This window comes from Neomonachus schauinslandi, chromosome 1 (assembly GCF_002201575.2).
Source record: "Neomonachus schauinslandi chromosome 1, ASM220157v2, whole genome shotgun sequence".
Taxonomy (NCBI): domain Eukaryota; kingdom Metazoa; phylum Chordata; class Mammalia; order Carnivora; family Phocidae; genus Neomonachus; species Neomonachus schauinslandi.
Window position 1 is genome coordinate 807,150 of NC_058403.1, and position 66,877 is coordinate 874,026.

The 66,877-nt window shown below is 52.6% G+C and overlaps 1 protein-coding gene across 8 annotated transcripts; it reads right to left on the bottom strand.

Moving 5' to 3' along the window:
• Positions 1–22,033: 22,033 nt before the first annotated feature.
• On the bottom strand, positions 22,034–52,580 carry PCBP3 (poly(rC) binding protein 3). Of its 8 annotated transcripts, none has more exons than XM_021679131.1 (13): positions 52,431–52,580; positions 50,398–50,421; positions 49,583–49,615; positions 49,129–49,245; positions 48,389–48,520; positions 47,374–47,502; positions 44,083–44,157; positions 40,780–40,821; positions 30,462–30,537; positions 29,674–29,733; positions 26,794–26,846; positions 23,000–23,169; positions 22,034–22,070 (listed from the first exon to the last, which is right to left on the bottom strand). In XM_021679131.1, exons 1-13 carry the CDS (start codon positions 52,497–52,499, stop codon positions 22,034–22,036), a joined length of 1,017 nt encoding a protein of 338 aa, XP_021534806.1. In that variant the 5' UTR covers positions 52,500–52,580. The 8 variants fall into 8 exon arrangements, with proteins under 8 accessions (XP_021534806.1, XP_021534805.1, XP_021534803.1 ...); XM_021679130.1 differs by having other exon boundaries at positions 30,462–30,540; XM_021679128.1 differs by having other exon boundaries at positions 44,014–44,157.
• Between the last annotated feature and the right edge of the window lie 14,297 nt (positions 52,581–66,877).

Here is a 66,877-nt window from a genome sequence, read left to right on the forward strand (position 1 = left end):
AAAGTGGGAAGAAAAGTGGCCACTCCATTGAGCATGGGGGGTTATCTGGGCAGGGTTGTTACTTATGATTCCTCAGAGAAGACGCACAGAATCCACTCAGGCCACCTGGACAGGCCCGAAGCTGGGGGTGGCAGGTGGGGACAGACGGGGCTGGGTTTGCCTGATGGGGCCAGGCAGGGGCCAGCTAGGGCCAGGGGAGACAGCTGGCCCAAGCTCAGACACTAAGGGGGCAGTCCGCTTTCCCAGGCAGGGAGCTAAGCCAGCGTCCTTCCTGTTTGCTTCTCCTCTCTCTTGTCACCCCCACCAGGCAGTGGACATACTTCTCGTGTGGGGCTGGGGGTCCCACAACTGAGAGGAGAAAGTGAAGAGGAGGAGTTAAGATGGTGGGGAGTAGGGGGACCCTAGGCTTTCCTGGTCCCTGGAACACAGCTAGATAAATATCAAATCATTCTAAACACCCAAGAAATTGATCTGAGGACTGAGAGAACAGACTGCACAACTAGAGGTAGAAAAATGGCCACCTTGTGGAGGGTAGGAACTGTGGAGAGTTGATTTTGGGGAGAGAAGAACTGTGGGTGCTGCAGAGGGGAGGGAGCCCTGATCACGGAGAGAGAGAGAGAGAGAGCAAGCGCGCGAGTCAGAGAGACAGAGCGAAGCAGTACACAGGGGACTGCACAAGAAAAACTCTTCCCCAAACCACTGACTGGGCAAGGGGGTGCTGACCACCACAAGTCTTTATACGCAGCGGACTGCGAAGTCTGAAGTTCTGGAGGTCCGTAGCATCACTGGGGTTGTGCCTGGCAGGCTTAGGGGTACTCCTGCGGGGAAGGCAGGTGGAGACCGGAAGTGGGCAGTGCGGTCTGAGGATCCCTGGGTCGCATGGTAGAGAAACAGCTCCCCTCCTTGGAGTGCATTTGGAAGAGGCAGCCCACCTCTCCGGAGACAAAGGAGGTGGTGGGCACCATCGTGCCACCCTGTTCATTAGCACAGGAACAGAAGCACCTGCTGAGGGCAGCAAACCTTGGTGCTGACTTTTGGCTGCGCTTTACCATGAGCCCCCGTGCAGTCACGTGACTGCTTTTCTAGGACAAAACGGCACTGGCCACAGCGCGGCAAGACCCTGCCCATAGGATTAGTGTGGGTCTGTGTCATGCCAGGTCCCTAAAATATGGGGTTTTGAAACCCAACTGTGTGCCTGAGATAAACCACAGGAATGCTGTGCCACATGGCAGGCAGACAGCTTGGATGCAGACAGGGTGAGGGCAGGGATCTGAAAGAAGCTGGGGACACAAGAGGGGGGATTGTTTGCTCTTCTGTGAGGGTTTCCTGAAGAGCAGCAGGTGCAAACTCCCCACTCTGGGGTCGTGACAGTGGGGCAACACCATTTCCCCCACCCTGCCCCGCCCCAATCAGCACTGGCTGACTTCAGTGAGCAACACAGTGTCCCCCAGGGGAGGCCAGAGCAGCTTACACTAAGCCCCACCTCCCTGCATCCTGCAGGTGCATCTCCACCAGGGCAAGTCCCCCTGAGAATCAGCACAGCAGGCCCCTTCCCCAGAAGACCAGCACAAACCCCTCACATGCATCACATCTACTGACCATAGAGCGCTGCAAAGCTTCAGCTCTAGGGGAAATAGGATCTAGCTTCTTCTAACAAGCAGACCAAAACACACTTGGTCAAAACTTGCCACACACTGGACAAGGTCCAAACGCTCCCCCCTGCAGGCAAGAAGAAACTCTGGAAAGGACTGACCTAAGGGAAGGAGCAGCCAAAACACAACATCAGAGCATACACTTTGAAACACCTCCTGAGGCACCAGGTCCAAGACAGTATAGGACCTCTTCTTGATATAAACGTTACTCTCAGGAGCCAGAATATAACAGCTTTCCTAACAATCACACAAAAAAACAGTGACCTAGACAAAATGACAAAATGGAGGAATTCACCCCAAAAGCAAGAACAGGAAGAAGTAACACCAGGGATTTAGTCAATACAGATATAAGTAAGATGCCTGAACTAGAATTTAAAACAATGATCATAAGGATACTAGCTGGGCCTGAGAAAAGCATAGAAGACATAGAGAATCCCTTACTGCAGAGACAAAAGAACTAAAAACTAGTCACACACACATACAAAATGCTATAACGGAGATGCAAAACTGACTGGATGCCATGACAATGAGGATAGACAAAGAGGAGGAATGAATTAGTGATATAAAAGATAAAATTATGGAAAATAATGAAGCTGAAAAGAAGAGGGAAAGATATTGGATCATGAACATAGACTTAGGGAACTCAGTGGCTCCAGAGATAAAGTATAATAACATTCATATCATAGGAGTCCTAGAAGAAGAAGAGAAGGAAAAAGGGACAGAAGGTTTATTTGAGCAAATTATAGCTGAAAACTTCCTTAATCTGGGGAAGGAAACAGACATCAAAATCCAAGAGGTGCAGAGAACTCCCATCAAAATCAACAAAAACTGGCCAACACCAAGACATATCATAGTCAAATTCACAAAATACACAGACAAGGAAAGAATCCTGAAAGTAGCAAGGGAAAAACAGGTCCTTAACCTACAAGGGAAGACAAATCAGGTTGACAGCAGATCTGCCCACAGAAACTTGACAAGCCAGAAACAAGTGGTAGGAAATATTCAACATGCTGAATGAAATATATGCAGCCAAGAATACTTTATCCAGCAAGGCTGTCATTCAGAATAGAGGAGAGATAAAGAGTTTCCCAGACAAACAAAAACTAAAGGAGTTCATGACAACTAAACCAGCCCTGCAAGAAATACTTTAAAGGGGATCCTTTAAATGGGAAAGATAGACCAAAAGCAAAAAAGACTAAAAAGGAACAGAGAGCATCACCAGAAGCATCAACTTTACAGGTAATACAGTGGCACTAAATTCATATCTATCAATGATCACTCTGAATGTAAATGGACTAAATGCTCCAATCAAAAGACACAGGGTGTCAGAATGGATTAAAAAAAAAAAAACCCAAGACCCATCTATATGCTGCCTACGAGAGACTCATTTTAGACCTAAAGACACCTGCAGATTGAAGTGAGGGGATGGAAAACCATCTATCATGCTAATGGACGCCAAAAGAAAGCTGGAGTAGCCATCCTTCTATTAGACAAACTAGATTTTAACCAAAGACTGTAACAAGAGATGAGGAGGACACTATATCATAATTAAGGGGCTTATCCATCAAGAAGATCTAACAATTGTAAATATTTATGCCCCCAACTTGGGAGCACCCAAATATATAAATCAATTAATAACAAAAATAAAGGAATTCATTGATAATACAATAATAGTAGGGGACTTTAACACCCAACTTAGAGCAATGGACAGATCATCTAAGCAGAAGATCAGCAAGGAAACAAGGGCTTTGAATGACACACTGGACCAGATGGACCTCACAGATATATTCAGAACATTCCATCCTAAAGCACCAGAATACACATTCTTCTCGAGTGCACATGGAACATTCTCCAGAACAGATCACATACTGGGTCACAAAAGAGCCCTCAACAAGTACAAAAAACCTGAGATCATACCATGCATATTTTCAGACCACAATGCTATGAAACTTGAAGTCAACCACAAGAAAAAACTTGAAAAGCCCACAAATACATGGAGGCTAAAGAACATCTTACTAAAGAATGAATGGGTTAACCAGGAAATTAAAGAAGAAATTAAAAAAATACATGGAAGCACATGAAATGAAAACACAATAGTCCAAAACCTTTAGGATGCAGCAAAGGCAGTCCTAAGAGTGAAGTACATTGTAATACAAGCCTACCTCAAGAAACAAGAAAAGTCTCATATACACAACCTAACCTTACACCTAAAGGACTGGAAAAGAAACAGCAAATAAAGCCTAAAGCCAGCAGAAGAAGGGAAATAATAAAGATTAGAGCAGAATAAATGATATAGAAACAACAGTAAGACAGATCAACAAAACTAAGAGCTGATTCTTTGAATTAATAAAATTGATAAACCCCTAGCCAGACTTATCAAAAAGTAAAGAGAAGGGGCTCAAATAAATAAAATCAAGAATAAAAGAGGAAAGATCACAACCAACACCACAGAAATACAATCATAAGAGAATATTATGAAAAATTATATGCCAAAAAACTGGACATTCTGGAAGAAATGGATAAATTCCTAGAAACCTACAAACTACTAAAACTGAAACAGGAAGAAATAGAAAATTTGAAAAGGCCCATAACCAGCAAAGAAATTGAATCAGTAATCAAAAATCTCCCAATAGACAAAAGTCCGGGACCAGATGGCTTCCCAAGGAAATTCTATCAGACGCTTAAAGAAGTGTTAATACTTATTCTTCTCAAACTGTTCCAAAAATTAGAAAAGGAAAGAAAACTTTCAAACTAATTCTACAAGGCCAGCATTACCTTGATTCCAAAACCAGACCAAGACTCCACTAAAAAGGAGAATTACAGGCCAAGATCCCTGATGAACATGGATACCAAAATTCTCAACAAGATACTAGCAAATTGAATCCAATAGTACATTAACAGAATTATTCACCACGATCAAGTGGGATTTATTCCTGGGCTGCAGGGGTGGTTCAATATTTGCAAATCAATCAATGTGATACATTAATAAAAGTAAGGATAAGAATCATATGATCCTTTCAGTAGATGCAGAAAACGCAACTGACAAAATACAGAATCCTTTCTTGATAAAAACCCTCAAAAAAGTAGGGATAGAAGAAACATACCTCAACATTATAAAGACCATATATGAAAGACCCACAGCTAACATCATCCTCAATAAGGAACAACTGAGAGCTTTTCCTCTATGGTCAGGAACAAAACAGGGATGTCCACTCTCACCATTACTATTTAACATAGTACTGGAAGGCTTAGCCTCAGTAATCAGACAACAAAAAGAAATAAGAGGCATTTAAATCTGCAAGGAAGAAGTCAAACTTTCACTATTTGCAGATGACATGATACTCCATGCAGAAAACCCAAAAAACTCCACCAAGAAATTGCTAGAACTAATACATGAATTCAGCAAAGTCACAGGATATAAAATCAACATACAGAAATTTGTTGCATTTCTACACACCAATAATGAAGCAGCAGAGAAAGAAATCAAGGAATCGACTCCATTTACAATTCCATCAAAACCAGTAAGATACCTAGGAATAAACCTAACCGAAGAGGTAAAAGATCTGTATTGTGCAAACTATAGAATACTTATGAAAGAAATTAAAGAGGACACAAAGAAATGGAAAAACATTCCATGCTCATGGACTGGAAGAACAAATATTGTTAAAATATCTATACTACCCAAAGCAATCTATACATTTAATTCAATCACTATCAAAATACCACCAGCATTTTTCACAGAGCTGGAACAAACAATCCTAAAATTTCTATGGAACCACAAAAGACCCCGAATAGCCAAAGCAATCCTGAAAAAGAAAAGCAAAGCTGCAGGCATGACGATTCCGGACTTCAAGCTGTATTACAAAGCTGTAGTCATCAAGACAGTATGGTACTGGCACAAAAACAGACACATAGATCAATAGAACAGAATAGAAAACACAGAAATGGACCCTCAACTCTATGGTCAACTAATCTTCGACAAAGCAGGAAAGAATATCCAATGGAAAAAAGTCTCTTCAACAAATGGTTTTGGGAAAACTGGACAGCCACATGCAGAAGAATGAAACTGGACCATTTTCTTACATCATACACAAAGATAAACTCAAAATGGATGAAAGACCTAAATGTGAGACAGGAAACCATCAAAATCCTAGAGGAGAAAACAGGGAGCAACCTCTGTGACCTCAGCCACAGCCAACTTCTTTTTTATTTTTTGCATTTTTAAAGATTTTATTTTATTATGTTATGTTAGTCACCATACATTGCATCATTAGTTTTTGATGTAGTGTTCCATGATTCCTTGTTTGAGTATAACACCCAGTGCCCCATTCAATACGTGCCCTCCTTAATACCCATCACCGGGCTAACTCATCCCCCCAACCCCTCTAAAACCCTCAGATTGTTTCTCAGAGTCCATAGTCTCCCCCTCCGATTTCTCTCCCTTCATTTTCCCCTTCCTACTATCTTTTTTTTTTTTTTTTAACATATAATGTATTATTTGTTTCAGAGGTACAGGTCTGTGATTTATCAGTCTTACACAATTCACAGCACTCACCATAGCACATACCCTCCCCAATGTCCATCACCCAGCCACCCCATCCCTCCCAACCCCCACCACTCCAGCAACCCACAGTTTGTTTCCTGAGATTAAGAATTCCTCATATTAATGAGATCATATGATACTTGTCTTTCTCTGATTGACTTATTTCGCTTAGCATAATACCCTCTAGTTCCATCCATGTCACTGCAAATGGCAAGATTTCGGTGTTTTGTTTTTTTTTTTTTTTGATGGCTGCATAATATTCTATATATATATATATATATATATATATATATGTACACACACACACACCATCTTCTTTATCCATTCATCTGTTGATGGACTTCTGGGCTCTTTCCACAGTTTGGTTATTGTGGACATTGCTGCTATAAACATTGGGGTGCAGGTGCCCCTTTGGATCACTACATTTGTATCTTTGGGGTAAATACCCAGTAGTACAATTGCTGGGTCGTAGGGTGGCTCTATTTTCAACTTTTGGGGAACTTCCATACTGTTTTCCAGAGTGGCTGCACCAGCTTGCATTCCCACCAACAGTGTAGGAGGGTTCCCCTTTCTCTGCATCCTCGCCAACATCTGTTGTTTCCTGACTTGTTAATTTTAGCCATTCTGATTGGTGTGAGGTGGTATCTTATTGAGGTTTAGATTTGGATTTCCCTGAGCTGCAGCAACTTCTTGCTAGACACGTCTCCAAAGGCAAGGGAAGCAAGGGAAAATATGAAATATTGGGATTTCATCAAGATAAACAGCTTCTGCACAATGACAGAAACAATCAACAAAACTAAAAGGCAGCCTGTGGATGGGTGAAGATATTTGCAAATGACATATCTGATAAAGGGTTAGTATCCAAAATATATAAACAACTTATCAAACTCAACACCCAAAAAACACATAATCCAGTTAAGAAATGGGCAGAAGACATGAACAGACATTTCTCCAAAGAAGACATACAAATGGCCAACAGACACATGAAAAAGGTGCTCAACATCACTGGGCATCAGGGAAATACAAATCAAAACCTCAATGAGATACCGCCTCACACCAGTCAGAATGGCTAAAATTAACAAGTCAGGAAATAACAGATGTTGGTGAGGATGTGGAGAAAGGGGAACCCTCCTACACTGTTGGTGGGAATGCAAGCTGGTGCAGCCACTCTGGAAAACAGTATGGAGGTTCCTCAAAAAGTTGAAAATAGAGCTACCCTATGACCCAGCAATTGTACTACTGGGTATTTACCCCAAAGATACAAATGTAGTGATCCAAAGGGGCACCTGCACCCCAATGTTTATAGCAGCAATGTCCACAATAGCCAAACTGTGGAAAGAGCCTAGATGTCCACTGACCAATGAATGGATAAAGAGGATGTGGTTCATATATACAATGGAATACTACTCAGCCGTCAAAAGAATGAAATCTTACCATTTGCAACAACATGGATGGAACTAGAGGGTATTATGCTAAGTGAAATAAGTCAGAGAAAGACCAATAGTATATGATTTCACTCCTATGTGGAATTTAAGGAACAAAACAGATGAACATATGGGAAGGGAGAAAAAGAGAGAGGGAAGATGGAGAACAATGATGGAGGGTAGGGAGAACAAACTGAGGGTAGGTGGAGGGAAGTGGGTGGGGGATGGGCTAGATGGGTGATATGCATTAAAGAGGGCACTTGTTGTGATGGGCACTGGGTGTTGTATGTAAGTGATGAATCACTGAATTCTACTCCTGAAACCAATTTTACCATATATGTTAACTAACTAGAATTTAAATAAAAATTTGAAAAAGAGAATGAAAGGAGAAAACCGACATCAGCCCCTGATGGGGTATCCTGGTGTGGACACTCTGGTGTGGCCCAGGTGGGTGGGGGTCCCAAGGTCTAGCAGTGAGGCCTGGGTTTTGAACACCCCCAGACGTCCCTGGGAGTCCGTCTCATGCTACCTGCCTGCCGTCCTTCCTCTTCCTGCTCTCTGCTTGTTAAAGAAAAGCACTTCTAGGGAGGCCAATCGTTCTGCAGGAAGCACATCTGAAAGTGGGTCCCTGGTGGGGGTGGTGAACACAGGCCGAGAGGAGGTCACGATAGCTGGGGTCCGGTCAAGCGAAACAGGGAGACACTTCAGATGGTGAAGGAACTGGCACAGCTAAGATTTAGCTCAGAACAGCAAAGCACCAGGTAATAGCATCAAAACTCACAGGACAGAGGCAGCAAGTAAGAAGGAGCACAGAAAGGTGAAGTAACAGACTCTGATTCCCTCTTAGTCCAAGACAGATGGACGCAGAAGCACAAATCCTAGCCAGCCCCAGTGGGCCACCTAGAGCAACAAAACCTTCGTGCACAAGGTAATGGATTCTTCAGATCTTTATTATAAACCGTTTCATCTGAGAATCCCTTACCCTGAGAAAAAGGATATAATTTTCTCTTCAAGCGTTTAAGGAGATAAGGAAACCATAGCAAATTTAGAGACCACATTCTCTACTTGAAGTGTAAAAATTTTTAAAAAGCACTAATAATGAAAATAGGAGCCCCCCGCCCCAAGAAAAAACCCTCTCCAATAGTTACTGGTTCTAAAAAGAAATAAAGCCCCCAAAAGTAGGCAATTTAGAAAATAATATATAAATAAAAACACTGCCCACTAGAACCTCTGGGATACAGTTAAAATATCAGAAAAAAAAGCATATTCTGAAATATCTACATTCCTGAAGGTGAAAACAGCCTGCAGCATTTGCCTGTTTCTATGATATAAATACCTCCACAGATGGCTGATTTCAAGTCAAGAACATGAGGTCGCTAGACCAGGAGTCTGGAGGGAAGGTGCACAGCTGGCCCTCCGGTGGAGTGGCACCTCGCGCACAGCATGACACACTCGTGGGTCACTGAACTGCCCATCAGCAGCCTGGCACTCATGCGCAGACCCAGTGACGTGGACCCACCAGTTTGTCCTTCATGCCTTAGTTTGTCAAACAGAGACTGAAGACCCTGGAGTGTGCACCAGAGACAGCTCTTGGCCATCACTGCTTGGGCTAAGCCACATGCCCCCTGCTTGAGGGGTAGGAAACAAGAATCACTAAATACACAAATACAAACGTTTTAGAAAATTAATTCCTTTATGATTTTTACTTCAGTATTTTCATTTTATCAGTATGGAATCAATCAGACAGATCTAGGATGTGGAGTATCCTACAAGACACGTGTCCTGGAGTCAGTGTTCCTTCAGGAACTGAATTACCACACAAACTGCCTACCACCTAAGTCCCGACCAAACCCCCAAGGTGCACATTTGCTGGGAAGACTCAAAACAGCAGAGCAGAGGCTTTGAAAACTGAACTGACGTTGGGACCCCACACACAGAACATGTGGTCACAATCTAAGCTGACTGAGTGCCTGCTAAAAACAGCAATAAGAGCAACATTCTCCAGAAGACTTTAACAGGACCCAAGATCTCAAAACACAATTCACAATGTCCAGCATGTAACCCAAAATTACTCAACAGTGAAAGCCCCAAATGTTAAAGAGAAAAGACAGTCAACAGATGATAACTCCAAGATCACCCAGATGTTGGAACTGTCAAAGAATTTAACACAGCAGTTACAATGATCTCCTATCACGTAAAAGCAAACACGAGAGATTAAGGGGAAGATAGATGTCCTCAGCAGAGGAAAATAAATGATCAAAAGAACCAAATGGAAATTTTAGCAACAATACAGTAGCTGGAAAAGATATGCAAATCGCATATCTGACAAAAGACTTGCATCCAGAATATATAATGAACTGTTAAAACTCATCAATATGAAAATAAGCCACCCAATAAAAAAGCAAAATATTCTAACCATCACTTTACCACGGAAGACATATGGATGGCAAAAAACATATGAAAAGACACCCCTCATAAAACTACAGTAAGACGCCACCACGTGTCTGTTGGAACGGCCAAGCACAAAACCAGCGCCTGGCCACAGCAGGTGCAGAAGAGGATGCGGGGAGCCGGGAACTCGCCTGCCCGCCAGTGGGAACGGGGGCTCGAACAGCCATTCTGAAAATCAGCCTGGCAAGTTTCTTCAGAAGCTACACATACGCACATCACACACCAAAACAAACCTGCTCCGGGGCATTTATCCCAAGAAGTGAAAACCCACGTCCACACAAACCTGCACAGAGCTAGAACAACCCAGGTGTCCTTCTGTGGGTAAACATTTGAACAAACGCGCCACGGAGTGTTGCCCAGAATAAGGACATACGACTGATAAATGGCAGACCTTGGCTGAATCTCACTGGGGTCATGCGAGTAAAAGCAACCAGTCTCAAAGACTGTGTGTTGTAGGGGCGCCTGGGTGGCTCAGTTGGTTAAGCGACTGCCTTCAGCTCAGGTCATGATCCTGGAGTCCCGGGATCGAGTCCCGCATCGGGCTCCCTGCTCGGCAGGGGGTCTGCTTCTCCCTCTGCCCTCTTCCCTCTCGTGCTCTCTGTCTCTCATTCTCTCTCTCTCAAATAAATAAATAAAATCTTTAAAAAAAAAAAAAAAGATTGTGTGTTGTAGGACTCCAATTGCATGGCTCTCTGGCCAACACCAGCCACGGAGAAGGACAGGCGACTTGTGGCTGCCGTGGCTGCATGGACTGGGAACAGAGAAGGGCTGGACTGGAAAGGGCAGCACCAGGGCATTTCGAGGGGTGATGGGGCTGGTTTGAATCTTGAGGTCTGGTGCATTTGTCAATACTCACAGAACTCAACATCACAAAGAGTGGATTTAGAGTAGATAAGCTAAAAATAAAAATTCTAAAAGTCAGTGTCCCGAGGCAGGTTAGGAGTCGCTAAAAGGCATGTGTAATAATGCCATGTATGAACCTAGATTGGCCCCCATTTCAGAGACATGCAGCCACACTCGACATGCTGGTGACAAGTGGGGACAGCTGAAGATAGATGAGCATTTACCTTAAAGATAAAACTGTCAGTCATTTTACCTGCAAAATGGGCATATTCAGGAATGGCTGAGAATTGCCGTTTGGGACATGCAAGCTCTGGCAAGTCCAACAAAGAAGAGGGACATATTTTATGGGGAAGAAGGAGGAAGTTGGGAGGGGTTGTTTTGGACGGAAGTCCACTGGTGAAAAGCAAGAGTTCAGGGTGATGATGGTTTCTTGGTTTCTCGGTTTCCCGATGGCCGAGTTTCAGGGGTGGCTGATTTCTTGTAGGGGATTCCGTGAACTTCTGCTGTTGGGGCCTGACGTGGGTGGTTCTCTCCTGCGGAGGGTTCTTCTGTGGGGTCTGTGATTCTTCCTGTGATTGGGGTTGAGTGGCAGGGCCCCCTCCCAGCCTCCAGACTCCGCTTAGCTGAGGTTTACCTTCATTAATTCTCACGCTAGAAACTATATGAGCTTATAAATTTCTGAGCTGTGATGACAAGTCTGTGTTTTTGTAAGAGAATGCCCTTGTTCTTAGGAGAAAAGGAGATTCACACTGACACATTCAGGGGAGCTGTGTCAAAGTATCTGCAAATTCCTTTCAAATAATGAGAGAGAGAGGGAGAGATTCACAGATAGATACAGAGGCAGAACTAAAGCAAACCTGGTATGGATGGTATATGGGTTTTCATTATATAATTTTTCAAATTTTCTGTATGTTTTAAAAATTTTAATACAAAGTATATTTTTTTAAATGCCATGGGAAAAATAATTTTAGATAGGTCTTAATATCTGGGACTGAAATTAATTCTAAATTCCTAAGCAAAAATAATTCCACAGCGTTTTCCAATTACTCCTTCCAAGCTGATGGATGTTCTCCCTGTTAATAGGCTCAGCATCTGGAAAGTTCTAAATACCAAAGCAAGAATGTGTTTTGCTCTCGGTCTTGCTTCTGTCCTTGGCGCTATACTGTGTGGGGCTGAGCAGGAAGCTTCTGCTGAGCTAGGGTCTTGGCAGCAGTGGGTCCTCAGCCTTCCCTGGGTGGAGTGCGATGGGGCAATCTGAGATGTAAGGCCCTTTAAGGCCACATTTAGAGGGCAGGGGAGGGCCCGTGCCCACCCTCCCCCCAGCCACGAGGCAAGGTATGACACCCCTTCCCACAAAGGGGGACCTGGGGGCTCACAGGGAATTGAGCAAGGAGGGAACTGTTGGTTTTGACCACTGAGTTGACCATTAAGTTGACATCGAGCTGCTCGAGTCTGAGAGCCAACAACCTTCCTGCTGGGCACTTTCCCCGGCTGGCACCAGCTTGCAGCTCGGCCCCCAGTCTGGTGGCAGAAAGGAGTGGGCAAGGGCATTAGGAAGAGGGGCCCAGGGAGCTGAGCAGCCCTTCAAGCATGCACACCTGGTGAGCACCACGTCTGGGTTGGGCACACAAGCTCGTGTACAACCCACCACCCCATGCCCGCCGGGTCCCCCACGTCTAACTCCCGCAGCCTCCCAAGAATCAAGAAGGGGGCACTGGTCCCACGGTGAGGAGCGCCAAGGTGAGCACTGCCCAGACAGGTTTGGGAGGCCTCCCGCCAAGACCCGCCACCTCAGCCAGGAACCCAGCAAGTTTCTGAAGGTCAGATCCCAAGTGTTGGGGAAGACAGCACGGCTAGCTGCCTTCCCACTACTGTGCAAGCCCTGGGCTGGAATCAGAAAGCTTCTCCGAATCCTTATGAAACATCGTCCATCTAGGCGAAGGGATCTGACCGGATGTAAGACCGAGGGCAGAGTGACTGCCGTCCTGCCGTCCCCCCGCTTCCTGTGTCCCAGGAAACCCTGGGTCTGGCCCCCCCAGCAACATGGCTCCTGAGGGTGGTAAAGGTCTCCCAGTGCCTCTCAGGTGGAGACTAGAAGTTAAACAATAATCCTAAACAGTTTCCAAGTCTTCAGGAGACACAGGACGGGCCTCGGCCCTTCACAGCGGGCCCCGTCCCCGTGCCCGGAGAGCCTCTCGGAGACCCGACCTGGACAGCAGCGAGGGGCCGCGGTCAGGCTCTGTCTCCATCTGTGGAGTGAAGAGAAGCAAAGCTGGGGACAGCCAAGAACGCTAGGAAATCTCGGGATGCCAAATACAGGGGCTCCTACTTTGCCTAATGGAGGCAAAGCTCTGCTCAGGCGAGGCTTGCTTTCATCTGTCGCCGTGGCAACACACCCTTTAGTCAACTGAACACAGCCGCCTCTCAGTCCTTTCAGCACAAGACTTCTTGTTCCTGCCAAAATTAGTTTTGCCCGACTTTATGCTGTACATTTGACCATGCTATGCATTCTCGGACCAAAGCCGCAAGCCGTCACCTCCTGGGGCACCGCACTCCACAGTGTGGCAAACAAGCATGGACCTGCGTCTCAGACAAGGCCGGGGTGCCTGGCGTAAGCTGTGGCGCTGGTCTGTGGCCCTGCCCCAACCCCAGCCCCACGGCGTGGCTCCTTCCACCATGGCTGTGCCTCTTCCCCTTGGAAGGGTGAGTCTCCCTGCCCCTCATTCTCGGGCAAGGGGAATTCACCCCAAGTTGGAGGGAATTAGGAATCGCCAGGGCACAGCGCTGTTTCTCAGCCTCCTGCCCAGGTTGACCCCCTCGGCCCGGCTCACACCGGAGCCACGTGCCCTCTGTGGACCGTCCACGTCTAGGGACACATCCCAGGGTTACATCGGGGGCCGGCGCACACAGCAAACACACGAGCCAGGAATGTGGGGTGCTGCCCCCCGTTGAGCTGCGGCGTGTGTCATGTGTTCCCCCAGCTTCTGTTGGTCCTGTCAGTGGAAACACCTAAACAAGTGAACTGACACTTGGCAGCAAACGTCCAGCCACCCCGTCACCTCTGGGTCTGCCAGGGGATCGGGGCTGGCCTGTGCCGGCCACCCCCCTCTCTCCACCGACCTTCTTGCCCTCCTTCCCACCGTGTCTACAGCTTACGAGACAGAGGCGCCGGCAGGGTCTGGTGAACCGCACGTTTGTCCCGAGGGAGGACCTCCTGCCTCCTGCACAGCCTCACATAAAGGGGGCGGGCGCTGACCCCAGACCTTGTCCGTCTGGGGTAAGAGGATGTTCTCAGGCTCCTAACAAGGTTTAATCCACTTAATACTAATATCTTCACTGCCTTAATTTTTTTTTTAATCTAAAAATCCTGCCTCCTGAGGTTTATACATCAACCATGAAGTTCCCGAGCTGGGACAGGGCAGCTCACGGGAGGCAGAACCCCACCAAGAGCAATGAGAAAAACTGGATTTAAAAACCACTACCAAAGGTACTAGATAGGTCCCGAAGTGGCCCAGAGTGGAGGCGCTGCGGTCCTGGGGAGACGGGAAGCCTGCGGAGGGGAGGCTGGTGTTCTATGGCAGCTTCCCCTCTGGAACCGGGGGCTCAGAGAACAGGCCTCACTTCATCACACTGGCTCTCCCTTCAGGACGTTTGCCAGCTCTTGACCCTCACACAGCAAAGGCCAGCCGGCCACCCAGAAAGCCGCTCAAACCTGGGTGGGGCCTTCCAGAGCCTGGTGGTGCTGGGGAGATAATTCAAGTTCAAAACCTCCCGGGGGGAAGGGCCTTGGTAAACAGCCGGGGCCGTCAGCGGGGCGTCTGAGGGCTGTGCCCACGTAGACAAGTCTCACAAAATCTGTAACCCGTCCTCGCCAGGCAGAGCCAACCCATCCCTTCTCTAGAGGAAAATTCAATCATCCAGCGCCGCCGGAGCCTGCCGCCCACCATGTTCACACGCGGCAGGTGTCTGACACTGTCAAAACCTATCAGGGACACCAAGAACTAGGAGAAAAGACAGACATGAGAAACAGACGCACTGGGGTTCCAGAGTCTATGGTTTCCGGACAAGAACTCTAAGTGCACTGTGGTTGAAATCCATAAAAATTATTGAATGGACATCTGAGAATTGAAAAACACAATGAATGAAGTTAAGGACTCAAAAGATCAGTCTGACAGCAGATTAGACCCAAAGAAATGAATGATTTCCAAACTGGAAGGAGAGACGGGCACTGTCGAACACGCTCATCAGCGTCGAGGCGAGGGCAGCTGCCCTGCATCAGGGAAACAGCCCTGGGAGCGAGGTGTGTGGCGTCAGGACAGGTGGGGAGTGCAGGAGAAACACATTTTGAATGGCGCAGCGTCAAAGCCAGTGGTGGAAAATCCTCCCAGGCCCAGAGGTGTAAACGTGTGAGCTGCTCCCTGTCCAAGGAGACGCCCTCCCCCGTCTGGAACATTCCAGCAGGGCAGCAGCGTGCAGGCGGCACGCGGGCGGCTCACACAGGTGAGGCGCTGGCTGACCTCAGCACGCCCGCGGTCCGTGGCGCAAGAGGACCTGATGAGCAAAGGACACCCCAAGAGATGGTGTGAAGAGGCAAACGTTTTGGGGATAAGACCTCCACACACGTCAGTTAGTGGCCGGATGCAGCCGTGCAGCCGCGATTTAAAAAGTGGTCAGCACTGCTCTTCATTAGGACTTCACACACGTACACGTCAGCACGTGTATTTCCAGAATGACTCCCTGGCTGCAATTCCAGCCGAGGCCGAACGTCACCCAGAGAAAAAGGCTGGCGCAGGCTGCAAAACATTAAAGCTTTTCCTGTAAGAACAGGAGCCAACAAGTGACGGTCAAAGACCACAGCGGTACAGACGAGAACCGTGCTGAGAAAATAGAGGACGTTCGAGTAACAAGAGAGAAGACAACGAGGGGCATTTTCGGGACGAGGACACAGGCACGACGACCAGAGGCGCAGCTGCGCAGGCTCCGCGGGGACGGGCTTCGTCTGACGGGGACGCACCAGCCCCACACTGGCTCAGCACGGGTCAGAGGGTTCACACGGCCTGCAGGCGCATCGAGTCACCATGTTTACACCTGAAACTAGTGTAATGTGTGTCCACCATACTTCAATAAAAAAAAAAACCATTAAAAACAAAAGAAGGCAGTTTCATTTTACAAAACCACGATCCCAGTAATATTTTTCAGAGATTTCAACAATGGACAAATGAGATGCTTCTCAAACAGATAATTGTAAAAAACTAAAAACGGTCAGACCATGTTGAGATCCCAACTGCCGTGCTAGGACTGATGGCTGCCAATCCTGTTTTCTGTGTGAACCGTGTCCGAGGCGGTGGGCTTGGTTGTGTCATGGCTGTCAGACTGAGAACCCTCACATGTCAGGTACGTCCACAAGCAAAAGTCTCCGCTCATCCGAATGACACAGACGTCCCAGAGGACGCACTGGACACAGAAGGAGCGTCGGGGTTGCTACAGTGACTACATTTTAAAGAGGTTTATCTTCCAGGGGCATGATAAAAAAATGACAGTTTTCAAGTAACAGAAATGAGTAAACTATCCCTGAATTTGATACAATTTGTCAGAGCCCTCAGAGAAATGTAAACATGAAATAAACACTATGATCAATTTATTCAAAACAGTTTATGAAGAATTAATCAAAAGAATGGGGAACGTCTATAACATGCAGTGGCAAATAAAACAAACCAGGGGACTTCCGCTTCTTACCGAAACAGAACAAGGAATGGATTCATCCTCCTGCCTCAAACAAAGAAAAAAACAAATACAGAAAACAGAGTACACGGAACAATGATTTTCAACACACTGGACATGGGCAGCAAAGGGGAGTGAGCCCCACAGCTGTCCCCGTTGGAGGCCTGGAGCGTCCCTGAGCGGTGGTGTGGACAGAGAGAACAAGACCTCGCCAGCCGCCCGACAGACCGGGGCAACTCAAGTCGGCAGGACAGACAGCAGGGAAGGACAGAGCTGAAGGGAGAGGCCTTGGGCCGCATTCACAGGTCCGTCAGTGCACGAGTGTAAGGAAGGTACTCAAGAGAAATGGAAGAACCATCTGGAAGGATTGGAGGGAAGGGCAACCTAGTCGCCCCTGCAGAAAAGATGATGAACTTGAAGGCATCTCTGTAAACTGTCAAAATGAAATACTCAGAGAAAAAAGGGTTAACAATAAAAAGAGCAGCAGGGAGCTGGGGACAACTCAAGGCATCTCATAGATGTGTGATTGGAGACCCTGAGAGAGAGAGGAGGGCATGGGGTGGGGGCAGAAAATTTAGCTGAAGAAATAATGGCTGAAAACACCCTCCAATTTGGTTTTCTTTGTTTTTTTTTTTTTTTTAAGATTTTATTTATTTGAGGGAGAGAGAAAGAGCATGTGCACACAAAAGCAGGGGGGAGGGGCAGAGGGAGAGGGAGAAGCAGACTCCCCACTGAGCAGGGAGCCTAATGTGGGGTTTGATCCCAGGACCCCGGGATCATGACCTGAGCCGAAGGCAGACGTGTAACCGACTGAGCCACCCAGGTGCCCTGAACATACCCCCAATTAGATGAAAACTGTGAACCCCTGCAGGACCCCGAGCACAAGCCACAGAAAACCACACCAGGGCACGGCGTACCGAGATGCTCAAACCCAGCAATACAGAAAATGCACCGATGCATCCCCCGTCTCACACACAGACCAAGACAAGGCCGGCTGCAGGTTTCCGGTGGGAAACAAGGCGAGTGACTGGGCAGTGGAGGGACATCTGTAAAGTGTCGAATAGACCAAACCCAAATGAACCTGTCAAACTACAACTGCGAACCCAGCAAGAGTTCTCTCAGAAACAAAGATTGAGGGCGCCTGGGTGGCTCAGTTGGTTAAGCGACTGCCTTCGGCTCAGGTCATGATCCCGGAGTCCCGGGATCGAGTCCCGCATCGGGCTCCCTGCTCAGCGAGGAGACTGCTTCTCCCTCTGACCCTCCCCCCTCTCATGTGCTCTCTCTCTGTCTCATTCTCGCTCTCTCAAATAAATAAATCTTAAAAAAGAAAAAAAAGAAAAAGAAACAAAGATTGAGTGCAGATCTGTTCAGACATCGGACGCCTGAAGGAGTTCATCGGGAGCGGGCCGTGCGACGAGCAGTGGTAAAGGACGTTCTGAGAGCAGGACAGTACACAGAAACGAAAAGCACCACAAATGGTAATTATGTGGGTGGGGAAATAAAAAAGATTTTTTCTTACATAATCTCTTTTAAAAATATAAGAATGAGTTTTCATACAAAAATAATGACACTGTACTGTGGAGTATATGACCCGTGTATACGTGAGATGTGTGACACAGTGTGAAGGCCAGGATGGGAGAGAAGACAGTACCCGCCCACGTCTCTAAATCCCTGTGGAGGGTCACTTGAAGGTGGCCTGCGGGAAGTTTATAAACCCAAGTTCAAAAATAACAAAATAAAGGGTTATGGCTAAGAAGCCAACATAGGAGATACAAGGGAATCACAGAAATGTTAAGTGAGTCCAGAAGAAGTCAGAAAATGAAGGAAGAAGGAACAAAGAATATGGGGACTGATAGAAAACAAACAGCTATGTGACAGACTTAAATCTAAATACATTAATAATCACGTATCCCAATGGAAAGATTATCCGGTTGTATTAAAAAATCCAGACCTACAAGAAATTAACCTTAAATACAAAACACAAATAGCTTAAGAGTAAAAGGATGAGAAGATACCCTTCAGATTAGCTAACAGGATGAGGAAGGTACCTTAAATCAGCTAACACTAATCTAATGAAAGCCAGAGTGGTTGTGTTAGCATCAGACAAAGTAGACTGTGGACAGAAGGACCCTGCGAGAGATAAAGAAGACCATTTTATAATAATAAAGCGGCCAACTGCTCTGGAGGACATGACAATACTCAACATTTATGCACCCAACAACAGAGTTTCAAAACAAACAAAGCTAAAATGGATAGAACTTCAAGGAGAGACAGACAAATCCACGCTACGCTGTCGCATCAGTTGTAAGATAGAAGATTAACACACACAAATCCATTTTTTTCTATAAACTAGCAATGAACAACTATGAACTAACGTTAAAACATTTAAAGCAGTATAGAAAACATGGCACACTTCAGGATAAGTCTGACAAAAGATCTGTAACCTGTACCTTGGGAACTTACAAGACCCTGTGAATGAGACACACCTAAGTGGAGAGAGGCACCTGGCTCACGGGTCCAACAGCTCCATTCTGTTAGGCCATCATCGACCTTCAAATTAATCAGCAAGTTCCACATCATCCTAATCAAAACCCCAGCAGACTTTTTGTGTGGAAAATAAGCAACTGATTCTAAAATTCATATGGAAATGCAAAAGGACCTAGAATAGTGACAACAACTTTGAAAAGAAGAACAAGGTTAGAGGAGTAACACTACCTGATTTCAAACTCATTACAGGGCTGAAGCGACCAGGACTGCGCGGTGCTGGCATAAAGATAAACACATGGATCAATGGAACAAAACAGCTCAGAAATAGACCTGCACATCCATGGAGACTGATTTTTGATAAAGGTGCAAAGGCAATTCAGTGGGGGAATAAAATTACAAAACTTCTAGATGAAAATATACAAGAAAATCGTTGTGATCTTGGGTTAGTCAAAGATTCCTTAGATACGACACAAAGAGCAGAACCCATAAGAGAACAAACTGATCACTGGGACTGCATCAAGACTAAACATTTGTGCTATTCAAAGGACGTCACTGGAAGAGCGAAAAGACAAGTCACAGGCTGGAAAGAGATACTTGCAGAGCACGCGTCTGATAAAGGACTCACACTTAGAATATGTAAAGACTCTCCAACCTCATACTTTAAAAAAACACATTAAAAGATTGGCAAAAACGTTGAACACATACTTCCGAAAGAAGGTGTAGATGTCCCATGAACACAAGGAAGGATGCACGGCGAGCGGCCGCCCCAGGCCCCCTTGGATGGCTGAAGTGACCAAGATTGAGCTGCACCCCACGCTGCTGAGGACGGGGCGTACCTGGCCCTCCCGCACACTGTGGAGAGAATGTAAAATGGTACAGCCACTTTGGGAAGCAGTGTAGACAGGTCTTAAAAGGTTAAACATATACCTATCACATGGTCCAGTCGCTCCACTCCCAGCTGTTTATTTACCCAAGAGAAACGAAAGTAGGCATCCACACGGAGACTCGTGCGGGAATGCTCACAGCACTTGTGTGTGAGTGTGTGTGTGTGCGTGTGTGTGTGTGTGAGTCTACCCCACTAACACCTCCTTGCTGTGGTTTGGATTCACTCCCTGGGGCCCAGCTCCTCACCGTACCAGGCAACCCCTGGGGTCGGTGACACGCTGGGCACCCAGGCACCCTCTTCTTGACTCCTGGTGGGGGTCCTGCACGGAGACCCCGCAGTGCTCCCCAAATCACTCCTGGGCCACTGCTTCCATGTCTCTCTGGCTCAGACTGTGCTCCCATCACAAACCTCAGAGCCCCTGTCTCATGTCACCCCCAGCAAGTTCCAGCTGAGTGTTTATTCTTGGCCACTGCTGCAGGCCTGCTGCTCATGGGTGGAGAGTCATCTTCCCAGAGCTCAGACCAAGAGCCTTCCTGCCTGCCTGCACCCCCTCTTTCACAGCCCACTTCTGATCTGTTAGCAAGCCTTAGTTCTTCTTCAAGATACTTCTGGAACCCAGCGCTCCCAGCCCAAGCCCCACCTTCCGTCAGTCCCTGCAGCCTCCCGTGCTCAGCCGGCCCCACGGGCTCCACTCCCGGGCCTCCTGCCCTCCTCTTCTTACCTGCACAAGCCCCAGCTGCCCCCTCCACCTGCTCTTCTCCTCCAGAATGCCCACCTCAGGGGCCACACCTTGCCTACCCACGTAGCACTGCACTTCTGACGCCCTCCCCACCACGGCTTTCTCCTACTTTGTGGCACCTTTTGTTTTCTAAGACACTTATTCAACCCATCCACTGGCCATCCACTGCCCCTGTGCCCGGAAGAAGGCCTGGGTTCACCACAGCCCCACCAGCTCCTGGGCCCTGAGCACCCACCCTCGGCCAGGTGGCCTGGGCACACAGGGCACACAGGAAGGGCCTCAGGCCTTTGTTGTTTGCCCTGGGCGAGTGTGGGGGCTATCCACGGTGGGCCTGTGTCCCACCCAGAGCTTCAGTGTCCAGAAGAGGCACAGAGGCTTTCAAGGTAAGCACAGGTGAGCAGACAGTTCTGCAGTTTGCAAAAGCAACACGAGAATGACCTTGCAAATCAGACATTTAAAAAGGGTCGGGGAAGAGACGAGATGCTGATCAGTGTGATCAGCCGGCAGGCCAGCCTAGGGTGTGTGTGCGTGCGCACACGAGCCAGTGCGGCTGGGGGGGCGCAGACAGGAGCCAGAGCCGGTGAGGGGCAGCGCACAGTATTTATTGAACTACAACGTGGTGCAGAGGCGCTTCCTGGCCAGCCCCCCGAAGACGCCTGGGGGCCCACGTGTGCGTCCCCAGCATGTGACCATTCAGTGAAGTCAGGACTCCAGCACCCCCCACCTCGCCTGCACTGTGACCCAGGACCTGGTCCTCCGTTCTCCCTCCCCTGCCCCCAGTGCAGACCTGTGTGGACATGTGGGCCGAGCAAGCACAAGCTCCGGGGGGGGTGGGGGGGGCGAATCAGCAGGGGGTGCTGGGTGGGAGCAAACCCGCTCAAAGCAACCACAGTTCTAGGCGTTCTAGGAGAGACGGCTTGTGGGAAGTGCTGTCAAAACGTCAAAACAATTCTTAAACAGGTACATGGACACTAACGGACAGTATTTCTAAAATGTCACAGATGGGAGTGCCCCCAAAGCATTTAAAATAATTAACACTGCATGCCAGTGCATGAACACGTGAGCATAAATTAATTCCGAGAGAAGTATCAGGGACAGAGCCTGGAGCTGACACACAGATATAATATAGATCTGCTTCGTTAGCGTGTGTATGTCTATGGCATAGATGACTTGTTAGTAAAGAAAACCTCTATTTATATTTGCGACGAATGGCGGGCGGGCGGTCTGTACAGAGTGTGCGAGCCGGGTGGAGGTCAGGGTTCATGGGTCGGAGGCCATCGGGCAGGATTAGAGCGCACCCATCCCAGTGACCTCAGATGTCAGCCTGGAAGACACAAAGGCACAGGGGGACAGGTCACAGCATCCTCATAAAACGGAACCAGAAGCGAACAGCTCGCTCTGTGTGTTCTCACAGCCTTCGAACCCACCTCCCTCTCGGTTGTTAGATGTGTGGCCATGAGCTGGAGATCAAAGTGGGGTGGAGGGAAGAGGACCCACCGGGGACCAGGTTGGTGGGGTCTGCCTTCCCTGTCACCACGTCAGGGGTGTGACACTAACCACCTGGACAAGCATCGGCCACCACGACCCTTTCTTCAGCAGCTGCTCTCGGAGGGGAGCCAGGATCGCACTGCCCAAGGCACGGAGGGGAGGCTGCCTCCCACGTCCACCTGGGCCTCCCCAGAGCCCAGCTGATCTTCTGAGTTAAAGAGCAGGGTCTGGCCCCGGGTGTGGTCACACTATGTTCTCTGACATGTCCCTGGGCAGGGAAGCTGAGGCGCATGCTCAGCCCCAGGAGCTCACCCGCCCCTGGTGTACCCTCTGACCCTCACAGTTTCCAGATTCGCTGCTCGGCAAGGGTCTGGGTGGCAGCAGCAGTGTCTTTACAACCACAAGGCGTGTGAGAGGAGAGTGGTCTAGTAATGCGCTCTCTGAAACTCCATAACCCAGTTAGCCCAAGTGTGTGACCTCGGCCGTGCAGCCATGGCCCCTCTGGAAACGCTCTAGGCTGTAACCACCTCACCCACCCCCAAGAATGTCCAGGGTGAACGGTCAGGTGTGAATGTGCGGAGTGGGTGTAGGGCCCCACGTCTATGTGGAGACTGTCTCCATCACATCCCACCCCCATGCCCAGCCAGGACAGCGAAGCCACCAGGGAGGACCGGGCACGGTCTGGGCTCTCGCCATGGCGAGCCAATCCCTCTGAGAGTCTTGTCCGGCCAGCGACACATCAGACAGGGCCTTGTGAACACTCACCTGGCATTGATGAGGTACTGGGCAAGGCTGATGTTGGCTGGGGTCCCTGTGATGGTGATCTGGCGCTCGGATGACCCTTCTGTGGCATTGGCAATTTTGATCTGAGCTCCAGACATCTGTCGAATTTCATTGATTTTGGTCCCTTGGCGTCCAATTATGCAGCCTATTAGCTAGAAAAAAGGACGGAGGACTTCCTTAGAGAAGAGCCCCCCCACCCTGAGCTGCGTGCGTGCAGAGCCCTAGGGAGGCCCCAGGGGGAGGACAGCCCAGCCTTGGTGTCCACCCCACTCCACAAACTCCGCCCTCCCAGAAGGACGAGGCACTGCCCACCCAGGAGGCAGGGTGCCAGGCAGCTTTCCTGCTGGGGGTGAGGCTGCGGATGCCCGGACTCTGCCTGCTGCAGCGAGTCCTGACAAGTCCCAGAGGGGAGGGGCACCCGCTGCGTCACCTCCCCTGGTGTCCTTCGGGGACCTGGGAGATGGGGAGCACGAAGGCGTCAGCACCAGGGCCCTCTTGGCCGTGTCCTCGAGGTGGAGAAATGTGTGTCTGAAGCCAGAGTTTAAAGCTCTCTGCTGTCTAAAACCCGTCTTCTGATGAACTTGGGTGAAGTTCTCAGGACATGTCAGATGCTCCCTATCCTTCCCACTGTGTGGCCTCTGGCCGCCCTGGGCCATCTGAAGGAAGAGGCGGTCATCAAGAATCAAGCAGCCAGAAGGACAGGAGCCAGGGCTGCTCAGGACACACAAGGAGCCACGCGCAGGGCTGGGCTGCAGCCTGAGCTCTAGACCAGCTCTCTGAGGCGGCCCACCCTGCTGGGGGGGCAACTCGGGCCCCAGAGAAGCCTCCACAGAGGAGGCAGCTGCAGCTCTCCATGTTCACTGTGGGCAGAACTGAGTCCCTCCCTGAGCCGGGGCCGCTGAGGTCAGCTCGGAGAGCATGCACCGAGCAGGGCAGGGCCGGTGCAGCGGCTTCTGAGTCGGCCTCCCCTGGCCCGGGGGGTAAGCAGCCTGGCCGAGAGTGTCAGCAGGGCTAGAAGCCCGTTTCTGTGGGATGGCAAGAGGAAGGAAGCCCATTTACAATCACACACACCTCTGGACCTATTTAATGACACCAGCTCTTGTCCCCGAGGTGACCTCCAGCTTCTCAGTCCTCTCCTTTCCTCGGTTAGGTCAGCTGCCTCACTAGAGTCTCTCCACATGTCCAGAAAAGCCTCCACCCCAGGGCTGCTCAGCTTCCTCCACCTCCTGCCCCCAGCTCCCAGGCCCCGCCCCCAGCTCCCGCCCCTGCCCCCTGTCCCCAGGCCCCGCCCCAGCTCCCAGGCCCCGCCCCCAGCCCCAGGCCCCGCCCCTAACCCGCCCGGCCCCGCCCCGCCCCGAGGTCGGTGCGGGAGCCGCTACTGTCCCTCCCTGGCCCGGAGTCCTTGTCCCGCAGCAGAGACACCTGGAGCGCTGCCCTCCGACCGCGCCGGGCAAGGCAGGGGCTGCTGGGCTCGTGGGCTGCATGGGGGCAGCAGCACTGGCCCCTGACGGAGGGGGACGTGGGGCCAGCCGAGTCCCCAGAAGATGCCCGCCCTCAGGAGGATCCTCACACTTCGTGGCCGCTAGCAGCCCAGTCTCCCTTCCAGAACCTTCCCCCTTCAGTGCAAGTGGCGTTTGTGAGGCTCCCGCAGAACGGCTTGTTTTCTCCGATAACCCTGGCACGCAGTCCCCACGCTCTCTCAAACTGCTTCCTGAAGACATCCTCGCGCCCAGCCCTCTCGTCTTCCCTGGGGCCTCACCCCTGCGCGGCCCTGCGCTGCCCCCCAGCCGGCCCGGGGCTCCTGAAGCCGCCCCTCACTCCCCACTCATGTGGAACATGTCCCTCCTCCAGAGAGAGCAGAGGGGTGCAGACGCCGGGCTGGCCCACGGCTCTCCTGCGGGCAGCAGTGTCCTGGGCAGCTGGAAAGGCCCTCGGACCCGGCGGGCGCGGGCCCTCCCAGCCCTGCTCTGCAGCTGTGGGCCACGCAGGCCCGTCCGGCTGGGCTGCCGGGGCCTCCTGACCCCAGGCGCACGCAGCCGTGCCCAGCTCTCTCCTCTCAGCCGGTGGGCTTCCACGGGAGCCTGAAGGGAAGTCACAGAGGCACTTTCAAGGACCGTGGCCCCTTCACTGCTTTGCCCCTGGAACCAGCCAGGCACGAAGTCCTAAGAGAAGCACAGAGTTGTGGCTTCTCCTAAGTGGGTTCAGGGCTGCACCCCAGGGCTCTGTGGGAACACACCTTTCTCTCATCCCGGTGCTGCCTGGGGGAGCCCTTAGATCTCTGGGTGATTCTGGGGCTGGGACCAGGGACAGGGCCCAAGTGTGGGGTGACCACAGGCACAGGGACAGGGAGGGCCCAACAGCGACATCGGCCACGGGACCCAGAACGCCACCAGAGGCAGCTCCACACACCGCTGCCGGCCCTGACCCGGCCTGGGTCCCCGTCACCATGCCAGCAGGTGGCTCTGCTGTGGAAGCTGCACGTGGTTTCGGTTACCACACGCTCCCGCCATCCGGAAAGTCCTGCTGTGGCGGCCTGTGGGTGTGGGCAAACTCCCCTCCGCACAACCTAGCTTTGACCAGGGACACGGATGGGCACCATGGGAGATGCGCATCTGAACACGGGCTGATGCACGCACGCCTCCCCTGGGGGGCCGGGGTGAGCATGAGAACGCCCCCTAGCAGTGCTGTCACCCAAATCCTCCTCCCAGGAAGGGCCCCCTCGGAGCCTCCTTCTGAGGGACTCCCCGGGAGGAGGCGGGCGCGGTGGCGCCCGTGTGCTCCAGGGGGCCCCACGAAGCAGGCACCCTGCTCGCTCTCTGAACGAGCCTCATCCTCTTCCTCTTGTTTTCTGGGCTCATCTCACTTTTGGAAGGAAGGCTTGGACAAGAAGACTCCTGTCATTAGTGAAGTGGTCTCGGTAAAAGCTCAGAGGAGAAGCCCCATGGGTGCAGCGTGGCCCCTGCATTTAGCATGTGGGTGAAGATTCGGGGGGCTGCCTGCAGCCAAGCTGCTCGAGGATCATCACGTGGGAAGACAGTGTCGGGAGCTCCCAAGAGCAGAAACACTCTCCCCTTGAGACGCAGGAGCGCATTCCCTGCAGCCGGCCACCAGGGCCCTGATAAAGGCGGTGTTTCCTTGCGGAGTGTGGGGGGGGGGGTCCCTTCCTCTGGTCCTGCGCCTCATCCCTGCCCATACTCGGGACAGGCCATCCCCCTGAAGCCACAACTCTGTGCTTCTCTTAGGACTTCGTGCCTGGCTGGTTCCAGGGGCAAAGCAGTGAAGGTCTGGAAGGCCTCAGTTCTAGGGCAGAAAAGGCCAGCTGACACGTGAGCTGGGAAGGCCATGTCCCCCAAGCGGCTGCCTTCCTGTGCGACTCTGAGCCGCTGCCCCTCAAGGACATGTGGCGCACACCCACCCTGGTGTCTCAGTTTCCGATCGGAGTCAGCGTCCTTAGGATAACCCAGGGGTTCGGAGGACAGGGCAGGTAGGGCTGAGCATGTGGAGGGTGGCTCATAAGGCCACTTTGTCAGCTGAGCCCTGGGCAGGGACGGGCTGTGGGCACCAGGTGTGGGCATTCTGCTACAGCAGACCCTCCGAGCGTTCCTGGCCCACCTGCTCTTCAAGGGTCAACCCCGAAGTCCCCTTAGCTCCTTTCCTGTCTAGTCTCTAGGGAGCGTGACATCACATGCCTTTTGTGGCCCCTATACCCAGCCGTGGGAAGGGCGGGGAGCGGTCCCAGGCAAGTCAGGGCTGGCTGAGGACTCAGGCATACTCACATCATTGGGAATGGTGAGCTCGTGAGTGCTGGCCGGGGGGCTGGCGTCCAGACCTGGGCACACCAAGGGGACAAGGTTAGGCTGGCAGCAGGCTGCTCACATCGCGCCCGGCACCCGCCCCCATGGAGCCCACGGGTGGGGCATGCACGCCCGGGGGCCCAGGCCCTGTGAGCTCTCAGTCCCAAACTGCAACCAATGTCTGGAGTCCCAGCTTCTCTCAAAACAAGGACAAAGAGCCTCCGCACAGTGACGTTCCACGTTTCCATTTTGGGCACATGGTGATTTCACTCCTGTGCCATGCCGTGCGATGTGGGGATGCCCTTCACAGACCTCTGGGGGACCCATGCTGAGCGGCCAAGTGTGTGTCCTGGGCCCCCTGTGCACCCCCAGGCTGGTTGCTCCTCCTCCCCCTCTGCCCCAGCAGAGCCACGGGCCCCGCACCGCCAGCCCCGCAGCCCAGCCCCGTGGCCCCACCACACAGGCAGCTCTCCGACCCCGACAGCCCCATGGATTCAATGGTCAACCAGTAAGCCGCGAGGCCCAGTGGAGACCGTGCGCTTCTGTGCTGAAAGTGCAGATACAGGCCTAACTGATCACCAGGCCCCCAGTTTTTATCTTTACAATCTCAGCTCGGGGCCTAGCAAATCAGAGACAACTTCTCGAACAGCTTCTCACAGGACGAGATCTACTCTTGCTCCCGAAACAGGGACAACAGAACATGCGGTGGGCTTCGATAGGACCAGCGGGCTCCCTGCCCTCAGCACTTCTGTCTCTGTCTCCGGAGGCATCTAGAGCACCAAGTCCATCCACAGCGGATGCCCCCAATCCTCCCGGCAGGCCCCACGCGTGCCTGGAGCCTCCACCTGCAGAACCGCCATCGCAGCCCGGCTCATACCATCAGAATATTCCGGAGCCTGAGCCCTCTCTTCTCCTCTCTCCTGGTTCCTGCCTCTGCCTTTGCCCCTCAGTCTACTCTCCACAGGCCCAGAGAGGCCTAAGGAAACACAAGTCAGACGCCTTCAAGACTGCGCCAAGCCCACCCTGCCTCCCCATGTTCCTGCCATCGGCCACCCCGCCCACCCCCACCCCTCCCCTCTTCCTGCTTCTTCCTCCACCGCACTTGTGTCCCCAACACTAGACACACTGTGGTCATCAGTCTCTGCCACGAGAGACCCCACCAGGGCCCGCGTGCTGGCGGGTCAGTTGGCAAGTGCTGAATGAACCAGTTCACCCCCAATTGTCATTTCCTTTTGCGCAGCTAAATCTAGAGTTTCTGTGCTTTATCTTCTTTTCAGAGAGGTATTTTCAATACAGTTATCTGGTTGTTCGACCGTCTACATACATTCCGTAAATAGTGACATGCAAAATGTCATCTACGAAATTTTCTCAGTCCTTTGTGAGCCCCGGACAGGAACTCCTGCACGGCCTGCTTTGGGATGGACATAAAGCCGAGAGTCATATCCGTTCACCTTGGTGGATTCTGATCCAGGGGAGGAAAGTATCAGACTTCTTTTCCAAGAGGGCACTGACATAAACTGCTGGTCCGGAGACACACCTGTTTACAACTGGCATTCCTGTATCTGAGGGCCACGCGCCCTGGTGGTGAGTCTCCCTCATGAGATGCTGATGCCGTGCACACCGGGACAGGAATCAAGCTTCACCACACTTTGTGAGCATCGGTGACATCGCCCCAGTCTCCATGCATGTGTGTGGGACACGCATGCGTGTGCATGCTCTCCCTCTGGGTCTCACGGGGCCTCGGGGTGGGAGGTCATCACAAGGACGCCTTAAAGAGGCCATGCGCACACATGTCCCACATCCTTGAGGCCCACAGGTGGTGCTGGGGGAGCCAGGGCAGGGTCTGTGGGCGGCTGGCCGGGTGGGCGCTGTGTGTCCCGGGCAAGCCAGGCCCTCGGGTCGCCAGCTGTCTCTGGGAGACCATTGCTGGGTAATTGTATGAAATCACGTATAAACTGCTGAGGACTTACAGGCACATGTGTGTTATCACCTAAGTAAATAATTTTATAAGGGTTGATATCCATTTCATAATCACATACGTCCTATACGTTTTTCTCTACCTATCATTCATTAAACTCTGCATTCACTGCATTAGGGGCTGCACTGTGACGGGACCGATCTGGGACGCACGGAACATCAGAGCCCGTGTCTCGGCCCAGGGTGCACAGCTAGGCTCTGGAGCCCAGAACCCACCGATGGGGTGACAGCCAGTGACCACTGGAAGCGCTGCCCTCCTGCATTCCCCTTCAGCTGGATGCCTGCTCTTCTGCTCTGACCCCAAGTGGGATGGGAGAGCAGGTGGTGCCCCCTCACGGGGAACCGGCTCTGCCCGGCCACCAGCTCTCAGGTGGCGTCACTCCCCAAACCTCTGGGGGAATGGCATCTGCAGACCCAAGCCTGCCCTGCGACAGCCTGGGGCATGTTAATGCAACCAGCTAGGTGCAGACAAATCTGGCCCAGGGCACTCTGCTCCTTGACCCTGTGCTCTATCTCCTATGAAATGCATTTCCACAAAGCACACGTCACGGTCAATTCTTCGCTGTAGGCCCCCCACACTGTGCTGTTATAATACAGGCGTTGGCCCGTCACCTCTGGGGCCTTCGATGACGGGCAGCTGCGCTCTGAGCACCTTCCGAGACTGTGAGCTGCCACGACCTCCCAGCAGCGCCCGGGGCTGACCCACGGGCCGGCCACACGGGCTCTGTCCCCTGACAGCACTGAGGCACTCGCAGTCCCCATGGCAGACGCGATCGGGCCTCCTTGCCCCTCCTCCCACCAGGTCGGTGACCCGGAGCCCAGGCAGGGGCGGATGCACGGCCTTCTGGGCCTGCCCTCTCTCCGTTTAGTGTGCTTCTGTTTTACCTGACGACTGGCCCATCAGATTTTGAGCTTCTTCGGAGGAGTGTAAAGGCAGCTTTTCTCCTGGAGAGCAAAGAAGAGACAGATTTAATGTTTTGCCCTCAAGGAGATAAGCAAGGTCACTTCAACTAGGGAAGCTCAAAATCTGACTGGCGCATGCACAGCAGACCAGCGTGTCCAGTGTGTGGTCACCTGCACGGCTGCCGAGGCAATGCCCTGCCCGTATCAGGGAGGAAGGAACGCCCGGCTGGCCAGACGCAGCGGAGCGAAGGCCCACCCCCACCCTCGTGCCAAGTGGGTGCCGATAGTGACCGTGCCCTGGGCTGGGGGTTGGCTCATCTCAGTTCTCCCTGGGGCGGGGCCGGGTGCCGTCCTGGGCAGGTGTCACTCCTGGGCTGTGCACGGGCCTCCTACAGGAGGGCATCCCGTCTGCTTGTCTGAGCTCTTGCTTCTGGAGAGAACAGGCTTCGGGGCTGGCCAGATGGATGTACTCAGCAGGAGGGGCCCTCCCAGGATGCCTGTGCGCAGCGGAGAGCAGGCGTGGACCCTCGAGGCGGCAGATGTCGCTTCGCAAGAAGGCCATCGTGAGATGACCAGCCTACTGCAATAGACACACAGACCTCCCCGCCCGGCCCTCTGCAATGTGCACACTGCTGCGTGTCTACACTGCGTCCTCGGCATCCTCAACTAGAACTGTACCTGTTTTGCTCGCCACCCTGAATAATGACAGTTCAGAAAGAGAGTCCCCAGGTGAGAAGAGAGGAGGTCAGAAAGGGCAGCTGGGTACGTACCGGGGAAAGCGGGGTTGGTCTGTCCGAGGGGAGGAAAGGGGGTTTGCTGCATGGCCAGCTGGTGGAGCTTGGTCAACTGCTGGGGTAGGAGGGACACGAGAGCTAAGAAGATTATTGTCATCGAGCACAAGTCACACCAAATTAAAAAGGCAGTAACAGAACGTTGTACAAATAGATATAGAGGGGGCCATGCGGACACATGGCAGACGCAGCAGAACGCAAGGACTTGGCCTGGGAAACCAATGGGCCACTGGGCGGGCGCACCCAGTTCCTTTCCTCTCCTGGGCTCCCTGGCAGCTCACACAGGCTTGGCGGGCAGCGACCCCCAGACCGCATGCAGGCGAGGGAGGCCAACTGCATGCAGGCGAGGGAGGCCAGCGGAGGCCACCAGGCCCCTCGGCTCGGTGGGGAGGGTCTGAGAGCCACAGAACAGGACCTGCTGGGCCCCTAGGGGCTTCAAGGTCAGGTCATGCTGTCCTCAAGGAATGCACGCACCTTGTGACCGATGCCCCCTTCTGCAAACCTGGCCCAGCCCCAGCCCCAGCTAGGCCTGAACCTCGTCCTGGGCCAGCCCTGCCTCTCCTGCAGGGCCTCCCCAAGCTGGTCTTCTGGGACTCCCAGGATCACAGAATGTAGTGCTGGAAGGTTCTGTAGGGGGCAGGTGAGCGCCTCCAAGAGGCTGTGAGGGCTGTTAGAGTCTCACGACTACGACCAGGCCGCTCTCTCTCCCCTTTTCCCCCACCTACTGGGCTTTCTTCAGTTGTTTTTACCTGGGCCTCATTTCTTTTTTCTTTCTTTATTTTTTTAACTAGGCTCCACGCCCAGCCCAAGCCTGATGCGGAGCTTGAACTCATGACGCTGACTGAGATCATGACCTGAGCTGAGATCAAGAGTCAGACACTCAACCGACTGAGCCACCCAGGGCATCCCATCTGGGCCTCATTTCTTAAGTAAAAACCCCAAATAGCAGAAGGTAAAGGTAAACGTGGTGAGTCCTGGCCATATTTTGGGAACTGAAGGCTAATTGCTGGACGCTCAGAGGGATGCCCTCAGCCTAGCTCACCTGCAGGGCCGACACCGCACACTCTGGGAAGTGCACTCAGCTCCTAACCTCCTCCTGACAGCAGGCCCATCCCGAGCGTGTCCCAGCTCTGCTCTGGGGCCGGCCCTGGACTCCTGTCTGGAGGCGAGGACGGGGCCTCCCCGGAGCCCCCGGGGTCAGCGGGTGGGGCACACTGGGAGAAGCTGGTGTCCCCACTGGACACAGGTGTGTCGGGGAGGCGGCGATTGTGTCCGAGACACAAACACCCGACACCCAGGAGCCTTCACAGATGCACCTCAAAGAGAGGAGCGGGTCGCTGTGGGCCTTCAGCAACTTAGCCCCACACAGAGACGAACAGCAAAGCCCCTTCCAGCTTGAGGAGGACCATGGCTGCCCCGTGTGCTGTGCCCGTGGGCGCAGCTGCGGGCGCAGGGGTGCGCGGTGCGTCGGCGCTCCGTCCAGCTCTTGGAGCTCCCACCGCGCGAGGTGTGTGGACCCCAGCTGCAGCTGGGAGCCAGGCCACGACCACCTGTGGCCTCCTGGTCATGCCTTCGAGGTGGAACCTCTGCCGTGTGAGCCCCGGGATGTGAGGCGGGCCACCGCTGCAGCAGAAGTGACCACGCCTGGTCTCTCCTGGCCGGCCCCCGTGACACAGCTATCAGAGGGCCTCCCTCTCCCCTTCTCTTCCTGGAGAGGGCAAGTGCCTCTAAATGCAGGCTTCTCCCTGTCTTCTGGGGTGCTCCCTGACCTGTGGCTCTCGGGGGGGGCCTGCCCAGGGAGCACCGGCCACATTGACTCGATGAGCCCATTCTGGGGGCATCTGTCATGCCCCGGGGTCCTGAGAAGCACAGGTTAGGGAGTGTGGTGACCTGGAGTCAGGTCCAGCAATGACAGTCCCTGATGAGGTGGTGCGGGTCAAGGGTGCACCTGGGGCTGAGGGCTGACCCTGCACCTGTCACGTCTGCCCCATGACCTAACACCACTGAGCTGTCTGACCTGAGCAGCCACTCATCGGAGGCCCCCGAGGAAGATGCCAGAAGAGCACACCCAGGAAACACCATCATGGGGACACCCGCTGAAGTGACAGGGACAAGAGGTGACACGTGGCCTGCACCCGCTGTGCCTCAGGCAAGATGACCCTGCAGGAAAGGGGCCTGGAGGTCAGAGAGCCTGCTGCGTGGCTTGGGCAGCCTAGCGAAGGCTCCTCTTTCAGGGACAAGTGGGAAAGATGGCAAGTACCCAATGGCTTCCTGGGGTATGAGGGATGAGGAGAGGGTGAGGCTGTCTGTGGCTGGGGAGCTGCCTGGGAGCCGGACCGCACAGACCTGGTCCTGGGAACCTGCGTCTGGCTTGACGGGACCAGGAGCCACAGGGGCCGCAGGCCCTGTGCATAGCAGGCCCAAGCCCCAGAGGTCACCTGGCAGGGGTGCGCCTGAACCCACCTTCAGGCGGAGCTGGAGCCTGGCTAAGGTTTCAAGGCGGTAACTACGAGTTCCTAGGTCGGAGGAGAAGACCCCACTTCTGGAGACAGCACATGGGAAGTTGAAGCACAGAGGCTGTGCGAGTCGGGCTCAGGGCTGCCGGGTGGTGGGGGGCTGGGCATGCAGTGTGCTCTGACCGCCACTCGGGTTTCCATGAGACGCAGAGCTCACACAGGGACAGAGGCCTGGTGCACGACCAGCCCCCTGAGGGCTCCAGCCCTCTGCCCAGAGGACGGGCCAGCAGGGAGCCTGGGGGTGACCCTGGGGCCACGAGGTCTGTTGGCCTGGCTGCTCAGGGCTCTTGTCCTGCCACCTCTCCCGTCAGGTGCTTGTACCCCTCCCATGGGCAGAGTCCCCTCCTGTCTGTCCCGAGGCCCCAAGAGCGCACAGCTGTGTGTTGGTCAGGACCGCAGGGGACAGCAGGGGAGAGCGTGGTTAACTAACCACGCTAACTAACCAGCTAACCCCTGGCCTGGGTTAGCTCCAGCACCTACCAGCTGGGTGGAGGAGGGCTCATCTGGTCTCCGCAGGCCTCCGTCCTGATCTGTAGGATGGGGGAATCAGGAGAGCAAGCGGCCGGCCACCAAGTGCTGTCCACCTCAGCTGGGGAGCATCACCATCGAGAACAACCTGGGGCTTCGCCACCCACCTGTCTGCAGCTCCGTTACCTCAATGCTCCCCTGGTGTCTCCATCACCTCCCTGGCAGGTAAGCAAGTGCGGTGCATCCGGCGGGTTGGCACAGAGCCCACGAGCACACGTGCTCCAGGCGCAGGCGGACGAATGCTCCCCGAGGCTGGAGCATCAGCAGTCCTGGCCCTGAGCTCTCCTACTGCCAGGCACTGGGTGCTTTTCATGAAGAAACGGCCACCCCAGCGGTGAGTCTCCCTCCACCCATGCACCAAGAATGTAAAGTGACGTCCGGCGGAGACTGGCTGGGCACACGGTGGTCCAGCAAGCAGACGGGCAGAGAGACGGATGGATGGTGTCAGCTGGCCTCCCTCTTGTCTTGGTTCTGTCCTTAATTAGTCCAGCACTTCATCTCCTTGGGATGTAATTTCTACATTTTTTAAGGAAGGAGCAGAAAAAGTGCTAAGGGGATTCCTACTTTTTGAGACATTTTTGCCATTAAAAAATCAGACTCCCAGTACTCACAAGTGCCTCCAAAACACTGGGAGGGAGGGAGGCAGGGTGGAAGGAAAGGGAGGGCGCAGGGGGAGGGAGGGGCAGGTGTCCTGAGATGGACGGCTCTCTGTCCCTTGCCTTTTCCACTGAAGGTTGGATTGGAATAGAAAAACAGACAAATCCTAAATGCCGACAAAGGCTAAAACTCAGAGTTATCACAAGACGGGCGCGCTCTGCACCTGCCACTCACTGTCAAGAACAGACCACCGTGTGGGCTCAGGCTGCGTTCATGTTTCCTCTCCTGTGAAATGCTTGTGTCTTTGCCCGTTTTTCTATTGGGTTGACTTTTGCTCACTCACAAAAACTCCTTTTATATTTCAGATATTAATCCTATTTCAGTTGTATGTGCTAAGAAGATCTTTTTCCCACTCTCCTTTGGTGTCTTTAGAGAAAGATAATTTTTAAATTTTAATGTAGTCAAATTCATTTATATTTTCTTCATGGTTTGTGCTATTTTGTTTACGAAACCTTTCCCTGACTTGAGAACAGAAGGATCTTCTCTATTTTCTTCTAAAAGTGCTGATTTCCTCTCTTGTGTTGACGTTCTTGACACATGAGAAGTGTTTGGGTCATTGTTCCCACACGGATGACCACGGCCCGTCCTCGCCCCTGCCATCTGCACCGGCAGCTCCCTGGCCGGCGTGGGCAGGCCCCGGCCCTCTGGGGGGCACACTGGCCCAGGGTTGCCCCCGGCGCCCAGACCCCGTCTCCAGCAGTACGGCTCCACGGCCAGTCCCCGCATCTGTCAGGACAGCTCTCCCAACCGTCTGTTCTTTTCATAGGTATCTTGGTGATTCTTGGCCTTTGCTCTTTCATATAAATTTTAAACAGCATGTTAAATCCCTGTCAGGATTTTGACTGGAATGGTACTGCATTTGTACCTCGATTTGGGGAGAATTGACGTATTAAAGATATTTCATGTTCCTATCCATGAAATTGGTATGCTCCCCCCCTCCTTTTTTTTTTTGTTTTTGGGCTTCTTTAACTTTCAATAAAGACAAGTTTTTTTTTTTTTAAGTCATCTTTTAATTATTGATTTCAACTTAATTGCTTGGTGGTGAGAGTATAGCCTCGATGATTCCAATTTTTGATAGATGGTGAGTTTTCTTTATAGCGTAATGTGTGATCCAGGAATGTAGATGTTTCTGGGACTTACTTCCCGTTGTGTAGAATTGGGTTCAAGCTGTATCAGTCACAGCAGAGTCATGGGCAGGCTCCCTACATGTCTGTCAAATTTTAACAAACCTTTATGATTTGTTAAGTTTTTCTTTACATGTATTTGAAGATATGTTTCAGGTGCATACAAGTTTTGAATTTATATCTTCTGGTGAACTGAGCCTTTATCAATACGTAAATGACTATAAATATAGAATTTGCCTTAAAGTTTTGTTTTCCCCCACTGATATTAATGTTGGTATGTAAGGTTTCTCGCAGTTAGTCTTTTCCCAGGATAGCTTTTCCTATCCTTTCAGTATTTCTGGGTCTTTATTCTTTAGGTGTGTCTCTTGGGAAAAAATGCTAGATTTTTTCCCCTGTTTTGTTTGCTATTTGTTTAGGGCTTTTTTTTTTTCTTTTTTAAAGTCTGACAGTCTTATTTTTTAACTGGAACATTACTTCTACTTTAATCATAATTACACATATAGGGACTAATTTCTGCCATTTTATTTTATTTTGCACCTGTAACTGTCCTGACTTTCTAAAGCTTCTTTCGTGTTTTCACTCTTTTTCTTCCTTTGTATGGATTAGTTTCCCCTACCCCTCTTCCCTCTGCATCTGGGGGGAAGTCACTTAAGTAAAGTCTTTTCTGTCAGCGGTCACTTTGACATTTTAACACACACGTTTAAAGTCTAAATTCCGTAGCTTTGCCTCTTCTGGGACAACACAGTGACCGACAGGAAGCTCGAATTCCCCTGGGTCCATCTGAAGCATACGTCTGCTATTTTTGTCCATTTGTTCTGTTCTGTCAATCCCACAAATTAGACAGCCTTGATGTTGACTTTACAACTGTTGCTTTCATTTACCTAAATGTTTACATTTTAATGGAGTCACAACCATCAATATTTCCTCGGCCTGTTCTTATGTGAATGAAACAGGCCCCTCTGTCTTGCATCTCTAGTCTTCCCTTCACAGTCACTGTGGTCACAGCTGTTTGTCTGAAAATGCTTGGATTTAGGTCCTTGGAAGATGCTCTTAAGACAGAAGCCTGGCTTGACAATTATTTCATCACGACATCACCTTCTGGCTTCCAGGGCGGCTGGTGAGACGTCCCTGCACCTTCTCTCATGCTCCTTTGTAACATTCCTTTTCTGACTACTTTGGAGATTTACTTTTGGCCTTGATGTTACGTGGTTTTACTTTGATATGTATAAAGTGGATTTCTTTTTATTTATCTTGTTTGGGATTTGTTGGGATTCCTGAATGTGAAGATTGGCTTCTTTTATTAATTCTGAGAAATTCTCAGTGCCTACCTCATAGAATCTTCCCTCACTCCGTGTGATGACCTCTTCTTGGGACTTCGATGGGATGAAAATGCAGATTCTGCCTCTAAGAGGGGCAGGCTGGGAGGAGGAAGCCAGGCACCCGATGGCTCAGCAGGAGAGTGACTGAGTTCACCTGGGGTGGGGGCAGGGAGACAGGGAAGATCTAAGGCAAGGTGGCCTCCTGCTTTTCCCACCCCGGGAGGTCGGGGTCCGGTGTGTGGGTACCTCCCCACCACTCCGAGCTGCAGGATCCTGAGGAAAGAGCAGGGCCAAGGTGAGGCCCAGCAGCCAGGTGGCCTGAGAGTGCTGGCTACTCTCTTCACCGTTTCCACTTCGAGGTGTCAGGAGCGGCCTCTGCACCATCCCCACGGGGATCTAGAGGAGGTGACTGGTGGTCATCAGGGGAATTCCTGCACTCACAGTGACACGTGAGTGGACAGCTGGGAAACATCTTCCACGCAGGACCTAATGTGCATCTTCCCTCTTTTACTTCTGTTCCGACTCCCGTGTTACCGTCTCCCGCTACTCACTCCGAAGGACACGCTTCCTGGAACTCCAGAACACGCTGGAAGCCAGTGGCTCTTTAGCTTGGGCAGTGAGCTTTTGCGGCGACCACTTCCTTGTGTAAAACCGGGTGGCCGTCCTGACTGCTAGCCCGCAGTCACTGCCAGGCGCAGGCGAAGGGGCGGAGGTGGCAAACCCTCTGTTGTCACCTCTAACGCACGGCTTAGTTTCTGCTTGCTTCCGGTGCCCCTTAAATGAGGGCGTGTTACGGAGGGAGTGATGGATGCTCTGAAGACCAGCAAAGAAGAATCACACGTGGGGGTCGGCTTGAAGCTGACTCATCCCTCCCGTGTGATCACATCGAGTAAGTGAAGAGACACAGGTACTGGGTGGGCAGGAGGACGGGGCGGCTCCCACGTTCGAGTCCCTGCTGCCTCCCCTGCCACGTCTGAAGCCACGCGGACCTGGGCAGGCTGCGTGGAGGTCAGGGGCAGCCGCCCAAGGGCTGCGACGGTCAGGGCATGGCTGGGGCCATCCTCCCCACACCCAGTGTCCTGGTGCCTCTCCTGGGCAAGTCCAGGAGGATTCGGGCAAGACAACTGAGTGGCAGCGCAACCCTGCAGGGAAACTGGTGAGTCTCCAGGGAGGGTGAACCAGAATGCTCATCAACACCGGGCACAGAAAAAACACGTACAGTTTAGTTCTAGATAAAGTAACACTCAGCTCTAAGGAACATGTTTTCTCAGTCTGTGATTCGGGTCACAGGCTGCTGGAAGATCCTGTGCTGTGTGTCAGCCACCGTGGCTCAAGTGTTTAAACCGCATTCAGTTATGTTACAAAATAAAGCAGTGTTTCCCACCATTATTACATCTGAGTTCTAAGACACAAAGCCCTTAAGGTCCCCATTGAATACTAAGCTCAGATAAAAGCTGCCTTCCTGGCCATAATCACCGATGTCACCACACAGTTGTTTCATTTTGTTCTGGATGGAGTATCGACATGATTGTCCCATCTTCAACATCACGAGCCTGCAAGCCGCGCACTTCTCAGACTGCCCACTACTGAGTCCCAGCAGCTGCCCGGCCCCTGGGGCCAGTCTACACAGCAGAGGGTCCCGCACAGACAGCCGTTTCCTGAGAAGAACCGAGTATCTCAGGTCTCTACCAAATGTAATGAGGCAATTATGCAATAGTTAGTTATAAGTCAGTTTAACCAATCTGAGAAAAAAACCTGCGAAACGACCCACTTTGAAGAGATTCTGAGAAAATCACTTGGAAAGACACAACAACCAATTAATAGAAAAACCAGTCAGCCAGACTGAAGTGTGCATGCCCACAACCCTGGGAACTTGGCCAGAAACACTTCTCTGTCAGCTCAGAGGTTGCAGGAAACCTCAGGCCTTTGTCGGTGGGTGTGTGGCTCCCGCCTCAAACCCAGAGCTGTTCTCTGGGGCCAACTGCCCTTTACTAGGGGCCAGGCCCCTGTGTTCCTGAGTTCCTGAGCTTTCAAAAAGCCAACGAGCCAGGTTTTCCAATCAGCCCTTGCACTTCTAGTGACACAAGACTGTCTGGCCCCACGTTAAATGAAGACTGTGCCGTCCCAGGAATTAGGCCTGTGACCCACTTGGCTTCCGTTCTGCTTGCCCATCACCCCCACTCAGGGCCGTCTGTCTGTGAGGGGCCGTAGAGCCTACCATCGCAGTGTGCGACCCACCCCTTGAGCGCTTACACTCTGCACGGCATTCCTGCGCTGGGGACAGGCCACCCCTTCTCCCAGGCTCTAACACCTGCATCCCCTCGGTCACAGCTGGCGGTTGCCCAGATGATGAGGGATGGGGCGTCACCCACCTGGAGCTACGGGGTCTGCCCCTGCCTGCTGTGGGGGGTCTTGCAGACCGACCTCCACTGCTCCCTCATCTTCTTGGGCAATGCTGTCAACCTCCTTATGGTGGAAGAATTTTAACAATTTTTTAAAGCTGCCGATGGTTCTTTTGAGAAGGCTGAGTGGGTTCACACCTTCGCCACCTTCCCCAGCAGAATGAAGAGCATCCCTGATAGCACGGAACGGTATGTGGGGGTCAGCAGCAGAGGCCAGGCTTCGACACGTGTCCTCAAGGGGGAGGTTGAGGTGGCTATGCGCTCGGGTGGGCAGGTGGGGGACAGGAGTGAGCAGGTGGACAGACTGGTGTCATCCCACCAACCAGCTAAATGCAGACAGCTGTGTCCCCGCCCGGCTTCTATCCAGCAAGGAGCCAGGGCCCTCGCAGCACGTCCTGGGCAGGAGGAGAAGGACAGCTTCATGAGTGGGGGTGGCCACAGGCAGGTAAGGGGACAGGTGACTTAGTGCTAAAGGCAGTCACCACCTAAACCCAGGAACCACGGAAAACGGCTTCGGGGCTGTGCCTGGGGCGGGGAGAGCCTCCTGCTCCACAGACTGCCCTTGGGAATTTTTTCAAGAAAAGGAAACCTTGCCAGTATCTCTTCTCTGCTCTGAGGAGAGTTCCCTGCCGTGGCAGTGAACTGAATCCCCACGCCCCCCACACTCTTATTTAGCCTCGCTTCATTTTAAAAAGCCCTTGCCTGCTCTGCCCGTACGTCTCACTGCCCACGTCCGCGCCCACCCAGTTCAAGCGAGCAGGGGTTTGCAGAAGAGGCGAGCCCTGTCAGCCTGGCGGCACCTCCCAGATACAAGTCTCAGATCACAGAGAACACAGGCCGGAAATGCTTTCTCGGGAGAGGCTGCGAAGCTCGGCGATCTTCACAACGATTTAGAGAAGAAAAAGGCTTCTCAAAATGAACTCTGGGTTTGCTGCAGCTGCTGATCCCCAGCTCGGCCTTCTTGCCCTGGCCCGGTCCCCCTTCCCTCCCTCTTCCCTCCCTTCGCGACCAGCTCCTGTAGGCCTCCTGGCCCCATGCCCGGCGCGCGTCTAGATCCCTGTGGAGGGATGACCTTGGATCACAGCTGCTGCCCCGTAGCTGCTGCACATTGTCCCCTTGGTCCCTGGGCCCCCGCACAGTGCATTTTCGGGCGTCCCCATCCTCAACTCTGATACCATCCTCAGACCGTGACGCACTCAGGGATGGCTGAGCAGGCCCCACGGTGGAGCACGGCTTCAAGGCTACAGTGAAAACCAAGGCCCCTTCTGCTGACTTTTGTTCTCGGGGTGGGGGGCGTGGGGGTGCTGAAGGTGTCGTGTGGCTCCGGAAAGTGTAGCTTTACCGGACGTCCAAACATCCTCTCCAGCATCTCTTAGAGCACCTGTCTGATAGCGCATCGCCTGACTCCTCAGGTGGGCGTAGGGCACCCCGCAGTCCCTGCCCGCTGGGGCGGGTGCCATGGGCAAAGCAGCCTTGTGGCCACCGCCGAAGGCCCTGTGTGCGGAGGAAAGCCCCAGAGTGCAGCAACAATGGAAGCAATTTGACATCAGGCCAAGTCCTCCACACGAGTAGAATTAGTGCTAAGAGGTTAAAGGTTATTCAAGGTCATATGGATACGACACAGGTCGGGAACATTGAGAGAACGGTATTAATATTATTGTGTAATATTAATATTAGTAGCAAGTAACAGAGGCATGCAGGGGGTAACGGTGATGAGAAGAGAAGGCCAGGGAGGCAGAGTGGAGACTCACATCTGGGTGGGGGATGGCGTACTGTCCCTGGATCGTGTAGGCCTAGAAAGAGAGAGACGCCGTCAGCTCGGGAAGTGGCCAGCCACACTTGTGCCCACCGGCAGCCCTCCCCCCGGGGACAAGGGCTTTCTCAGGGCTGGGACTTCTCATGAACAGGCTCAAGGCCCCGTGGTCAGAGCTTCCTCCCAGAGCGCGTCCCCACCTGCCCCCAGTAGCTTAGGGCACCGGGAGGTGCAGACTGGGGGCGTCCTGGCTCCAGGCCTCACCGGTGCCCACGGGTGTCTGGAGCTACAACCAGACGCATAAGTCAGGGGAGCTACAGCCCACTCACTGGACAGCTGCAGGCTCAGACACTGGCCGGTCAGCAGGGAGGGTGAGGAGGCTCCCCACTCCCCCGGGGCTCTTAAAAGAAAACCCCTGCAAAGGATCCCACCCTGTTATAGACTAATTGTTAACCTTTTGAAATTTCATCAGCTTTCAGAGTAAACACTTTTACAAAGTATTTATCCCAAAACCCAACAAAGGACCTTTAAAAGGTGACTCAAGACCAATTTTGTGAAAGCAGATGAAGAAATGCACCCAAATCAATCACAAGAGGGACCGACTTGTCTTGCAGCCTCAGAGGGCTGGGCAGCTATTCTCACGGTGGGCTGCACGTGCACGGCACTGCTCCCCGGGGGCCAGCGAGGGTCCCCGAGGCTTCACCTTCAAGACAGCGACTCAGAACCAGCCACAGCTCGAGAGTGGGGCCCGTGCCTCCTCCCCCCACCCGCCCCCTCCTGCCTCAACAGTCCACCGGCTCCGATGCTCCCAGAAACTCACGGCCAAAACCAAACGAACCACAAGGTGTCAAGGGAGAGTAAAGACCAAAGTCTTGCCATCAGGCCTCACATGCTGCGATGCGGAACGTGCCGCATCCAGCCCCGGAAAGCCACATTTGAGGCCCCAGCTTGGGGGCACAGGTGTGGAGGAACGTGGCTTCTGGCACCTGGCCATGTGGGTCCCCGTGCCACATCCTGAGTGGACACGTGATGCCCACCTGTGTCTGCACGTGTGCACCCAAGAGGGAAACCCCAGGTCAGTCTGAGCGTCACTTCGTGGACTCCACACTGAGGGGTGGTGTCCAAGGTTCTGCCAAACCGCATCTTTTGAATCTGCTGAGAGTTGTTGTCATAAACAACCCAACCTGGGAGTTAAAGGTCAGCCAGGCACTGGACAGGGACCCCAGGAGGCGAGGGCCCCAGTCTGGGTCAGGGTCCGCCGATGGCGTTCCGTGGAGAAGTAAAGGGATCTTATCAGATGCAGCAAGTGTCCGAGTGGGCGCCCCCCACCCCGTACTTCTGTACACAGAGCTGTGAGGCCTCGTCTTTAGGTTTTGTGGAGATGCCACCAGGCAGGTCTGTGAAGGTCGGGGCCTGTTGCCCTCACGGCCCCGCACGTCCGAGTGAATTGCGCACACTTCCTGACAGTGCAGTTCTTCACCCCAGACGTTTCTGACTTATCTTTTACTCACGTAGGTAATTCTTAATCCTACTTGAAGTGTGTGGGCAGTTTACCAGGCTCTCTGGATGGCGGTAATAGCTAGACAGACAAAGGTTCCGTCTGGATGAAACCCTCACCCTCTGTGAGCTGCCTGAAAGGCAGGGCTGGTGCTCCCGGGCAGGCCCCCACGGCGAGGGATGCCTCCGGAGGTCAGCCAGGGAGAGGGGCGCAGGTCTCTCAGGTCTAGGTTCTGTGGCAGTGGGGTCGGGTTCTGAGGGGCCGCCTTCTGCACTAAATCCCACTCACACCCCACTGCTCAGCGTGTGCTGTGGTTCTTCTGTCCCCACACAACCAGGGAGAGCCACTGGCGAGACCTCGCTGTCCCCGGCACACAGGTGCAGATGACGGCCCTGATGGCCGGGGCCGTGCTGGGCGGGGCCCGTGGGGCCTCCCTTTTCAATAAAGACCTGCGCTGTCCCACATGGTGCCACTGCGGGTTTGTCCACGTGTCAGGGGAAAGGACACAGTGCTCTGCACGGGGCCCCACTGTGTCTGCTCCCCTGCCTCCTCTGGCCTTGCCTTCTGACCTGTAAAATGGGGGTGTGCCCACATCTTGGGGCTGCAACAGGAGGGAGCAGGGACATGAAGGGTCCAGACAGCGGGCAGGGCTGCTGGGAGACTGGGAGGGAGGCCCACAGCGGATGCCTGAGGAAGCCGGGCACCGTGGACAGTGGCCTGCCCTGAACCACGCAGGCCCCATGGGGGTCCCTCCCTGTGGGAAGAGGCCCACAAGCTGCTCTTGGAAATGCAGGCCCCAGCCTCTCACCTAACGTGTGAAGTCAACCTGCAGGATCTGATAAGATTCCTTTAACGTGTGGATAAATCTTTATTTGCTGCTTTGTTAATGATAAAATCATGATCACTCTCGCCTGACCTGGGTCACCTCTGGGAACTGCCCGTCTTCACTCTCCCTCGAACAAGGACACACGTCACCGCCAACTGGACGCAGAGCTCCTCCAGGCACCACTGGCCGGGCATCTTCCAGGGCCCTCTACCCACGCCGTGGTGCCCCTGAGGGGTGTGGCCCAGGTGCCCGATGGCGGCAGGTGGGCCCTTGTGGGGCAGTGGCGACACCCCCTCTCCTGGGCTCTCTCTAGGCCCTGCTAATGAACTGCCGGCCTCAGACACAGATTTCTCTGCAACCCCTGGCCTCCAGGCTCCTCGCCGGCAGGGGAGAAAGGAGGTCGGTGGCTCTGGGCCATAGTCACAGGTGTGCAGAGCAGGTGTTCCTGACCTGGCTGATGCGGGGCCCGGTGGAGCGCGAGGGCCACTGCTGTGACCGGCAAGGCTCTTGCCTGGCTGGGCACCTTTCCCTTCCCTTGCTCCCAGAAACTCCTCTGTGGAAAGTCAGGATCGTGCATTTCAGGGGAAGCGGGACCCTGTTCCTGCAGCTCCAGCTGCTTCAACTTGGAGCCACAGGGTCACCGGTAACGCTCCTGGCCCTTCTGCTAAGGCTTCTTAAGGACACTCAGGAGCTAGATTGGGTTGAACGTTGCACAGGCAGAACCAGGGTCCTTCTGTGCCAGGTCAGGGAGAAGACGCTTCCAGGGCCCAGTGTCTACGGGACGTCTGCCGTGGCCCTTTCTGTGTGCCCGACCCTGTGCCCGGCAGCGGGCTGGGAGAGCTTTGCGTCCAGCGTGGGTGGGGTGGGAGACGTGCACGTGACAGGGGAGAAAACCTGAGTGCACTAACGGGCAGCGGCGGGGGCTGCAGTAAGAGGCTGAGGTTGGCAGTGGAGGCCGCGAGCGGGTCGGCTCTTACCTGACCACCTGCAAAAATGACAGGGGTGGAGGCGGGCTTTGGGCGGTAGGGGATGGTGGCACCTTTCGGTGGGGACTAGGAAAAGGGACAGGAGAGGGAGAGAGAGCATTAGAGCGGCTTCCCAGTGCCAGGACCTGCTGACGGGGGCCTCCTTCCCAAGCCCGCCCCCGCTGCACCACCTGCCCTGCCCTGTCCCCCAGGCTGCAGCAGCCCCAGAGGGTGGGGACACCCTGCAGCAGGAGAGCAGCCTGAGAGGGACCCTCCACAGGGCCACCTCTCTCCTCCGGGTAGCCACTGCCCTAAATACGCTCCCACCTGGCGCCACCACCCCCACGGAATGCGGGGCGGGGGGCGGGGGCTCCGTGGCAGTGTGCACCATCAGTTCCTGACGAGCAAGAACGGAGGCCGAGACCCTGCCCGTGCGCAAATGGACAGGTGGCTGCCTGCGGACCAGGGTGCTGTCGTTCCACACCTGGGTCGGCCTGGCTGCTGTCCTCTGAGAAAATCTCCCTCCCTCTCTCCCATGCTCAGGGGAAAGCCAGGCTTTATGGGCGGCTTGGCCATGGGGGCTCATGCCCAGTGCCCCAAAGGCTTCGCGGGGCCAGGCTTGTGATGCTCAGTGGGCATCATCACAGGACAGCTAGAAACATCCAATTTCACTATTCATAAAAAGAAGCAACTTTTTAAAAAAGCTTAGAGTCCAAATTCAGTATTTTATAGTCGTGATGAGCTTTGCTATAATTTCCTTTGCTTATTCTGTGCCCAAAAGTATAGGATTTTTATCTTGGGGTGAATGATATTCTCAAGTACCAGAAGTCTGTCCGATTCTGATTGAGTCGACCGAACTCCTTGGTCAGAGGCAATCAGGGTCCTCCCTAGTCTGGCCACATGGCAGTCTTCCCTGGGAACAGAAGCCACAGGGCTGGCCTGGGTCAGCAACACCACCAGCCAGAGGCAGAGGGTGGGGGCCAGGACAGCCTGTCCCTGCTGGGAGGTCTCGAGACCGTGGTGCCCTCAGGCCCAGCCCACACCCTGGGCTATTGGGTGTGACCTCATAGTGCCCCCCGAGAGACACAAAGCAATGTGGGGCAGGCTCAGCACACCGGTGGCAGCTTCAACTCTGCAGTCCAAGCCATGCTGTGTGATCATGGGCACACTGTGTGACCCTGACTCCACTACATGACCTTGACATGCTGCCTGACTTTAGGTGTGTTGTGTGACCTTGGCCGAGCTGTATGACCTTGGGAACACCGTGCAGCCTTGCTGTAAAGCAGGAAGGGCTGCTGAGGGGCCTGAGAGCTGACCCCGTCTGGGGTGATGCTGGGTCCCCAGGGTAGGCCGGTCTTCAGTGCTCCTGCTATTTACAACCAGATGCCTCCAGAATCATCTCTGTGCAGCCGGGGGTCACTGCGGCCTCAGAGGACACTCGGTTCATGGTGGCAGACCCATGACTAAACCGAGCTTGGGGGAGTGAGGTTCTCACTGCACCAGCAGGGAACTCAGTCCAGGTATGCCCTGTCCCTGAGCCAGGCACCTCGCTCCGTGCCCTCTGGCCCCACGGACTGCAGCGCCCGCCATCCCAGCACCATGAGCTTGTGATTCTCGTGCTCGCCGATGTCCTCTGACAGGAGAGGCCCTGTGAGCACGGCGCCCCCGGTGCCCGCTGGGGCACAGTGGGCACTGCCGGGCAGGCTTTGCCGTGAGACCTGTGCTCTCCACGGGGCCCCACTGACCTGCCCCCACCTGAGGGCAGCCCTCGCAGAGGCCATTTCAAGGGTGTGGGGCTAAGTGCTGTATGACCTTGGCCAGAACTAAGTCTGGAAGTCCTTTAATCTCGTGCTCTATTTGTCCAGCTATTCTTCACTTAAAAATGGGCCCAATCATTTCTAGGTGCAGTGGCTCCTCGTCCCCTGGGGAGATCCCAGCTCTCCGACCTCTGAGAGCTCCATGGCCCGAGCAAGAATGAGGCATCGCCTCGGCCCTGGGTCTGCCGTTCCCATTCGCCACGCGTGCTTGCTTCACAGTTGAGTCTCGCGTGAGCCTCCAGCCGGCGGGAACACAGCCCTGGGGCACCAGCACCCACAGCCAGTGGGGTCCAGCCTGTTTCTGTGGGCCACATCTGACCATGCACGTGGTGCCGGCAACGCCGCTTGGGAGGAGTCCTGAGGAGACCGACAGTCTTATTCTAACCCTTGTTCGTGGACATGGGAGGCTGTGTCCCTCCTGGAACTGTTCATGTGACCTCGCACTCTGACGTGGCCGCTGCCGCTCAAGATGCGTGTGCTTTCTCGCCGCCTCGGGCATCCGCCAGTGCAAGGGAGTGCACGGCCCTGCTCACCGCGTGCCCACATGGCGCCACGGGGCTCCCAGCGGCAGGGGCCCGAAGGAACACAGACCGGCACCGTCTCCATGACCAGTGGCTGGGGACCATCAGGACACCAGTATTCAGAAAAATAGTTTTGATTTCACAAAATAGTATACTTGGGAAAATAAATCTATGCAATTTTTTTAAAGAGCTGGATGTGGGTTTGAGCACCAAACAAAGGACAAAAGAGGGCGGAGCCCACAGACACCGGCTGAGGCACAGGAGCCTTCGTCAGAGGCCGAAGTACTTCACTGTAGCTTGAAGACCAGCAACTGTGGGAGCTTCAGTGAATCCTGCTGCATTTGGGGTATTAGCTGAAATTTAAATCTCAGGGTTTTTTCTCAAAAAAATTTCAAGAGAGGCTTTTGTCTTGCTCAGCTGTATCTTCGCTTCTGCTTTGGTTTTAACCATTTTGTTTATTCCTCTCTGTCTTTACAGTTTGGGCATTTTCGTGTGCTTTTCCTCCTTTGTGCCTTGGTGGTGCTCTGACGCCTGCGGGTGTGGTGAGCGCGGGCATCCTGCCTCCCCTCCCCTCACAGGCCCAGGGCAGCAGGGCCTGCCCACAGTGGGCAGCGTGTCCAGCACAGACCTGCACCGAGGCTAAGGCCCGACCCTTTACCGGACGCCCCTCCCACTGCAGACTAATGACTGCTCATCCGATTGCCTCCTGACACACCCTTTCCCCAGCCCCCCAGCCGAGACGATGGACATGCCCGAGAGGACTAGCACCCACACACCCAGCGCGGCCTGGGTGCGGTCTCGGGTCACGCTCTTGACCCCTGGCCCCCACACGGCCCTGACCGTGTGAATTCTCAGGGCCCCAGCCACATGCCACAGCCAACACGAAGAAGCCAAGGCTGAAGAAGCCACGGGCAGTGTGGCGTGAGGGGTAGGCTGGCAGTGAGCCCTGGGTGCCCAGACTGTACCTCCAGCATGACCACACAGATCTGCTTGACGCACTGGATGATGGCGTCAGGGGTCCCCGAGATGGTCACTGCCCGCTCTGTGGAGTTGGGCAGCATGTCCCCGGCCACCTGGACCTGGGCACCTGTGGACTGCAGAAACAAGACATTGGAAGGGGAACGGCAGGGGAGGGGCTGATGGCGGCGGCGGCCTGCGCTGAAGCAGAGCTCCTGGGTGCTGGGGAGGGCATCACGTCGAGGGCACAGTGCATGGACACCCACCCCAAGGGCACCACGCCCGCCCGGCCCCTCAGCCCTCTGCTTGTTCCCTGGGGCCCTGTGGCGGGGCTGTGCGCCTCAGCCCACCGCTGCCCAGCACGGCCTGGCGCAGGGACAGTGACGCTGGAGAAGAGGTGTCTTAACCTGCAAGTGGCATTTGCAGAGATGGAGACAGAAATGGAGTCACTTTTTTCAAATACTTTATCTCCCCTGTGGAGTTGTAGGTCACAGAGGAAGATGGATTCTAGAGGGGCCTAAGCTCTGTGGCTGTCTTGCCGTGACGGAATCACGACAGGGGGGCCTCTCTTCCGGGAGAGGGAAGGAGTCCTTTCTTTGAATAAAGGAACATGAACATAAAGTCTGCACCTCACCAGCCCTACTGGTCTGCTCAGGCCTGGTGGGCCCTGGAGGCACCTGCCTGGGGGCAGAGAGCACAGCCTCCACAGCCTAGGGCCACATGCCTGGGTGGCAGGGTGTGGCCCCCCGCCCCATCATGGGGGGGCGCTGCCTGTCCCTGGTTGGGTTGCACAGCCCCCCGTGCAGGGGCCCAGCCCCTCTGCATGACACTGTGAGTGGTCTGTGCACATTCCAGGGGCTCCCAGAGCCCACCCTTTGCTTTCTGGATGGCTCTCCCCTACTGTAAGTTCCACACTGGCACGGTTCGCAGTGCTGGGCCTCCCCGGGGGCAGGGTGAGCTTCCCAGGGGTGGGCCTTACCCACCCAGCGGTGGGGCACCAGCAGCCAGAGAAGGTTCTGTTACCTCCCTGATCTCCTTGATCTTGGAGCCGCCTTTGCCGATCAGGGACCCACACTGGCTGGCGGGGACCACCAGCCTCAGCGTCACTGGGGGCTTGCTGGTGGCAGGGCTGTTGCTCATAGAGTTAATGATGTCCTGGGGAGGGAGAAAGACACACGTGTGGGCCTGCTGTGCACACACCAGTGAGTGCAAAGGCCAGGCTCGTGAGAAAGCAGCTGAATGTGCTCCAAGGACTGGCGGGCCAGGGTCCCTGCCCCCAGAGGCCCATGGTCAGTGGAGGCGGGGGGAGGACAAGCATGGGAACGCGAGTGCTCTGAACGTGTCTCTGAATAACTTTTGGCAACTTGAACAATGTTGGAAACGCAAGAAAACCTTGATGTAAGTCGCTGATAGAGCGCACAGACGTGCCCCAGACATGTGAGTGCGTGTGTGTTTCTATGGGCCAGCAGCAGAGCCCCCAGGTCCAGCCTGTAGCCAAGCTCCCATGCCGGGGCAGGAGCCATGGGGGGCGGCTGGGGCTCATGCTCGGGCCTCATGCTCGGGCCTGTCCCCAGATGGCCAGCAGCCGGGGGAGCCCCTGGGCAGCGGAGGTGACAGGGGAGAAGAGAAGTCCTTGCAGCCAAGCAGGGCATCCCTGGTGGGCCAGGCTGTGCCCACGTCCAGACACAGGGGACGTGGGGCCGGAGGACCAGTGGAGACCGTGCCCTCCCCCCGCACACAGGGTCTCTGGGAGCGCATCTTACCTCCTCGAACTTGTAGGCGATCATGGCAAAGGCCTTGAAGATGGCGTCCGTGGGGCCCGTGATGGTCACGATTCTTTCCGGGCAGTTTCCCTCAGAGATGTTGATCCTGGCACCGCTCTGGAAGGAGGCGAGCACACCCGGGCCAGGGTTAGAGTCGCGGGCAGTACCGGGCTGGGTTCTTCAGGCCTCCTGACAGCCACGGGCAAGCCTCCACGCTGCACGGTGAGGCCCCCCCAGTGCCATCCTTCACAGTGCCGACAGCTGCCATGCTGTGCCCCCCACAGCCCCCCACAACAGAGCCCCAGACGTGGGGGTGTGCAGGTCAGAGGGAAGGGGCCTGCTGCCACTGGGAGGTGGCCGTGGGCACGGCAGGGGCTCCCGCAGGACAGGACTTCTGGCCTCCCACCTCCCGCCTGCCCACAAACGGGACACCACCGAGGACCAGCCACCTCACCTCTTCACGCATCTTTTTCACAGTTTCTCCTTTCTGGAATAAAGATTCAGACAACAGGGTGAGGCGTCACTCCCGGCTTCCGCCACAGGCGTGCGGAGGGTTTGGTGCGGCAGCACGAGGTGGGAGCACAGCCTCGTGCACCAGGTGCCCCAGGCCAGCGAGCAGCAGTCCCGGGGCGGGGGGCGGGGGTGGCGGGGACGAGAGCCTGACGCACCCCCAGCCCCGAGCCCCACCACAAGCTGGCGAGGGGCCCTTCAGAGGAGGCGCCGGGTGCTGGCCCACTCGGCTCCTGCTCTGCAGTGGTGCTCATATCCCTCGTCTTCATCACGGGCAAAGCAGGGCCAGGCCGGGGCGGGGGGGGGCACACCCCAGGGCCCTGGTGGGAAGACCTAGACTCGGAGCACAGAGGCACCTGCTGGACACCAGGGGGCCTGGACACGGTGGGACGCCAGCCACGGGTAGGTGGCGCCCTGCCCCAGCCTCCGCCACAGGCTTCCAACTCCCAGATCCGTGCTCACTTTCCCCACGGCGTGCTTTTATTTTGGAGGGAGACATGAGAGCCGACCACCACCACCCACTGACCAGGGGGGATACTGCGCTGGAGAATGCCAGTGACTCACGCTCACGGGGCCCTCACACCCGGGAAGGACGGGCCACAGGGCGGTGGGGCAGTGGGGGCGGGGCTGCCCGGTGACCAGCCGGGGCCTTGCAGGCGGGGCCGCGGGATTCCACTGGAATCCTTGCGCGTGGTGTGCACCGCGGTGTGGCTCGCCGCCCAGCGCACCCCAGCAGAGCAGAGTTCACTCAGTAGTTACCTTCCCGATGATGCTTCCAACTTCCTGTAGGAAAGGAAGCACAGAAAGATGATGTCATAGAGCAGAAGGAGAGACGGCCGGTGACAGACCCTGAGAGACCCATGTGTGCTGGGAGCGAGGACGGGGGTCAGGACAGTCAGGCGCGAGCGTGGCCAGGCCACCTGTGCAAAGGCCCTGAGTCTGGGGGCTCCTGGGTGCCCGTCTGACCTCAGTTAGTCCTAGGCCCTGCCTCTGACAGACACACAGACGAGCAGAATCAGAGCGGCCGGCTCCCTACAAACAAGTTAGGAGGCACCACGTAAGGCCTCAAGAAACCCTGCAAGAAACAGGTAAAACACAGAATCTCCCCCGATTTTGTGATGTAAAGGTAATTAAGCACTGCTACCGCTTTTTCACTTTTTAGAAAGTAGACTATGCAAAGACACGCTTGAACATACCGCCCCAGTTCCGAAGCCTGGAGCCCATGATGGTGCGGACACACGCTCCTGGCCAGGCCTGCTCCTCACGGCACCTCCCGCCTCGTCAGGCCCACTCGGCACTGCGAGCCAGCCCGCTCCTAGCCCCAGGAATGACCTTTCAAAGTCAAACTCTTTTCCCTTATTACAGGAAGTCCTCAGCAGCTACAACAGTGCTGGTGAAGGCCCGAAATCCTGCTGGGCCGTGGGAGGGTGCGTGCCGCAGGGGCGGCTGAGGCACCAAAGGGCAGCTGAGCCCTCCGGCGGCCGCGGCGCCGCTCCTCCTGGGGCAGAGTTGGTGCCTGAGGCTGCTGCGGCCCCCGGACGTGGGGGCCCTCTGTGGTGCACTCCCAGCTTCTGACAACCTTGAGCAAATGCCACCCACACGTGGGAGGCGCAAAGCTGGTCGCCGTCTCTCCATTGCAGAAAGGGATCTCTGGGTGTGAGCCCTGACCCCCCCGACCCCCCAGGGAGGGCGCCTCGCCTGGCGATCTGGGAGGAGCAGCACCACCGGCCCCGCGGCAAGGAGACCACAAGGACACCAGACACAGCCCGATGGAGGTGCGAACCCTGTGCTGTTGGGCTGGAGTTGGGGGGTAGGAACTCAGGGGGTCCAGTCTATAAACATGGAAATAAATTTTATGCATATGTGTGTATACACACACTGTGATCGTACATACACACGCATGTTCAATAAACACATACGTGTAGATATCCCCCACTCACAAGAGTCGGGGCTCTTTGGAGAAATGGCTGACTCCAGGACCACGGCAGGGAAAGCACAAGGGCGTCATGAGAGTGTTTTGTGCCAGAAAGCAAGCTGGCACTGGGTGAATGACAGCCTACGTCATGAGGACACAGGAGCCAGCTTGGAGGGGCTCCCGGTGGCTGAGTCAGGGTCAATACGAGCATCAAAATGAGTCATGACAGCAACTGAGTCCATGCAGACGTGCATGAATGAGCGGATGAATGGCCGCTGAGGGGTTCTCGCAGTGTCCGTGGGCCCCGAGCAGCATCTAACAGCAGCTCTGGGTGAAGGACCAAGGGCTCAGTAACGGAGGCCCTGAGATCTGTGCCCCTGATGGGAGAGTTCCTGTGACTCCCACCAACAGTGAGGAAACCTCAGAAAAGCCGCCTTGAGGAAGGGCAGGCACTTTCAGAGGTGAAATGCAAAGGAAGAGCAGGGAGACTCCTCCAGGTTGGAGACCACCAGAGACGCTCTGGGATATGGAGGCCTGACCACTCCCCCTTCACCACGTGTCCTGTGGTGAAGGGCAGGCTGGGACGACTGGTGACCTGAACGGGGCCCGAGGCGAGGGGCTGGGACGTACTGGTGTTGGTATCCTGACGTGGATGGGGCACTGTGCCCTCGTTTGTAGGAAATACACACTAAGGTGTTCAGTGACGGGCATCGGGTTGCAATGAGTCTCCAAGGGTTCCAGGAGAAATGTAATTTGGAGTGGGCTGCAATGCTTAGTCAGCTTGAGACGGCTCAGGGTTTACAAAGCAGACCCCGGCGGTGGGCATGCCCTCCCTTGCCTCCCAGCTGGTCTGACACAGTGGCCTTGGGCTCCGTACCTTTCCATGCATCAGCAGACGGATTGTCAGGGTCACGTTCAGGCCACCTTCTGAGACCTTCGACTCCATCTTTCTCCCAAAATGCGGCTGGGAGTAGTGGCTTAAGGTGCCAAGGGTGCCGTGAGGAAGGACAGATGGGGCCCAGATGGCGTCACCTGGAAAGGGAAGGCATAGCGGCTGCCAGCTGAGAACACGGTCAATGGCCAACACAGGTCGGGGTGTCCCGGCCTGCTAGGACCTTTGACCTCTGGGGGGTGCGTGGGCATGGGGAGGGTCCAGGTTCTCCTCCAGGCTGGATCCCGAGGGACAGGTCAGCCCACCACAGTGTACAGGGTGGCCTCCGAGACAGGCACCAGTGAGGATTAGAAGTGAAGGTCAGGTGGGGCCAGGGCTCAGGGCACAGCAAGGGGAGAGGGTAGGACCAGGAGAGGTTCCAGAATAGACAGGAGAGGTCTGCAGAACCAGATACTCAGGCAAGCCCAGGCCCAGATGGGGGGGGGGGGCCCGTGGGCACACCAGACCTGACTGCAGGCCTGGGAAGGGATGCTTCACTCAGCAGGCAACACAGGTCACAGGGGGTGGGCTGTTTGGGTAGCCTTCCTGGGAGGGCCAGCAGTCAGGGCAGCAAATGGGAGCTGGAGAGCCACCTGCCTGGGTGCGTGGGGATGTCTCACAGTGCAGGGAAGTTGCTGGGTGCCAGGGTCCACAAGGGTCAGAGAGGAGGGGAACGAGGGCAGGATGGGACACGGGGCATGAGTGACCCCCAGGGGAGCGGGGAGTGGCCAGTCCTGGAGGGGGTGGGTAGGCCGTGGGGCAGTGGTCACAGGGTCTGACAGCAGGGTGCTGCCGGGGGCACAGGGAGGGAAGGAGGCCTGCCTGGGGGAGATTCTGGATGACCCGGAGCCAGGGGTTCCCAGGAGTGGCACCAGGTGGACCCCACGGAACAGAGAGTGCCACAGGCCTCCTGCAGCTGCACACACCTGCCCGGGGGCACACCTGAGAGGTGGGTGGGGTGCCTGGGCCATGAAGGAAGGATGAGGCCTGGGGCCAACTCTGCCAGCACTCCCCACATACGACCACATGCTTGGTCTAAGTCCCTCAGGAACAGTGAAACCTGGGCATGCCCCCCGTCTGGGGATCTGGACACCAGCCCTTTGATGTGACCTGTAAGGATGGGAGGCTCCGTCCACACACAGGAGAGACCACAAGTTAGAAAAGCAAGATTTTCCTTTAACCTTGTAGGTTTTGGTTTCTGCTGAAAAACATGCTTCAAGGAAAATACAAAATAAAGCACAGAACAGCACATTCTGTCTGCTGGTGGTGGCGGGCGCGTCACAGATGACAGAGGCAGACACATTTCTGCGTTAACAGACGCGCACATGACAACGTATCCACTCGTGCCGTAACAACTCAAACTATTAGTCCTCGTTATGGATTAGACAATGATGCTTTTGAACAAGGACTCTGACATGAAGATCTAAGACCTGGCAAAGGCAAGTTTTAAAAACCACCCCTACAAATTAATGTGGTCTATCTCCACTGCCCAACACGGAGCCACTGGCCACTTGTGGCTATTTGTATTTGAGAAACTCGCCAGCCGCACTCAGAGTTGACCAAGCAGCCCCATGTGGCTGGTGGCTGCGCGGGGAAGGGCACAACAGAGAGCGCTGGTCTCGGGCACGGTGGTCCTACCGGACAGCACGGGGCGCGTGGACATGGCAGCAGGTCTGGCTGGAAGAGGGTGCTCTGGACAGAGACCCCGGGCAGGAGAGGAGACATTCAAGTTCAAGGGATTGGTGCGGCACCAAGTTCACGACGCTCCCTCCCACACAGACACCCTGCAGCAAGCAGGGGTACCAGGACCAATGGAGCGGATCGGGCGCTGGGCACATGGGATGCCAGGCCTCCTGTTTAATTAGAAACATCTCCTCCTGTGTGGGGCGGCAGGGCCCTGCAGCCGTGGTTACGTAAATGTTTCCAGCCACAGCGGAGAAAGTAGGTCAGTGAGTGCCGGGGAGCTTCAGGGTCCAGGCTGTCGACTGCCATCAGTCACACAGGCCAGCGAGCTGCCACGGAGGCCGCTGCCTGCCTTCATCACGAGGCTGAGGGTGAGCAGCACAGTACCCTCTGTAGACTGCTGGGGACAAGGAGCGGCCCTGGGTGGTGGTGAAGGTCACCTGAGACTCAGCGCCCTTGACCTTGAAGAACCCACCCTATGCCAGCCGCCAAGGGGCACCGGGCGAGTGGCTCCCCCAGGATCATGACCTCGGGTCGTCCTCTATCGGTCCTGCTGGGCCCTGGACAGCTGTTCATCAGGGGCGGGCCCGAGAATGCCGGGCCTACTCCCACTTGGAGCCACCCCTGCAGCAGAGTCCAGCAGCAGCACTTGGGGTCACACTCACCCAAAACCAAGCTGATAGGAAATGGTCAGAAAAAATCTCTTTGCCAGTAAGGACCCCACCTTCTGTTCTCTGCAGTGCTGGGAACCGAATATATTTGTAATTCACCCAGTGGGAGGAAGAGGAGACACAGGCATGGTTCCCTGCAGGGCCCGGGAGGAAGCCCGCCCGTGTGGCCCTGTGCCAGCACCGTCCACAGATGTGCCTCGGCTGGAACGCAGCCTGCGCCCGATTCCCACAGCCAGCCCTCCCAGTCATCCATCCATCTGTCTCTGCAGTCCTGCCTTCCAGCTACAGGCCCAAACCTGGGGGTGCAATAGCTCCTTCCTTAGCAATGAAGTAATTCGCCTTCATTAGCAAATCCCAACACACAGATGCAGAGTTAATTAATTCATTTTCTCTAGTTTCTTACTTCTTGCCTAATAAAGGTGTTTTGTTCTATAAAATCCTTCTCAACATGTGGATTTAGCGGTATCCCACTAATTTTGATATTTGTGCTCTTTCTGATCATTTCAAAATACTATCAAATTTCTCTTTGATTTCTTTTTTGATTCATGGGGTATTGTGAAGTATGTTATTAAATTTTCAAATACTTAGACTTTCTAGATGTCTTTCTCCTGTTGATTCTCTGATGGTTAGAAAATGTGGCTTGCGACACCTCAGGTACGTCCTATGTCCTGAGACTTGCTTGTGGGCCAGACTGTGGTCTGTCCTGGTAAAGGTGGGCTCCTGTGTTGGGGTGGAACCTTCTCGAAGCCTGGACGGTACCACTGCCGGTCCTCTGCGGTCTTGTCGGGTCCCGGGGGCGCCAGGGAGGGCCCTGCTTCCTGCACTTCAAGCTCTGTCAGCAGCATCGTACCACCACACTGTTGCCTCCGGCTGATGGACTGACGGACTCCTTTGCCATCGTGAGACATTCCTCATGTCTGGCTTCGTTCTCAGCTCTGAAATTTCTTTGTCTGTTATTAATGTAGTGACCCCGCTTTCTTCTGATTGGTGTTGGTGTACCTCCTTCCATCTTTTATCTTGAACCCATTTGTGGTCTTTATATTCAAAGTGAGTTTCCTGTAGGCAGCGTATGGTTGAACCTTGCCTTTTTATCTCATTTGACAATCTGTCTTTTAATTGGGGTGTTTTGACCACTGACAGTGACATGGTGGAGTCTGGAGCTATCGTTCTACTGCTTGTTTTCTGCTTTATGATCTGTTCTTCGTTCCCGTTTCTATCGCTTTCTCCTCCGCCATCTTTTGAATGAACTGCATACCTTTTATGATTCCACTTTCCCTCCTTTGTGCACTTACTAGTTACGACCCTCTGTTTTGTTATCTGAGGGTTGCCCTGCACACACTCTCAGCTCGTCACAGTACAGTGTCAGTGACCTGCCACTTAGGGCAGTGTGGAAGCACCTGACATGGATGCTAGCTGTGCCTCTGTTTCCCCTCTTGGCCTCCGCACTGTTGCTGTGGCGCACTTGGGTTCTCCTAGGTTATAAACCAGCGTTCTTATTTCTGACGTGAACAGTCAGTTATCTTCTAGAGGGACGTAGATGACAAGAAACATGTCTTTCTGCTTACCCACGTGACGCTCACCCCACCGCGTGCAGGCAGCTTTCTGCCTGCTCTCGCTCTTCTTCTACCTGAAGGACTCCCCAAAATAATTTTTGTAGTGCAAGTCCATCGCTGGCGATGGAGCTCTGTTTCCGTGGGTCGGAAAGGTCTGTTTCTCCTTCAGCGACGAACGGGTCTCACCTGGCACAGAACTCCAGGTCAGCAGTGCGCTCTTCGGGTCCCGGAGAGACCTGCCCCAGACCTCTCACCTGCGCTGCTGCCCCCTGACCCCTCGCCCCTGCTGCCCCGACCCCTCGCCCCTGCTGCCCCCTGACCCCTCGCCTCTGCTGCTGCCCTCTGACCCCTCGCCCACTGCATTCGTTCTCACTTCATTTCACCATCTGTAAGGACACCTTTTCCACAGCACATGTAAGGATCTTCTCTTAATCACTGGCTTTGAACAACTTACTTAGACTGTGCCTTGCTGCAGTTTCCTCAGGACTTTTTGTGCTCATTGAGCTTCTTGGATTTGTGGCCTTAAGAGTTTTCATTGAGTTTGGAAAATTGTGGCCATTGTCTTTCGAATACACTTTCTGCCTTGCCCCTCCCCCACCCCCAGGGCCCCCAAAGGCATGTCTGTTCTCTGCCTGAAGTTGAGGGAGCTCAGTGATGCTCCCTTCACTTTCTTCTGCCTTCTGCCTCTGTGTCTCATTTTGACAGGTTCTGTTTCCGTCCTGAAGTTTAAAATCTTCCGCGCTGCAACTCCCATGCTCTGGCTAATCCCACCCAGGGCACTTTTCACCTCAGACACGTGTTTTTCACTCTAGAAACTCAATCTGAATCTGGGTCCTGTCTTCCATGTCCCCATTTAACACGCTTGACCCTTTGCTTCTTGATCATGCGGTTTACAGTTTTGATAATGATTTCAACATCCACGTCCCGCAGGTGTACAATCATCACTTCTGAGGCTAGGTCACGGTGGTGAACAGTGAGCTGGGGGAGCACAGGCCCCTGCTGACTCTGGCAAGAGCTTTTTCTCTGCAGCTCAGATAGCAGGTGCTCTGCGGTCCTCAGTCAGACCTGGTCTCCTGGGGCCGCACCGTCAGCAAGCCGGGAACCAAGGAGATGGAAGCGCGGCCTCCCAGGGGCCCGCACACAGAGTCACCTTTTCCAGCCCGGCCGCTCCCTCTGTCCTCTGTCCTGTGCACAGGCACATGGCTGGGGTGCAAGGGCAGACACAGGGCCCTACGCAGTTCAACTTGATCCATAATGCAACAGTCCAAATCTGAAACCCCCTGGTTTCCAAGTACATGTGAGACAGAAATCCATCTCCAACTGCTCTGTGAGCCAGTCTGCTGGGCAGCCGCAGGTCATCTGGCACTGCTGGCGGGAAGCCTGAAACCAACATTAAGGAAGGTGTGCGGTGACGCTGGGCTGCAGGAGCAAGAACCAGGAACGGGAGGCCTCAGTGTGCTCCATCCGCTCCTGCAGAGAAAGCGTGGGGACGAGGCCACTGCAAAGGTTCCTGACACACGTCTTGTGTCTCCTGCCACCAGGCAGGGACAGACAGTTCCCATCCGCAATGTCCTGAGGAAGGACTCTGGCTGTCCTGGTGTGGGTCATGGGCTGAGGTCCGAGGTGCCAGGTCACATGGCCCAGAGTCCACGCGGGACCCGCTGCTCTGGGTGGAGCATTTCCAGAGCAAGCGGGTGCCCTGGTTGGAGCTGGTCTCACTCCCAGGCAGGGCATCAGAAGCCTTCATGTGTGCATTCCCTTGTAAGAGTTCCTGCTTTTCAAAGGTCCTTGCCCTCTAATGCCAGGCTGGAGGGAATCTGGCGGACCAAGGTGAGCGCAGGGAGATGTAATCCTCTGTGTCTAGGAGAAGGCTCCAGGTGCTTAAATGTTCTTCCCTCACAAGGCTGAGGAGCACATACAACATGTATTTGCAGCTATTCTCAAAGTCCTCCCACACGCGTTGTGGGGGAGCCTGCTCACAGTCGCAAGGCCTGTGGCGAAGCGCCAGGTCTCTCAGCAGCACGGCAGGGCCTGGGGGGGGGATGGGGAGAAGAACGCTGGGGGTGCTGGGAGGTCAGGGGGAGGGGCTGCTGTGACCTAGGGTGAGCAGATGGAGTCCCTGTTGGGAGCACTGGGTGGGTCTATGCTAACAATCAGATTTTCTGCTCCTTAGCTCCCGTGAAGCCAGCCTGAAGCTGGAGGGGCCCTCTGAGTTGGGCTGCTGGGAAGCCAGATGCTCAGACCCCCACATTCATATCTGGGCCACGTCTTTGCAGGGGAGGCATCAGGAGGGAGGTGGAGGGGAAAGTCCTTACAATTCCTAAATACACCCCAGGCTCTGTGTCACTTACTGACTTCTCACTAGTCGAAGGAAACACAAAACCGAAGGTGCTGGTATCCGAACTGCAGTCCAGTGGCCCCTCTCTGCCCTCCACCCCCCGCAGCTCCTCTGAGCTTCCCTGTCAGCACTCTCTGTCTCCAAAGATGAAGCAAACCCAGGAAGGAAACTTCAGGAAGCAAACACGCCAGGGTTACCTGCTACGCATAGTCGATAACCATCACATGCAGATTCTATCCACATATGTAAGATGCAGTCATTTGAATTTCACTTTAAATTCAGGATGGCTTCGAGAAGTCAGCTTCCATGGGGGATCTGTGTACACAGCTGAGACTGCACTCAGGAGGGCTGACAAAATGACAGGTGACATTACACATGACACCAAAGGCGCAGTCACCACACAGGGGATGCTGCCGCTGAACAAGTTATTTGCGGTGGGGAAGGTGCCCGAGAATGCTTGCTGAGGCCCCTGGAGACCAGCTCTGTGGAGTCACACAGCCTGCCTGTTGCTGTCCACATGGACTACGCTGGAAACCAGCAGCTGCATGTGCACAGCTGATGAGCAAGGCCATCAGGATGGCCTCCCCGTTTGGAGCTCTGGCCTGCCGGCCCCCAGAGCCCTCCTCCGGCTGGACCTGTCCTCGGTGGTTGGCATCTGCTGATGCCTTTACTTCCCCTTTCAACTGGGAGGTGTGGGTACCACCTGGCCCCACTTTACAGATGGAAGGACTGATGCTTTAAGAGGTAAAAGACCTGCCCAAGAGCATGTGCTAAAGCAGGGCCCAGCCAACCAGCCCCAGCATCTGTGCTCTGAACTGTGATGGTTAAAAGAGCAGCAGGACTTTTGCTTCCAGCAAGATGGAGCAGAGGTCCCTTCCCCTAAAAACAATGAAAACCTCTGGATATTCCATACAAAGCAAACATAGGAGGACGCTGAAATGTTGAGAGGAACAGGCAGACTAGCACACCAGTGGCCCATGGAGTGACATGGTGGTGAATTCCTGGTTTTTTTTGCATCTCTATCTCAGACTTGGGGGAGGAGAGCCAGCAACCTGGAAACGTCAATGGGCATAAACCAAAAAAAGCTGCAACAAAGCCTGCTGCCTCCAGCCAAATGACCAGAAAAGAGAAAGCCCAGAAAGACTGAAAACTTGAGACAAGAGTGGCTCTGCTCCAGCCAGCACCATGGAAGACACTGTTAACGCAGCCCCACCAACGCCAGCAAAGGCCCAGTGGTGGTGGTGGGGCCTCACCAGGCCAGAACGACACTCTCCAATCTCATGCTGGGTGTTACCAGAGAAGGCGGAGCAGGGAGCAGGGGCCTCACCAGGCAGTAACAGGCCACTCCACCCCACGGTGTCCTGGCCGAGGAGCTATCAGTGGAGGCCCGGTGGGGAGCCGCAACTCCCCCACCCCACCACAAGTAATGAGAAGTTCCTCAATCTCCAGGCACCAACAGAAGCTGCGTGGGGAACCTGGATTCCCACCCCACCTGTAAGTAATGAGGCAGCACCCCTCCTTTCCCTTGCTGGAATAGAATCAAAGGAAACCAGTTAAAATAGGAGATTTAAGTAATATTCAGACTCATAACATAATATCCAAAATGCCTAGGTTTCATATCAAGAACCAGAGAGATCTCAAACTAAATGAAAGAAAATCAACAGACACCAACACTGAGATGAGAGAGATGTTAGAATTATCTGACAAAAATTTCAAAGCAGCCATGATAAAAATGCTTCAATAAGCAAGTAAGAATATTTTTAATCAAGTGAAAAAATATAAAGTCTCAGCAGAGAAATAGAATTTCTCACAAAAAAACCCCCAGAAGATGTAAAGAACTAAATAAATTACAGTAGTGAAAAATACAGTAATGGAATGAAGGGGTCCAAAGAAGGAAGCAGTGAACTGTAAGACAGAACAATTCCCATCTGACCAATAGAACAAAAATAGACTTAAGAAAGAAAGAAAGAGAACAGAGCCTCACAGACCTATGAGACTGTGACACAAGATCTAGCATTTACCCTCTTAGAGTCCCAGACGAAGAAGAGAAAGGGGTTGAAAAAGGACTTGAAGAAATAATGCCTGGAAACTTCCCAAATTTGGCAAAAGGTATAAACCTACATATCCAAGAAGCTGAACAAATCCCAAGCAAGATAAACCCAAAGAAATCCACACAGACACATACAGTCACATGTTTAGAAACTGAAGACAAAATACTGAAAGCAGTAAGAGAAATGACACCGTATAAAAGAAAAATTTGATGACAGTGGGTTTCATTAGAAGCCTTGGTGCCAGAGAAAGTGGCATAATAGCTTTAAGTGGTTAAAAGGAAAGAACTGTCAACCCGGAACTATATATCCAGTGAAAATATCCTTCAGGAATGAAGGAGAAATTGAGATATTGTCAGGGGAAGGAAAACTAAGAGTTAGTTGCCCACGGACCCACTCTACAAGAATGGTTTTAATGGAGGTTCTCCAAATGGAAATGAAATGATACAGAAGGAAGCTCAAAACATGAAGAAGGAAGAAAGAACACAGTGAGCAAAAACATGAGCATATGCAACAGGCTTTCACTCTCCTCTTGGGCTTTCTAAATTATGTTTAATGGTTGAAGCAAAAATTATAGTACTGCCTGATGTGATTCCAACAGTATGTTGAGGAAATATTTACAAAAATTATATTATACATGGGGGAGGGTAAAGAATCATAAAGGGAGTTAAAGTTTCTACACTTCTCTCAGACTGGTAAAATGTAAACACCAATAGAATTCATAAATTGTATATATAATGTAATATCTGGATCAACATCTAAAAAGCTACACAGAGAGGTATACTCAAAAACACTATCAATAAACCAAAATGGAATTCTAAAAAAATATTCAGTAACCTACAGGATGGCAGGAAATAAGAAAAGAAAAAATAAAATGGCAAATTTAAGCCCTAACATCCCAATAATTATACTAAATGGAAATAGTCTAAATTCACCAATTAAAAACAGACAATGACAGAGTAGATTAAGAAACATGACTGAACCATATGCTCTCTACAAGAAACTCATTTCAAATAGGACAATATAAGTATATTGAAAAAAATCATGGAAAAAAGATGTGTCATGCAACTATTAATCAAAAGAAAGCAGGAGTGGTTATATTAATATCAGATAATAAGAAGTGTTGGCGAGGATGTGGAGAAAGGGGAACCCTCATGCACTGTTGGTGGGAATGCAAACTGGTGCAGCCACTCTGGAAAACTGTATGGAGATTCCTCAAAAAATTAAATATAGAAATATCATATGATTCAATAATTCCTCTTCTGGGTATTTATCCCAAATTAAGTGAAAACACCAATTCAAAGAGATATATGCACCCCTGGTTCACTGAAGCATTATTTACAATAACTAAGACGTGGAAGCAGCTTAAGCATCCATCAATGGATAAATGGACAAAAAAGATGCAGTATACATACACAATGGGCTATTACTCAGCAATAAGAAAGAATGAAAGCTTGTCATTTGTGACAATGTGGATGAACCTTGAGACTATTATGCTAAGTGAAGTAAGTCAGACAGAGAAAAACAAGTATTGTATGATTTCACATGTATGTGGATTCTAAAAAACAAAACCAATAAAACAATACAGAAATAAACTCACAGATAGAGGAAACAAACTGTTGGTTACCATAGAGGGGAGGGGTTGGTGGCGGGACCAAAATAGGTAAAGGGGATTAAGGGGTACCTTCTTCCAGTTATAAAATAAGTAAGTCATGGGGATGCAAAGTATAGCATAGGGGATATGGTCAGCAACATTGTAATAACAGCATGGTGACTTACGGTAACTAGACTTATCATGGGGATAATTTTGTAATATATAAAAATATTACATCTAAAAAAATTTAAACCTATTAATCTCATTAAATATTAAAAGCTATTATGTACATCTGATTCCAACAGGATATTGTATATGAATTATACTTCAATTAAAAAATAGACTTCAAAGCATTGAAAATTATTAGAGACAGATAAGAACATTGTATAATGGTAAAAGGATCAATCCATGAGGAAGCAAGAGCAATCCTAAATGTGTATGAATCAAACACCAGAGCTATAAAATATGTGAAACAAAAACTGACAGAACTAAAAGGAAAAATACACATATCTAGAATTATGGCTGAAGATTTCAATACTGTATCTCAACAACTGAAAGAACCAGGCATAAAACCAGCAAGGATATAGAAGAACTCACACCACCGTCATTCAATAGGGCCTAGCCAACAATTATAGAATGCTATATCTGGCAACAGAAGAATACACGTCCTCTTCAAGCACCCACAGAATATATACTAACACCCATCTCCTTCACCATCAAACAAACTTCAACAAGTTTAAAAGAATCAAAATTATATAGTGTGGTTCTCTGATCACAATGGAATCAAACTAGAAATTAGTAATAGAAGATAACAGGAAAATCTCCAAGTACTTGGAAACTAAAACAACACATATCCAAACAATCCTTGGGGAAAAGAGGAAATAAAAAAAATACATTGACCTGAATGAAAATAAAAATACAACAGGGGTACCTGGGTGGCTCAGTCATTGGGCGTCTGCCTTCGGCTCAGGTCATGATCCCGGGGTCCTGGGATCGAGCCCCGCATCGGGTTCCCTGCTCAGCGGGAAGCCTGCTTCTCCCTCTCCCACTCCCCCTGCTTGTGTTGCCTCTCTCGCTGTCTCTCTCTCTGTCACATAAATAAGTAAATAAATCTTTAAAAAAAAAATAAAAACACAACATACCAAAGATTGTGAAGCAGTGCCTACAGGAAAGTTTGTAGCACAAAATACATATATTGGAAAAGAGAAAGTCTCAAATCAATAATCTAAGCTCTAATTTTAAGACCTTAGAAAAGGAAGAACAAGGTAAATAAAGCAAACAGAAGGAAGGAAATAAAAACAATCACTGAAATTAGAAACAGAGGGGCGCCTGGGTGGCTCAGTCAGTTATGGAGCCCCATACGGGCCTCCATGCTGGGCGTGGAGCTTGCTTAAGATTCTCTCTCTCCCTCTCCTTCTGCCCCTACCCCCCCTCTAAAAAAAATAAAATGAAATTAGAAACAGAAAAACTAGAGAAAATCAACAAAATCAAGAGCTGATTCTTGGAAAAGATCAATAAAATTGACAAACTAATACAAAGACTGACAAAGAAAAAAGGTTAGACAAAATATAAATGCGAGGAATGAGACAGCAGCTATCACAAAGAGCCTTGCAGACCTCAAAGGGATGAGGGATACTAAGAACAATGCTACACAAATAAACTGACTTAGACAAACTGACCCAAACTACCCCAATTCGTTCAATATGAAATAAATAATTTCAATAGTCCTACATTAGTATTATGGAAATTAAATTCATAATTTTAACCCCCCCCCCCAAAAAAACTCCAGACACAGATGGTTTCAGTGGAGAATTCTACCAACGGTTTTATGAAGAATTAACACCAATTCTACACAATCTCCTTCAGAAGGTAGAAGAAAAAAAGAAACACTTTGCAATTCATTTTATGAAGTCAGTATTACCCTAAAACAAAAATCAAAGTGTACAAAAGAAAAAAAAAATCCTGCCCTTAAGAATATAGGTGCAAAAATCCTTTAAAAACATTAGCAAATACAATTCAGCAAAATACAAGAATTACAAGCTATTCTTCTAGTGATGCAAGGATGGTTCAGTATTTGAAAATCAATTAATGTAATCAATTACATTAATAGACTAAAGAAGAATATTGCACGATCATACCAACGCATGCAGAAAAGCATTTGACAAAAGTCAACACCCATTTATGATAAAAACTCTCAGGGAAAAAGTAGGAATAGAAGGGAACTTCCTCAACTTGATAAAGAGGTTTACAAACCCCCACATCTAACATCATACTTGGGGTTGAACCCTTTCCCCTCTGAAGACAAGGAACAAGACAAGGACTTCTCTCATCACTGTGATTCAACATATTGTTGGAGCTCTAGCCAGTATGGCAAGGCAGGAAAAGGAAATAAAAGGCATACTGATGAAAAGGGAAGAAACAAAACTGTCCCTATTTGCAGATAATATGAAATGCTTAGATATAAACTTACCAAAACATGTGTAGGACTTACATGATGGAAACCACAAAGTGCTGATGAAAGAAATCAAAGATCTAAATAAATGGGGAGATATACCATGTTCATGAACTGTGATTTATCACAGTAAAGATGTCAATTCTCTCCAAGTTGATATATAGTTTTAACTTAATTCCTATCAAAATCCAGCAATAATTTCATGGATATAGATAAGATTATTGCAAAATTTATACGAAAAAGCAAAGGAACTAGAATAGCTAAAATGACTTTGACAAAGAAAAATAAAGTAGAAGGAATCAGTCTCCCCAGTTTTAAGACTTACTACACAGCTACTGTAATCAAGACTGTGTGGTACTGTCAGAGGGAGAGACACACAGATCAATGGGACAGAACAGAGAACCCAGAAACAGACCCACACAAATATGCCCAATTGATTCTTGACAAAGATGTAAGCGCAGTTCATTGCAGGAAAGATGGCTTTTTCAACAAATGGTGCTAGGGCAATTGGATGTCCGTGGGCAAAAAAATAACCTTTGACCTAAATTTCATATCTTATGTAAAAATTGACCCAAAATGGATTATAGACTTACATGTACAATGTAAAGCTATAAAACTTCTGGGAAAAAAGAAATAAATTCTAAAGATCTAGGGCAAGGCAGAATTCTTGGACTGACACAAAAAGCATGTTGTTCAAAAGGAAAAACTGACAAATCAGATGTTTTAGGAGTAAAAACCTTTGCAAAAAAAAAAAAAACATGTTTAGAGGATGAAAAGACAAGCCATAGACTGGGAGAAAATATTTGCAAACCACATTTCTGACAAAGAGCTAACTTCTAAGATACATAAAGAATGATCACACTCAACGGTAAAAAACTAAACAATCCAATTAGAAAATGGGCAAAAAATATGGTTATTTCACCAAAGAAGATATATCTGTAGATGGCAAATGAGCACGTGAGAAGGTGTTCAATGTCATCAGCCCTTAGGGAGATGCACCTTGAAACCACACGGGATACCACCACACACCTGTGAGAATGGCTACAATAAAAAACAGTGGCCACCCCAAACACTGGCGAGGATGCGGAGAAGCGGGTCACGCACACAGCTGGTGGGAATGTAACAGGTTGCAGCCACCCCAGAAAGCAGTCTCGTGGTTTCTTAAAAACCAAACATGTGCATTCATTCCAGAGAAATGAAAATTTACGTCCTCACAAAACCTGTACGTGATTTTCAGAGCAGCTTTATTTATCTTAACTGCCCCAGACTGGAAGCACCTTCAACCAGAGATTGGTTAAACAGTCACGGGATATGGGATGTGCGCAGCAGCGACCGGGCAAGAAGTCCTCAGCTATAAAGCAGAACAGATTACTGATGCACTCGACAATCTGGATGAAGCTCCAGGGAACCAGGCTGAGTGAAGTCAGTCAATCCCCAAAGATTACCCACTGTGATTTCATTATGTAACAGTCTTGAAAGGACAGAATTACAGGAGTGGAGAACAGATTGTTGGTCTCCAGGGTGAAGGAGGGGGTAGGAACAGGAGGTCAATGCCTGTGGCTCTGGGAGGACAGCATGGGGATCCGCATGGGGGTACGTGGTTCTGCATCAGCGCCAACATCCTGGTGTTGGGGGAAACTGAGTAAAGGGTGCATGGAATCCCTCTGTGCTACTCCTCTTACAACTGCATGTGAATCAACGGTTACCACAAATACACAATTTAATAATAATAAAAGAAAGCAGCCGCTTTGACCCAAGATTGTACCAGGCAACTATTAATTCACGAAAGAGAAAGGGAGCCAAATCTTTGCTCAGATAATTCCAACAAAAGAACTATCCTGACACTGTGAGGAGATTGAAGTTATAAAAAAAATAAAAGCCAGATAGCAAAAACTCACGAGCTCCTTTTGAGGGAAAGCATTTCGACCAAGTCCCTGGCTTTGATGCTAAGTCAGAACACCCACCTCATTCCTTCACCACCCACCCACTCACTCACTCTCACACTCTCACCTACACACCCACTCATACCCACACTCACTCATACCCTCACCAAC

Excerpts from the sequence above, each read along its gene's own strand:
- PCBP3 (XM_021679127.1), bottom strand. The coding sequence starts at position 52,499 with ATGGAGTCGAAGGTCTCAGAAGGTGGCCTGAACGTGACCCTGACAATC. Across the intron at positions 29,734-30,461 it reads GACCAACCCCGCTTTCCCCG|GAGAAAAGCTGCCTTTACAC; the intron begins GTACGTACCCAG and ends TTTGCTCTCCAG. Across the intron at positions 26,847-29,673 it reads TCTGATGGGCCAGTCGTCAG|GTCTGGACGCCAGCCCCCCG; the intron begins GTAAAACAGAAG and ends TGGTGTGCCCAG.